Below are 72,089 nucleotides of genomic sequence, written 5' to 3' on the forward strand. Positions count from 1 at the left end.
TCCAGCGGTTCTGTATACCGTAAACACAAAGCAGACTATTATGACGTACTTTCGTCGCAGTCCACTAGTCGACGTGCAAATAGAAAGCTCCTTATTACCAATATGATTACTCACGCGGAAATCCTCATAGAACGTGTCAGTGTGCTTAGGCGTGTTGTCAAAAGTGTGCGTGCGTCTTTACCTTTATATTCTACGGCGAACCCGCTGAGCGTGCCATTGTCCATTTTTCTTTCCTACGGGTCAGTGCTCCTGCCATTCAAGACGCCAGCGTGCCCTTTTGCAGCGAAAACGGAAGCGTTCGCTTTTATCTTTTCTTCTGACATGCTTCGGTTGGCTCTCCGATAATATGTTTTTGCATTAGCGCCCTCTATGTTCACGATATCGGCGTTTTAGGCAAACTATTGAACGCCCGATCTCTAGTCACTGATCTGAATATCATTGTGTCCTTGTATCGGTGTGCCTAGTCCATTGGGGGTACATTTTCCAAAGTTACGCTTTCACAATTTCTTTTGATAGTTTTTCGTTTCAGGTTTCAGTAGTGACAAAGTTCAATTAGATTTAGATTTGATTTTTTTTTAAATAGAACGAGTTTTTTTATTTTGAAGAATATACCGTTAAGACACTGACTTTCTAAAAGTAAATGTTCAGGTGCGGGTAAATTTTTTTTCATCACACTGAGCCCACACAGTCAGCATTGTCGGGTGAAAAGGAAAAATATGGAATTGTCCTTAACTTCTTTGTAAACGAAATGCAAACCCTTTGCAAAAGATGCAATATAAATCATACCTGGGTCCCAAAATGATGGAATTTAAATATCTACATTGAAACGCTATACTGTGACAAAAAAATAATAAACTCATAAAATGCAAGCGTTTTTGTGGGAAAATGGACAAGGGCATCGTTGAGATTCATATTTGAGCTAAACATAGGCCTACATCTAATTTAGCCAAAGTGCACAACAATTTTACTCTTATTATACATTATGTTTAAACATTAACATGCTAGAAACTTATATATTCACACATAATACAGATGTCGTGCAAAACAAACGAATAAAATATCATTAATTTTGAACTTTTAAAAATTAATTTGGATGCTCAAGCAGTCATATCGGTCATTGTTGATTAAATGCACAATTCTTGAATTTCATTGCCCGAAATTTAGAACAAAAAGTATTTTCGTTACTTTGTAAGACCATTACAAACATCTTTACCTTCAAACGAAATCAAAAGCACTTAATAATTTAGTATAAAAATTATCAAACTTGACCATGAATTGAGTTGAATGTTTATAAAGGAATTATAGCGTATTTTAATGAATCCCATTCTAAACTTTGAATGACCGATGTCTCCGGGGAAAAAGTATCGCGTGAATTAAAATGCAAATTAACACATTTAAGTGACTCTGACATGAAATTGGACATGAAAACCTATATTATCTTTTTACCTGGGATCCGTCTTTATTCTCTTATCAATTTCCCCTGTGATCTAGAGTACTAAGTGACCAAGTGTTCTTGATTACCATCCAGCAGACACAAAACCGAAGGGGGTCTGGGCTGAAGCCTCCACACTCTTTTTCCTCCAAATAGCGTACAAAACGTAAAAAGTACCATGATTTTATGCATGGTGATCCCCTTCAAAACCGTTCGGCGGTTGGGGAAGGCTTAATTATCTTTTTCAATTTTTCAGTTCTACTCACAATATTTAATTTTGTCAACTTAATTTTAATGGCTTTTATTTTCATCCAACTTCATTTCTTCCTTTGAATTTTTCTAAACCTTTTCTATACTTATTTTTTTAACCTTCACGTTTGACTTATACAGTAGTGCATATTGCCGTTGATTTCTTCTTCCTATCAAATATCTGAATTTATCTGCAATATGTGTGTGTCAAATAATTGCAAATTAGATTCCCAGTGTCTAAGGTAAACATAATTTACCGACGTAAAGTTTGTAATACGAAAGCCTCTTTGGCCTAGTTTCCCTTCCAACTTTGTACTTCACCTCTTAATCGTATAGCTGTATTCTGTATAGCTTGCAAATTTAAATACTTTTACACACACAAAACAAATCAATAAACGTTCAGGAAATGGTAATGCCTCGGTCACATTTGCTCTCCGGCGGCCGTACGGCGAGTCGAAAACAGCCGTTTTATTCATTTTTATTCAAACCACCTATATTTAGCTGGTACAAAAACTGTTGAAACGACTGTTTTCGACTCGCCGTACGGCCGCCGTAGAACAAATGTGACCGAGGTATTAGGCATACTAGATCAAGAAGGATGGAGTGTATGCTGGCGCAGATCCTGCCGAATTAACACAATACAATCTAATAGGCGCCGTATTTATTTTGAACAATAGTTGTTGGCCTCTCAAAAGTATTGTGGTCTATTCTGTGACCTCTACTATTGTAAGCGCTTTGGGCCTAATGGGAAAAGCGCAGTACAAATAATAAGTAATAATAATAATACTAAAAGAAGTCAGTGGGTCTATATTCTGCACCTGGAGGGTACAGTAGTGATACCGGGGGGGGGGGGGGGGGTGGCATCCGGCCCTTGCGCCCTCCCTCTTTGAGAGCCATTATCAATTGCTAATGTAAATATGCCATTTTTACACAAGTGTGCCCCCCTTTGAAACTCACAGCATGTATTTTAATGAGGATATGTCGTTCATGCACAAGTGAGGACCTTCACTTTCGCCTGGTAAACACCCCTTTTCCAAATATATTTGATTATTAAAATACACGGAGAGATGATAGGCAAAGAATATAACTCGAATGTTAATATTAAGAGTAGACCTATAAGGAGGGAAGTTACATGGTTAATTAAAAATGTGTTGATAAAATATCAGTGGAACGTTATGTTATAATTTGCTGCGCCAAACAGGTTTTATGTAATATTGCTCTTTATAAAGACAAGTATTAAACTACATTAAATGTCGAAATGCTGAGATGTATAATGGAAACCATATTAAAATGCACATTACGAAAAGAACCAAAATCAAGGCTCTAGTATGGGGACAAAACGAGAACAAGAAAACTACCCATTTGATGCTCATTTTAATTCCCAGAAAGCCGGACGTTGAAAATGACCTGGGCCAGTGCATTGCTAGCTGTATTTAGCTGTAGTGGAGCGTTGTGGCCCAGTGGATTAGTCTTCGGACTTTGAAACAGAGGGTCGTGGGTTCGAATCCCAGCCATGGCGTAATTTCCTTCAGCAAGAAATTGATCCACAGTGTGCTGCACTCAACCCAGGTGAGGTAAATGGGTACCGGTAGGAAGTAATTCCTTAAAAAGCTGTGTGCGCTATGAACGCCTAGCTTAGCCGGGTAATATAGGAGCGCCTTGAGCACCTAACAAGGTGGATATGTGCGCAATATAAATACCCTATATTATTATTATTATTATTTAATGGGAGAGCTCGGCTTACCCCATTGTCAAGGTAGATTTAAATTACCCCATTCTTGATTGGGGAGATTACCCTATTGTTGAACATAGAGGAGGTGGTCTGACTGGTGGCGGATTTCAATAGAAGGATGACCCCTTGATTGGTGGGGGTATTTCAATGGGAGATTACCACTTTGTCAGCGCGGGTGACTGTCTTAATACTTTGATGTGTCCCCGATGTGTCTTTTAATCGAACACCGTGTTTGCAACTAATCCCAATTAATGAGACTATTTGGCATCAAAATGAAAGTCTAACTTCCATCCTTTTCATAGATTTCGTTTGAAAATACTTACAGTGTACGTTTATAAGGTAAACTTGAAATATGAGAAGGCGCTTTATAATATGTAAACCAAATATGATTTGTTCATAAGTATCTTTATAACAAATGTTTTCAAAATCGAGTTTCATAGAACAGATGTATAATACTCGATTTAATAACAACCATAATATTTCAAAGTCATCGAGAGGGTAAGTATCAGACTAAATAATGCAAGCGTGATTTGTTCAGGCGCTGGTAAGATTTTTCTTTTCAATCCCACTGAGCCTGATCTCTTTTTTTTTTCATACAAAAGCCGGGATAGACATGTGGTTAAATAAGCATTAATTGGATTCGTGCTTTCGGGAAAACAGTATTTATTTACGAGCAAGAACATTGAAGTGTTCAGTGTTGGCACCGGTTGGCACCACTGCGATGAAGTTAATTCGAATTGTGTTTTTGAACAGGATCAAAATAGTAGAAGTAAAAACGTTAAGCTTATTATATATATATGTATTAATCATTCGGATTTATGCATTATTCTGAACTACAATTGTCTATAATTGAATGATTTATATGTATTCAATCAGTGGCAGATTTTCAGGTGGGGGCACATTTTCCCTTGAAAACTTTTTAGACAAAAAAGTTGTCACTAAAATAGGGCATTTTGACCCGTTTAAAACGTGACGTTAAAAAATTAAGGTCTTTACTTGTGTTTGAACAACATATTCATATTACAGATATTTGCTGTGACTCTCAAAAAGTGAGTACACTTGCAGGGGCGGAACCATCCTTCGCCAAAGGGGGGGGGGGGTCTTTTTAACCACATACCCCCGATCAGCCGCTCAAATATGATTTTTGTTTGTTTAAATGAATGTAAAATAATCTCATAAGCCTTATTTAAATAGTGCGAGCGCGAAGCGCGAGCTATTGTTTAAATTATTATTCCATGTATTTTGTCCTAAAATGGCATTCTGGCAATGCTTGGGATCCTAGACGAGATGAGTAAATTTAATATACGCTTTGATCATTCTGATAAAAAAAGATATGTTAACGGCTGATTGCGGTTAGCCATGAAGACGTTACATATTTCAACAGTCAAATAACGCGAGCGCGAAGCGCGAGCTGAAAATTTTGATCTTTCTACCTGAAGAATTGAAATTCTAAGCAATTTTTGTAATCATGAAAAAGTTGAATATATAACAAAGCAATTGATGCGAGCGCGAAGCGCAAGCGGAAAATTCGAGATTTGTAGGAAAATTGTGAGTGGATATGGATCACAGTTAAAAAGGAGCTGATATGTTTCATTATTATTACTTTGAGTTTGACATACATGTAGGACCGGGACATTCTAAGAACATTATTCCATCGTATGAAAATTATGACTGTCTTCCTATTTCTCTTCCTATCAATGCGCTAGATGAAACTTGTCGATATTCCATTCTGAAAAAGGAACAATTTAAAGCGCTTTTGTAATAATGAATAAGATGCATGAGTTAATATATTTTTAACAATCAATGTGCGCGCATATCGCCAGCCGAAAATTGTTTATAAACTGTCATAAAATGGAGATTTTAAGTAGTTTGTTATAGAATTAATATTTAAATTTTTATAACTCACCAATCAAAATGCAAGCATGCAGCGCTAGCTGATACGTTTTTACAATCTGACATGAATAGGTATATTTTTATAAGTATATGGAATACAGGAAAATAATAGGTACCTGGAAATCAAATTTTGTGAGCGCGCAGCGCAAGCAGAAAATGTTTATATTCAGACAATAAAAAATAAATTTTTACAGAACACTTTTTTAAAATGAAAGTTCAATTTCCGAGCTGAAATATGTTATGTATATTGACTTCAAAATTTGATATTTAAAGTTCCATATATGTAAATCACCTAAAAGGTAATGCGAGCGCAAAGCACGAGCGAAAATTTTATATAATGACATGAAAGATTTTTTTTTATTGTTTTCGAAGTCTTCCCCTCGTCTTATTTATTCACTCGTTTTCCTCCTCTCATGTTTACCATTTTTTCTCCCGTCTTTTCCCTTTTTGGTCTTTCTTTCCCCCTTTTTTTGCTCCGCCAATAGGGGGAGGAGGGAGGGCGGACCCCTTGCCCCACCCCTGGATCCAACTCTGGAACAATCTACCAAAAAGTATTAAACAAGCAGATTCAAGAGAGAAATTCAAATCCGTGTTAAAACCTTTTTTGTTAAATATAGCTTTCCCTCCGCATGTGAAGCCCCTCAATTGTTTACAGCCTACTGTGAACTGTACAACTACTTTATTTTTTGGTGAAATTCCTTCTCTCTCTATATTTTTTCCTTAGCGTTTAGATAAATGTTTTGTTCTAAGTGGTATACAAATAATGTAAATTAGGGGCGTGCGTTTCCCGATCTCCGTATCGAAATCAATATTAATGAGAGAGCGCAATTTCATTGTTTTCGCTCTAATGGGGGAGGGGAGGGGGAGAGGGTCAGTGTTCAATCAAGCAAAAGACGTAGGCCTATATGTGCATAAGTCCATGTCATTGGTGTAATGATAAAGATGATGAATCTGATGAATTATGTTTGTCGACGTTATAATAAAGTTAATACAATCAATATGATTCAGGCGTACACCGCTTTAACTGCATGGTATCATGCATCCAGAAATCGAAATAGCCGATGTATTCAAAACGTACGTAGCCGGGATGGCATGCAGTTCGGATGTTACAGTACTCTAACATTAGAATAATCTCGTATTACAAATGTCAATTTTGCGAAAATGCACACAAATTCATAACTTGATAGACTCTGGGGGATGATGTCGATATAAAAATCGCATCGACCTCGATATGCAAGCATGTTTGATACTGCGTCGGACTTGACAACCCGCAAAATCTTTTCCAAAATTAGATGAAGGCCATCCATTCTCATTCTTTTTAATCTATATATAATCTATGTATTTCAGGATCATGATATGAAAACCTTTTATAACAAACATGATAAAGGAAAAACGCGTCTCAAGTTATACATGGTTCATTGCCGCAAAATATATCAATCATCTTCATTTGTTATCATTTAATCATCAACATTATCACTGATATTATTATTCGTATTATCATGTCCGTTAATATCACTTCAAAGTTATAATTATCATTATATCATCATCACTGTTATCATCATCACCATCATCATTCATTCAGTATCTATTTCCAATCGTTCTCCAATATCAATTTTATATTTTATATAATTAAGAATATATGAAAGGTAATAGTAATGATAATGGTGATGCTGGTAATCATGAACATTAGATCCGTTTTGTGAGATAATTTATGCAATTTTACACGCTAATCGCTACTCGATGATGGTGAAAGAAAGAAGTCGGGACGGTAGTTACTGTATACACGTACTTTATTACACTATAGTACAAAAGATTCCCCATCGGACGGGCCAACGGTCTTTTGAAATAGGTTCCTCTATTGAAATTATGACAATAATCACGACAGCGGATATGGGGAACTATTCTCTGAGCGCCTCTCCCATTCATTGTTGTCTGTGGCGAACCCGCTGAGCATGCCATTGTCAATGATTCTCTACACGGGTGAGTGATCTTGCTTTTTCATGATCATAGGCCTGGGCAATGACTAAGAACAGTTCGATGAGTATCAATGCCAAGTAATCCTGAAAGGTCAATAATGTTAAATTCTCTTGCTGGAGAAGACTATATCATGGCACTATTTGCTTTTGCTGTAGGCCAGTTGTGTACAACCTGATATAGATGATAAATAATAATTATCTTTCATCTATTTTAGAGTAATGATCTAATGTTAATATCATTCTACATAATCACCCTGAAGCTTACGGCCCCATATCTTCACCCGTGAAGTATTGAAATTTGAAGTTTAAATTATTGAACATCATGGCATCCTAGTATTGTACTGATTTTTAACCATCACTGCAATATAGATAAAAACATAGAGTTAATTCTACTCACATTGATTTTACTTTAGAGCAAATTCAACCCCCCCCCCTTCCCTTCCCGCTACAAACTTTCTTTCATTCCCTTTCATTATTTCCTTACAAAAAATGATCCTAATTTCAATCACTATGATAATGACATAGATGATTTGCTGTTGACGATAATGATGCTGCTGATGATAGTGATGATAATCAAAACTGATGATGATGATGGTGGTGGTGGTGGCGGTGATGGTGAATGTGGTAGTGGTAGCCTTGGTGATTATGACAAATAAAAATACTGAAAGTTACGAAAGTCACACATTCAATGAATAATACCTAGAAACATACTTTTAGATGAAATAAAAATCACACACAATTTGTGCAACTTGTAAGCCTCCCATTTAGTTTATTCTTATTTTTTTAACTGAATTGTGTCCGCTTATATTCCTTCTTGATGATGATTTAAAGCTTTTAAGTTTATAATTATATTGGTAAATCCCGGTCAGAAAAGTTCATGTCACCATTCCATTCCTGAGTACTATATAATATCAAGGAGATGATATCTCCTTGATTATATGAGCATGGCCCTAAAGTGATTGTGATGTGATAGGTATGAAATCAAATGTGTTTTATTGGAAAATTTAGCCCTTTTCACACATTCTTTTTTTCCAGCGATTTGGCGACCGATCAAAATGTCTGTGTATTTTGAATTGGAAACCATCTATCGGGACAGACTTCAAGATGTAGGTCTGAATAACATTGCAACATACTTCGTTTGGTGCTCAAAAGGTTATTTCTAAAATAGAACATCATCGAGAAATGGTGCTTGATTCATGACGTCTGAAGAAAAAAATCCGATGACCACTGCACTTTTGTAAACATTTTAAAATGCTTGTTAATACTCGACAAAATTAAAAAGACAAAATTACGTATTATTTACCAAAGTTAATCGAAGAGTTTCAACATGACAATTAGAACAATAAATTAAACACTACACATGCAGAGAACGATCGAGATGAGAATAAAAACTTGATCAGATGATGTAATATACTGATAAGCTTTTTCTTTATCTTCCTTTTTCCTCTTCGTATTCTTCCTCATCTCTCATTATTATTCTTATCCCTTTTTACTGCTCCCCCATTCTACATGTACGTCTGCTTCTCCTTGGTAATTCTTCTTCTCCTCCTCCTTCTCCCACCTCATCGATATGTGAAGATAAAATTATAATGAAATAATAGAAATGTTTATGAAGATAATACTTATAATAGAGAAATGAAGATGATTGCGATTGTAACAGCGGTGATGACGATATCGATAATTATGAGAGGTCATAAACCATGTACAGCACAAAGTATCAGACGCAATTTCAAATATGATTACATGACGATTTCGATACGAAATATTAATCATAAATCTAGATCTGGTACATTAATATACACTTATTTTTGTAGAATAATGAAATCGCCGCTCAATATCGATAATTCTGATGATGACTAAAACAGAAAAGCATACGTGGGACAGTGTATTATGATATTGCCTCGAAAAATACCTGACACTTGATGGAATTCCGTGCTTATACCGCTCATTTCTCAGCACGAATTTCTTTCACAGGGCTATTTGGCAAATATTTTTCATTTATACAAACAAACACTCCGTTGGTAAATTTCATTGGATTCTGATCGAACTAATTTTCAGATCGTTACCACATTTGGTATTCATCTTCAATTCCGAACATTACGTTTAATACATTAAACCAATTAAATTAAGTTACATACTTTAGTCTGTTATAAGTTGTTTATATGTACTCTCATACCCCGAGAGGGGATCGATGGGGTGAATAAAATGTAAATCTAAATCAGGGGCGGATCCAGCCTCCGCCACTGCATGTCTTCCCCTCTGTTCCCCTTTCACTCTTTCCCTTTTTCCCCTTTATTTCTCCCCCCATCGTCCACCAGATCTCTCTTCTTCTTTCCCCTTATTTTCTGTCTCTATCCATTTCCATATTCCAATTTGTCCCCCCTCTCCCGTTGATTCGATCCTAAATTTCTTCCCCTCTCAAATTTCCAATTTTTTTTTCTCTTTCAACTGTTTTTCCTCCATATTTTTTCACCCTTCCTCTTCCTCCATCCCAATGTTTTTTTTCTTATTTTTTCTCTGTTTCCCCTTCCTTTTCTCTCCCTATCCTTAGTTTTCTTCTTCCTCGTTTCATCTTCTCTTTTGGTCCCGCTTCTTTAAAACAAGGAGATAAAGAAAATTAAGAGACTATAATTATGTTATCCTGGGGAAATGGTTGCCCGTCCAAAAATTGAACAAACTATTTTTAACAGTTTCTAATAAATCTTTGATCTATCTATGCCTTATAGTGCCAAGCTGTTCCGGTCATATTCATTTCATCTTGCCATTTCCTTCTCTTTATTTTATTATTACTTTTTTTTTGGGGGGGGGGGGGGACTCCCGACACTTATTTCAGATGCGAGTAATAATAAATATTCCAAGTTGACGTGAATTGTACGAATGGCTTGGGAATCTTATTTTCCCACCTAAAACATCATAAATTGACCCTCTTCCAATGCGAAAAAGGAGGTTTTCATGGTTATTGCAGCAAATTCGAAAGATCAGTAACGATTTATGACACGTGCGTGATTTTTGATTAAGCTACTGTGGCTTTATGAATGCACCCGAACTTCCATTATAGATGCCAACCATAGTTCAGAACAGTGACCCGAACTCTCCGATCCGACAATAAATATGAAGGCACGCCTTTGTTTTGGTCGTAGAGGGAGCTATTTAGAATAGATTCTCCGGTTTTTCGACAGAAATTAAGACTTGCAGGAAAGACGAACAAAAGAACGGTGGCATCAATGGGCCTTTGATGGCGGCCGTTCCTTTGAAGAGAAGGGAACGTTGGGCAGGAAAGCCGAAGCGAAAACCCGGATGCAGTAAAGACGGTATAGAACGGTGCATGGACTTTTGACAAGCTCCCTTATTGCTGTCAACAAAGGTGGCGAACTTTGAGACAGGTATGACGCGACGATCCTTTAATGATTCCTCTTCTGCAATTCGTGTAGGTTTGTGACCCTCATCCAAACGAGTAGTTGGTAGGTCTGGTGGAAGGGGTTGGAATGGAAAAGACAACGTGTTGAAGATCGACCCAAACGCGTTATTACGAAGTCGGCAGTAACTACCGCATTGAAATGAATTGCTTAAAATGGGCGTTCACACACACTACATATTATATGTTGGTTTACGGTGGTATTCTCCTGAAGCTTAATGCATTCAGAGTACTTTATTCCAGAGCCTGGTAAATTAATTATGGTGTTTACTGCTACGTGAGGCAAGCATAATTCCTAATAATTACATCCTCTGATTGCATCCCAACCTCGGGGACCAAACCGCCGTCTAAACGGGCAATATGTGATCGTGTTTAACTCCTTTGTCGCAAGAATGTACAGAGGACATGAAAACCGTATTAAAAAGCTTTAGGTGAAAAAATACAAATGTATAACTTCTGGTCAGGATATTTCATTTCAACATCATGTTAAATGTGTAACTACAGGGAATATAGGTCTGTCTCAATTGTCTTTGCATTATTGAGCCGAGGACCGATAGATACACCGTTAAAACGGCAAAAGAATCTATGTCTCGATATATCGATTTTCAAAATAACTTTCCACAAATTTTGCTAAACAAAATAACCCACTCTGGCGTTTAACATACCAGTGGAAATGCCTTCGATGAATCCTTCGTTTTTGTAAGTCACAGGTTTGGAAACTTCTTCAGGTCGATTTCTAAATCAAAGTTAAAAATGTTACACGTAGACTACGAAAAATGACAAAAAATAATAAATGTATTACAAGCAGTCACGGTAAACAAAGATGATGATGATGATGATGAAGTGCAACTCAACCCTAAGCCGATGTGAATAAAAGGAGACCGTTAATACGGGCACACGTTTCCAGGAAAAAAAATATTATACATGTAGTGCAAATTTCACAAGACGAACATCCTGGCTACATGCAAATAAAAGATATTCCAACTATTTCCTCATTAGAAATTTGAAAAAGTATGGTTTAACCTAAGAAAAATTACCTTACTGTAAAATACGGTTTTGATGAAATTCCAAATGTTATGTTTCTTTAGCTATCCAGTTTTATTCAAACCAACTCTTGTCGGAGTGGATTTCCCTCTTCAAAAACGTAATCTGCCGAACAACAATTCCCTCTACTTCTCACGCCACTACTTATACTATCACTGACACTATTATCTACCACACTGTTTAAGGTCTGAATAGGTCATCATAATCATCTAAAGATGAGCCCAATATTCTGTACACAAGAACTCCATCTTATTTCGAGAAGGGGGGGGGGGGGCACTGGATATCTTCTTTTCAAGAACCATGATGATGATAGGTGTGTGATGAGGAAGAGAAACCGTCGAGACATATCCAGTTACCTTCTTCTTTTGGTTATTATGATCACCAGGCCAGCAATCAACAGAAGGATGATTATTCCACCTATAGAGCCACCAACGGCTGGACCAGTAGAAGAGCCAGAAGGCGGTTCTATTGAAGATAAGGGTGTAAAAATTAAAAGATATACATCGTTTCAATGCTCGATTGTTTGTGTTTGATCTTGTTATGGATGCGCCGTGGCTCCATTTCCCCTCGAACTTTAAGATTTTCATTCCCGCTAGCAAAAACCATGCATGGCCCGAATTCACAAAGGTGGTTTTGAAAACCCACGGTTGAGTCCATAGATTATGCAGATTTCCTGTATAAATTACGCTTAATTTAGTGCGTATCGGGCGCTTGTATAAAAAAATGTCCAATGCCGATGCGCGTTTTCGTCACAGTGCGCCAAATTGACGCCTGTTACCCTGGTTAAATACGCTATTTTATTCATGAGTCCACGTTTGAAGAGTGAGCTCTTTTTTTCAAAACAGTAGACTCATGAATAATATAGCGTGGATCACCACGGCAACAGGCGTCAATTTGGCGCACTCTCACAAAAGCGCGCATAAGCATTGGGCATTTTTTAATATACGCGGTAAAATAAGCGCAATTTATACAGGAAATCTGCATAAACCATGGACTCAACCGTGGGTTTTCAAAACCACCTTTGTGAATTCGGGCCATTGAGTTACAAAAAACAAATCCTGTAAAGTGACCAGTCGTACCCTGCAGTGAAAGTGGATAAAGAAATCGATTAATATTCTCTAGATTCGAATCTTTAAAGTGATTGTTTAACATTGATTTGACTTTAAGAAAATCTGAGCTAGAAGGTCACACTTGTCAACTCTGTCTGTGATATGTTACAAAAATGAAGCCCAGAAAAAATTACGTTCGAAGATAATTATTAAGTGCTTCAAAAATTGAAATATAAAGTGACCGGAAACACCACCTTAATTTCATCCCATACATGTATGTGTACTATTTAGGCGTCTATTAGACGCCTATTTACGAAATCGGGGTTTGCCTTGTAGATTTAGCTTTTCATTCTCAATAATGGTTGTTTTCAGGGTTTATTAGTTCTAATACATGTATTTATACAAATGTTTAATCTTGGTTTAAGAATTTTTTAAATCGGCTGCTCACAAAGTTAAACAATACCTTTAAGTCAAGTGTGTATAGTGGTCGATTGGCCACTTTGTATTTTAACTGCTACATACTAGAATGCATGCCATTATACCATGGGAGTACAATAATACCGTTGTCCGATATAGGACTGTTGGCCTTAGAACTTGTCTACATAATAAAATAAGACAATTTATAAAGTTCAAACAAGTGATTTATTAAAGCAAAAATAAATGAAAACTTTTTGATAATAAAAATAAACAATATAAGACAAACTATCGCTGCCAAAATTTGAACAAACCTGACAAACAAGGAGAAAGTAAATATTATTAAATGTTGTAAAAACTGGCAATATAACATTTTTTTTATCAATGGGTGATGTCATAGTGATGTATCTCCGTGTAGTTAGTGGAATAAAACTCCACTTTGTATAGCACACTTTTCTCATCATGTTTTTTTTAATTAAGGATTACATTCAAAAAATTAATATAAACTCAAGGTAAATTACAACAAAATTTACAAATCCCCATTTTATATTCACAAGAGTCTACAATATTCACCAAAATCTGAGGTAGAATAAAATGCCTAAAATAATATATACTAAGAAAACTAAACTGAGCCCGGCACTCGAAGTAAACCTAATTCATGAATGATTTGCAGGAAACAAAAGTCAAAATATTATCATCGCAATCGTAATTTCATTTTACATCAAGCTCCCACGTACAAAAAACATACATTAGCATATACACCTCCACTCACACATACACATATATAAACAATCATAATTATTTACAAATGTGCTCAAAGACTTAAGCATTTTATTTCCTGCAACATAAGGAACAGGGGAAAAAATGAAAATTACATTATTATAAGAGGAGGGGAAATCGACAAGAACTCATACAAAAATGCACCCTGCAACACCAAGATTCACTCTCGCACTATGCTAGTCACCGCATACCTGTTCATGTTCAAATCTCTATTCACATTCAGTACATCCCATTTCTGTATACTTAACTTGTCTGACTTCGTTGATAGGCGTCTGTGTTCCTTGTTTCATACAACCCGCAATGTATTGCGTTATTTTAGTTGCCTTGCTTCAATTTACGGCTGGTACTAAGCCTAAATTGCTTACCTTGACAGCCAATCACAGCTCGCCGTTTAGCGTCCATTGTCTTTTTTGCGGTTCTATTTTATATTGTTTCGCTATGAAGCTATAGTCATTCATGTGATTTTACTCAGATGACTGCATACCGAAAAGCTTCAGTATGTCCGTTTCTAAGGCTATTTCATAATACATTTCTGTATTTTGATAAATGAGGTACCCGGCCTTCAGCTCTGAAATTGAATATTGCACGTATTTTATTAATAAAATAACAAAATTAACACATTTATTTCTATTTGAATTTCCATTTAATTCAAAGGATATACCCCTCCAAGCCGCAGTTCTTAATTCAAATGAACAAAACTAATCAATACAAAATTGCCACAGAGGTTTAACTTTCAGACAATCCATGAGTAAATTAAAGTACATGTATGATTCGCACAACGTCAAAGACTAAAATGTCATTATCTTTATCATTGACTCACCTTCAATTATCTCGAGAGTGGTAAAATTCAAAGCAGGACCCTTTCCTCCTTCACCGTTAAGTCCCTCACGAACTGCTGAAATCCGAATCTCATACGACTGACCATCGTCCAGACCAGAGATGTTGTACATCAGAATATCTAAATCTCCCTGTCTCTTTTTCCTAGAAGAATCATTTGGTAAGCGATTCACCTGAAGCTGTTTCATCTGCAATCCGTCTCGTTCTTTCTTTACCGTTGTAAACACTTCATAGGAAGATTTCATTGATCCTCCATACCCTCGTCTTTTCCTTGAAGGCGCAGATCCTGGCGGTGATGATGGAACACCCGAAGCTGTTAAGAAGGTGCTTGTTTCGTTGCCATCTGGGGTAGCAACGTATACCTTGTACCCGATGATAGGACCATCACCAACATCAACATCAGGGTTCCACGAATCCCAGGCAATGACGACATTTTTAAAACCTAGCTCTGCTATTCGAGGCTGATTTCTGATCATTGGGAGAACTAGTGGAAAGGTGTGTAAGTTGTATTTGATATAAATCATTTCATAAAGTGAGGAAAGGAAGGATTAACACATATTTTACACACACCCTCCTAGGCCTCCCTCACCCTCAACCACTCGGACACACTTCCTGACGAATACCCTCTCACGTTCCTCCTCGCAGGAACACACTCACATTACACATGAAAGGATTGAGGAATGGGAACACGAAAATATCTTTTTAACATTATTCATCTCATTTTCTTCGTTTTTGCCCATTCCATATATTCTATTTATTCTGTTAGGTAGCACAAACAAATATAAAAATGCATATGTATATTGTATATTTTTACACACACACACACGCACACACACACACACACATATATATATATATATATATATATATATATATATATATATTGTAAAGAAATGGATGAAGAGAACAAAGGTAGGCGTAGCTTAAATCAAGGTTCCCCAGAGCTATCTACCCTTTGGAAAAATTGGTGATGCCGAAAAAAATGTCTCTGCCGGGAATCGAACCCGGGCTCCCAGCTTTGAACGCCGGTGCCTTAACCACTAGACCACAGAGACGGGTTAGTGGCTAGGGTGACCCCGATCCGATTGACCGTCAGATAGACAGATTTTCGACATCATACCAATTATAATTTCCTTTGTCGGGTGAAGGTGGGTTTTGAACAATGACAAGCCGCCATGCCTCAGCTGGATCAAAGCTATTGCTTCGATACAGTACACGTATGGGAGAAGACATACAAATGTGTAAAGTGATACATGTACAACAGCTTTTGGCAACTCTTTTTTATTTAAATATTGTAAAGAAATGGATGAAGAGAACAAAGGTAGGCGTAGCTTAAATCAAGGTTCCCCAGAGCTATCTACCCTTTGGAAAAATTGGTGATGCCGAAAAATGTCTCTGCCGGGAATCGAACCCGGGCTTCCAGCTTTGAACGCCGGAAATTATAATTGGTATGGTGTCGAAAATCTGTCTATCTGACGGTCAATCGGATCGGGGTCGCCCTAGCCACTAACCCGTCTCTGTGGTCTAGTGGTTAAGGCACCGGCGTTCAAAGCTGGGAGCCCGGGTTCGATTCGCGGCAGAGACATTTTTTCGGCATCACCAATTTTTCCAAAGGGTTGATAGCTCTGGGGAACCTTGATTTAAGCTACGCCTACCTTTGTTCTCTTCATTCATTTCTTTACAATATATATATATATATATATATATATATATATTGTAAAGAAATGGATGAAGAGAACAAAGGTAGGCGTTGCCAAAGTTGCCAAAAGCTGTTGTACATGTAAAACTTTACACACACACACACACACACACACACACACACACATATATACACTGTTGGTCATAAAGGTGGAATATTTTTTTTCACCAAATTTTCACAGCGTAATTATTACAACATGATTTGAATATGGCATCTATGGTGCATGATAACCACTTTACTTTATTATTCTGCCTTTTACACACGTTTGACAGTGATATTTTACAAGTTTATGTCCTAAGCGATGGATGTCATGAGCATAAAACAACAATGACGACAATATACAGTACATTAAAGGATCATGATGTATTTATTTTTAATCTCTCTCAGTTTTCCAGATGACTTCTTTTTTTGTGATTTAATGGACAAATTTGCATCAAACTTGAGACATTGTTCTTACTCAGTCACTAGTATCGGGTATGTCCACCCCTGGCACGAACCAGCGCATGCAGACGTCGTGGCATGCTGTCCACTAGCTTGTTGATGACGTCAACAGGCATAGCGTCCCATTCTTCCCTCAGAGCATCTGCCAACTCCTGCAGATTTTGAGGAATGACCTCTCTGTCGTTGATGGCTCGGCCTAGGGCATCCCATGCATGCTCTATGGGGTTCATATCCGGCGAACAAGCTGGCCATGGCAACTGTACGACGCCCTCTGCCTCCAGGAATTCCCTTACTGCAGCGGCCCTGTGCGGTCTAGCGTTGTCATCCTGCAGTCGGAAATTGTGCCCATACACTCGTCTTGCATATGGACGACAGTGGAACTCCAAGATCTCGCTGTATGCAGCGGCGTTGGCGTTTCCGTCCGGAACCACCAGTGGCGTTTTCCCTCCATAATGGATGCCGGCCCATATCATCACTGAGCCGCCTCCGCCTTGAGTCGTCTCGTGGATACATTCATCGCTGAGGTTTTCCCCGGCTAATCGATGAACACGTTGTCTCCCATCCTTCCGGTCAAGGATGAATTGGCTCTCGTCCGTGAAGACTACATGTTGCCAATGTCCTGGATGAAGCCTTCTGTGCTCCCTAGCCCAAAGAAGACGAGCTACTCTGTGGCGAACAGACAGGCGTGGACATTTGGTCAACCCTCGTGCTCGGTAACCATGTTTGAGCAATCTGCGATTAACGGTTGACCGGGAAACGTTGATTCCATGATATCTCTTCCACAAACGACGAAGACGGCTCTTGGGCAATTTCCGGTTTCTGCGGCTGAAATTCAACAATTGGCGATCATCTCTTCTTGTGGTCAATCTGGGACGTCCTGGAGATTTCCGTGGCCGCACATTCCCCGCCTCACGTTGACGTTTCAGGATCTTAGAGACTGCACTCTGTGATATCCCTAGGACTTCTGCGATAACAGTCTGCTTGTAGCCCTCCTGTCGCAGTGCTACCACTCTCTCGCGTGTTGCTGTTGCCGTTGGACTAGGCATAGTCCAGGGAACGTCTCTACCGATTTTTATTCCAAACGGTACAAGGAACTCGAAAAAATGCAACCTTCTTATACACAGTGCTAAATCAGGGAAAGGGACATATTATCATATGCATAGGCTTTTATAGTCTACAACAAAAGAATTTATTACGTAATCCAAATTTCTCATGATATAATGTCACCTGTGTAATGGGGAAACATTATGTAATCACTCAATTACCATTTTGTCTACGTGTAGCCTTTCAAATACCAACAAAACTGTCGATTTTTATTCAAAAATATTTTATTCCACCTTTATGACCAACAGTGTATATATATATATATATATATATATATATATATATATATGTGTGTGTGTGTGTGTGTGTGTGTGGGTGAAAAAAAGTATTCAATGAAAGACATACCAAATGTCCCAGACGGTGAGACTCTGGCGTAAGCGAAACCACCGTAACTCGTTGCATACCCCACAAAACAATAAATGGGTTGGGTGTCAATGCCTTCATAGAACAAGGTAAAGTTTGATTGTATTGAAGGCTGTTCGCCGTCGGCAGTAGTTTGAGCCTCCTGCCCGTTCACCAAACTATTTCTTGAGATGTCTCCAATACTTGCCCAGATGACGAGGGTGCTGTCCAGTGAATCAGAAGTAAAGGAACAAGAAAAGATCGCGACCCCTGGGTTCGTCTTTTCTCTTGTGACAGTAAAACGATCTAAGACAAAGTGTTAAGCATTTTGCACATCAATGTTCAATAGAAAATGACAGGGCAAATGCAAACAAAGGGTTTCACAAAAGTGAGAGGGAAGTTAAAGAATATTTTCACCAAGATATTTATATAAACTTTACAAACCCCACATATGCACCAATCCTCGTACCTTCTATTATAGTAATGATAATAAAAACCGCTCAGGTACGTTATCAGTCATTTTGATTGAATTTCATACATAGCTATCACACAATACATTTATGCATTACAAGGAACGATTTATACTTCTCATACTAACCTTTTTGACAATTGTCTCCAATCCAACGTGGATGGCATGATGAAACGTTGCACATCCCGGTCTCTTGGTCGCAATCTGTGTAACCACCAGCACAGTGACATGTTTTCGAGCAAGACTCAAAACATCCAGAAACTAAAAGTTTTAAATTGGCAGAGAAAATCTTAAGGAGTGCATATGTGGAAGGCGCGCCAATTAAAGGGGGGGGGGGACTCGCCCTAGTTTTTTCATTTTTTTGCTTTAAAAAAGTTGGACACCCCCAATGTATTAAATCGTTCATTCATCCCAGCTTCAAGGAATAATTTGTTCAATTGAAACAAATTTTGAAATAGTTTTCCGTCATATATAACACACACATCGTCTGGAGGATCTCAGAAAATCTATGGTATATATGTATAACCAAAGAGCCTTTAATACCTTATATTGTTCATCGTTCTGCTCAAGTGCAGACATTTTACACCGATTTTCTCAGCTAGCCCTCTTGAATCGCTTATATATTTTACGTTGTAAAGAACACAGACTGTAGATGACATTTTAAACTCAACATCACGCAAATTTGTCATATCGTTGTCACATGCAAATAAGCACTGACTAAAAAGCTGAAAGATCATGTCTTACAAGTGGAACATCGGTCTGGTGTGTCTGGAGATTGAGCAACATATCCAATCTCACATTGTCCTTGTGTTGACGTACAGAACCCCGACTCCTTCTCACATTCTGAGTGATCCGGGCAGGTACAGAACTCTGTGCAATTAAATCCGGTATATCCAGTAGGGCAGACACTTGGGACTGAAAAAAAAAAACACGGAATTCATGATTTTCGACTAAATGCTATTACCATGTCAATGTCGATTGTGACTCAAAATGATTTAGAAACAGATTGCCCCTGAAAGATGCAGAAAAAAAATTAGGAGTTTATTATTATAACTATACTATTACTACTACCTTGTCAATCTTCTCCAGACCAACCATCTTCACAGCTTAATTCACACCCACATCACATGTGGGTGCGTCGTGGTCTAGTGGTTATGACTCTCCTTTGAAACAGAGGGTCGTGGGTTCGAATCGTAGCCATGGCGTGTTTTCCTTCAGGAAGAAATTCATCCACACTGTGCTGCACTCGACCCAGGTGAGGTGGATGGTTACCCGGCAGGAGTAATTCCTTGCATGCACTAAGCGCCGGTGATGGTAGTTCGAGCTAAAGCCGGGGTAATAATAGCAGCGCTTTGTATCTTCTGGCAAAAAGCGCTTTATAAATCCAGCTATTATTATCATTATTATCCTCCAGTGAAAGCATCACATGATTTCCCTCCAGCACAGTGACAATATTGAAGACAATCAACCCCAAACTGTGTGTGAGGGTTGTGTGCGTGTGTAGGAGGTGAGTGGGGGTGGGTGTTTGTGTGCGCAAGGTGGGGGTAGAGCTAAGAGGAACTATGCATACCTTGGCAACCGTCTCCTGACCAACCATCTTCACAGCTACCTTGACATCCTCCAGTGAATGCATCACATGGTATCCCTCCAGCACAGTGACAATCTTGAAGGCAGTCAACACCAAACTTTCCTGGAGTACATTCTGATGAAGGGAAATTGATGAAACAAAATAAGATTAGTTTTATACTACATATCTGCTTCATCAGCATATCTCACTGTATGCAACTTGAAAGCATCCAAGCAATGTTAGGTACTTCCTTACCACACACACGCGCATCCTCACATAACCACACACACGCGCGCGCACCATCACTCAAACACATATATGTATTAATTATTTTTTTCTTAATCATTATAAGAGTTATTATTAGAATTATTCTACCGGACATTTTGAAGGTGTCATGCGATAATGCTATTAGATGAACAATATGTTTTAATGGGTAGGCTAACGGAAATCAATTGATTTTCTTTTCATACGTTCATCGCAGTATATTCCTGTGTAACCAGAGAGGCAGTTGCATCCATAGGGATCGGGTAGACATATTTGACTCCCACTGCAAGCATCCAGAACATCGCCAGCACCACATTCGAGTTCACAATCCCATCCAAAACGATGTTTGCCACATGCTAGTGAATAACAATTGTTCATTAAAAAATAGTCAAACTTTGTTACTACATTCTTAAGTCGCATTATTTAAACCAATCATATGCCCTATACACTGGATATCTTTATAATTCAAGCTATATTACTTCTGTATGTGTATATACTGCTACCGTCTTACAAAGAGATACGATTGATCCAATAAATCGTAACTCTATGGAAATCCATCAGTGTCATAATTTTTTCTACAGGAAATTTGCAAAATGGCCTTTGTAAAAAAGGAGAACACATCAAATTGTCAAGAAATCAATGAACTTATGGATATACATTCATATCTAGACATTTTTTTCTTAGCAAACATGCACTTTATATGTTGACTTTGCTGGCTTTCCATAGTTGCGATCGATCGGATCAATCGCAACTCTTTGTAAGACGGGACCCTGATCTTGCCTGCGTTTGCATAAACCTCCATTGCAGCTGGAAATCGAATCTGAACAAATATCTGCGATTCATACATCTATGTTTTCGTGGTCACATCGAGTCAAGATGTTGGCCTTTCGCTCTTTTGTTTCCTCCACTCTCACTGCGCTCCATCCAGTGCACCCTTTCATCCACACTGCACAAAGCCCGGGGGTCCCACGATCAGTGGGTAAGTGCAGTGCGGAGGAAAAGCGTGCAGTGGATGGAGTGCAGTGAGAGTGGAGGGGAAAATATAGAAGGACCAGCATCCGGATTCCGGACTAGGTAACATCCAGCCTTTACCTGACTGTGTCTTCAGTTCGGCCGGAGGGGGGGGGGGCAGTCAAATATATTGTGGTACACATGCGTGACCAAAATAACGCTTTTAAAGGGGTGTTTTTTCAGATTTGGACGCGGACCGCCCGTGCATTCGGTCAGGGTATCAACAACACCAATCCCCCCCAAAAAAAATGGTTGTTTCGAAAGACTCGTCAATGATCAATCGCGGGGTCAAACGTTTTTAGGGTACGTTTTCCCCCCAAAGTTTTTTTCAAGAATATCCAAACGTGTTTAGGGTATGTTTAGGTCATAAATCAATTATATAAGGATATGACATATAGCACAAGAAAGGATCACCAGTCGTGCGTAAAGTCATTCGCATCTTACCAACAGTTTTATGAAACACCCACCTGGGCTACCAAGAGGGCTGCTCAGATGGTTTGACATATTATGTACGTGCAGGAAACACGATGACCGTTCGTATATCATCTTGATTTTATAACAAGTAGCCACACGCACCTGGCACGTTTCGGACATGTACAGAAGCTGTCCTTTCGTATTTAACTTGCTCCTGCGTACTCAATGAACAAGTACAGACCTGTGCATATGTCACAAGGATTATCTAATCTTATTCACTGCAGATAACACGTTGGAGGAACACAGTGAATTATTATCAAGCCATAGCCTATCCACGAAATTTAGTTCATTTATTCCTCGACCAAAATGGTATATGCAGAAATTAAGGTCAAGGTTAAAGAAAATCGAACAGAAATACACACCGGTGAGACAATTCTTGCCGCTGAATCCTGGAGGACAGATACACGTTCCTGATTGTGGATGACAGATTCCTCCATTGTAACAGTTATCACACAAACGATCACACAACGGTACGTTCCATCGGCTTCGGGGACAATCTTTTAAAAAATTTGATGAGGAAATGCAGAAAATGGTTTAAATGAAGTCAATGTAACATTCAACAAACTCGAACTGTATACATTTATAAAAAGGTAAATACATTTATAATGTTAGGACATACCAACATTTTTACAACGTCTTTATAGACCAATTCAGTTTAGTTGCCGGTTGACGGCTGTAACAGGGTCTCAATAGCGTAAACAACGCATATGTGCGGGCGGCACAGCTCCAAGTTTTGTAAGTACAAGAGAGGAAGGAGAGCATGAGCTAGATCTTACCACTAACTATGACGCGAATCAAGCTGTAAAGACGGTTATCGACTGTATTACTTCTGAATGTTCCATAGATATCTGCATTTCTTTTAGCCGCTGAACGAATAGTATAGGTCAGAGTTCCATCTCCCTCTGGAGACAAAGATCCTTCAGCAAGGTTTGAGAAGGTGCTCCAACGGATTTCATCCGACGACCCCGATGAATACCTATCAGTGGTAGACACACTTAGCGTAAAGTCATCTCCGGGATAAACTGTTTTGGTGAGGCGACCGTCACTTGGTTGAAAATGTCCTGGAAATGAATGGGTTAATAATGATGTGATAGCAATTAAATTGATGAGGACAACGAACTTTAATTTGATATGCATGATTGGCGCCCAATTTATGTCAAGGAGCCACAGATGTCTGCAAATAGTTTACTGAAAAAAGGTCCATGTGGTCTGGGTTCTTGAAGTTTCGTACTCCTTGGACACTATTATCATAGAACAGTAATCATGCAAATCGTATACATACGTACTGTCTTGTGAGAGAATCGTTACATCTACAGACGTCGAAGTACCGGTAATGGTAGATGTACTGGAACACTTATAAACGCCAACGGATTTTGCATCATCAGGGAGGGTCTGTGTAAAACCACCGGTCTGAGATGTGTCCGTGCCCGGTACGTTTAGTGTGTATCCCTCGGGAGTGAGGCTTGGTCTAATCGCTCTTTCTGCATAAGTTATTGTACTCTGCGGAGTGTGAGATGAGAGTATGCAAGAGAAACTTGGACTTGTCCTGGTACTCCCGAAAGGGGATGGAGTCATGGCAAGTAGATGAAGAGGTGTGACTTTAAAGAATAAGAATGAGAAAAAAATGGACAGTAAATATTTGGTTCAATTTCATTTCAGTTTATTTCTGGTTCCCGTCATACAAGGAGTTGCGATTGATGCGATCAACCTCAATTGTATGGAAATCCATCAATGTCGTATTTTCAAGGTTTTTAAGAAAGAAATTACATATCTAGAAATTATTTTGAATGAACATGCATTTTTTATACATGACGGTGCTGGATTTCCATATTTGCAGTTGATCAGATCGATCGGAATTCTTTATAAAAACAGGTCCCCGCTGAGCGTTTCAACATCATCCAGTAGCAATTGGCATGTTTGGTATCTGATAATGATGCATGGTTTCTAGAGGCGAAGGGTGTAGTAGTTACTATGGTAACGACGCGCGAACAATCGACGAGATGAGCGTAGGCGTCATAAATGGACAATTCTATATGTAGTCGCTTTTGTACTTGAGGTTGAATTTCTGAAAAACTCCCAGTTCCCGAGTAAAATGAAGTGTCCGATTAATCAAGTACCTGAGACCAAATATGGCTATGAGCTACATGTAGCCATATTCAGATGCTTAAAAGGATACTACCCTCGCCTTATTTTGGCTAGAGTGTCTGCCAGTTGGAAATCCCCTGTATTGTCCACTGTCTTGACAACTTCATGAATTGTAACTCTCGTCATCGTAACTCTCCTCGGATGACGACTATAGGATACATCTTTGCAAGTGCTAGTGCCTACGCCGGCAAACTTCTTGTCACTTTTTGTAGGTGTCTTTGAGATGGGGGTGACTTCTTCCAATGGGACAGCATGTCTTTTAGGATATGCCCAGGTTTCATGCGTTTTGAGAAGGTCGGCGCGCGATTTGTCCTGAGTCAGCACTCTAACTTAAATCATGGACCTATGAAGAGATGGACATTCGACGCTAAGATAACGAATTCACTAACAGGTGACTGTTCTTGTCATCTGCATAACTTTCTATTCATACTTGTCTACTTTGGCCATACGATCGTTACCGCGAGAAGGGTCTGAAACAGTTCGTGATTGGAACTTTCTATTTAACAGATTGGTTGCGCAGTTGATAGCAATACACTTAAATTATGGAAAATCAATGTGCGGTTCAATTTGGGTAAATTTAGTTGCATGTGTTTTATTTGGGAAAAAATTGTGCATATTTTAATAAAGAGGCAAATTTTCCATTGATAGTCAACAATTTAAAATTCCATTTTCCCAAATTTCTCCATAATATTCCAGATATACTTGGCGCATAACGTGTATAGATCGTTTATCTTTCAATGTTATTCAGGTCATTACGTGCGTCCGGAAGTGTTCGGATCGAATAATATCATATTTTACATCACAGAAATCGTCTGCTTCTCAAGTTTGCTGTTCCAAGTATGAAGCATGTTGACTCAAAGGTACATGCTGAAACAGAGTATCAGCCAACAAAAACTAAGACCGGGGAAACTGTCTTTAAGTGATCAGATACGTCTTGGTAGTCATACATGGCAATTGCTTTTGTCACAACACATGTATGTTCTTTTTAAGATGCACATAACCAGGTGACGGTGACTATCATTGGATCAAAGAAACACTCGCGGTCCATCTTGTATCTTTTCATAGGTCCATGCTTTAATTTATCCACCTCTATGGTCATAAAATGAGCTTGGCTTAATCCGGGTGAAATTATCCTTTATTTTATGACAGCATTCAATCATATTTACTGAAAAAAACAACAACATAATCAATGACATACTCAACACTGTTCGAAATTGGTTGACTGATCGATATTTAATTGCCTTTCAATTCACTAACAAGAAAGTTCCTATAATTGTTTTAAATTCAAACTAACTGAACCTAACACAATAGATACACTATAAGCAGATTGTAAACTAGATTTTAAAATTCCAGTTGCCTTGCAACAACCAATATACGGGAGCCGCGGAACGGTTTTCAAAATGGGGGGGGGGGGGCTGACTATGCAAAAAAACACAATCATTCTGGTCATTTTTATGTTTTTACGTTGTACACGGTTTTGAAAAAAAGTGTAAAAAAGCCCCCCCCCCCCCGCTTCCGCGGCCCCTGAAATAGGGTCAACCGGCGTGGTCATTTAAGTGTTTGGACAGACTCAGTCGTAAAGAGTACCGAAGCGATTACGTCAGTTGCCATGATGTAATGGCGGCCTCATTCTAAACAAATTAATGAACCAGTTCTCATAGGAGAATGATGGTATTTTTTACATATACAAATGTGTAAAGACGATCGTCAGCTGCGACTCTGTCTAGATCCAGCCGGTTCGTTTTTCATGTCAGTGACGTCACACTTCTCGGCACTCTATTGTGAATGAAAGGGTAAAATATTCAACCATTGTGTAGAATTTAGAGTAATGCGAGGGAGCGAAGTGGGTACAGAAGCAAATTGAAACCTACATGAAATAAAAAGACGGGGCGTACCTTCTGACTTTTCGCAGACAAATTCACGTCGATAGGAGCAGGGATTGTCATTCCATCCGGCGCCACTGCTTCGTTCCCAAACCTCACCACAGTGTGCCCATCCGTTATAATTATTTGGCTGGTTTGAAGTCCATGATGAGTATCTGCAAAAACGAAGTAAGAATGATGATGATGTTCCTTCATTCCGATATCATTACAATTCAATCTTGTAATTCGTCCCAACAAAATGTTGATTTGAATAAAAAGAGAAAATCCAACAAGCACTGAAAATTGATCAAAATCGGATGTGAAAAAAGAAAGTGATGACATTTTGAAGTTTTACTTACTATCATAAAACAGTTAAATGCACAACCTGGTCGGTATGCAATTGAGGAGACTAATGATATCTTCCACTCACTATTTCTTTGTATTTAATTATATGGAATATGAAATATTCTAATTTTCTTCCTCATTGTCAAGTAAAACAATGATTGATCCCTCCCTGAACATGTGGAATTAACATTGTTTAATACTATACAGCGCGTCCCCCCCCCAAAAAAAAAATGTCCTTCTAATATGCGGCTAAATTACTTCAAAAAATAAAATCATTTTCAATGAAATGTATGGATATAGGAAGTTCATCTCATGTTCTAACTTCTTAAAAATAGGCTGCTGATACTTAAACCGGACAAAGCTCATTTCATTTTTGCCTGGGAGATAAGATTTTGATGTCTAAACCACTGGTTTCAACGGTCAAAATAATACATTTCCACAAATATAAAGAATAGTCAGTGGTCTGGTATGACCAAAAATCCAATATGGCTTCCGAAAATTGATTCTAAAATGGCTGCTGATACTTAAAAGGGGCATAGCTCATTTTAATATTCACCTGTGAGATGTGATTTTGGTGTCTAAACTGTGGTTTCAAAGGTCAAATTACACATTAGGACAAGTTACAATGACAGTCAGTGGTCTTGTATGTTCAAAGTTACAAGATGGCTTCCAAATATAGAGTAAAAAATGTATGACGTTACTTAGTTTGTTTAATATCTGTCTGGGGAAAATGAGTTTGGTGTCCAATCCATGGTTTAAAGAGTCAAGTAATACAGTAGGGTAAGTTACAAGACCAGTCAGTTGTCTCTATGTAAAAAAAAATCAATATGACTTTTAAAAATGGGGTGTAAATTGGCTGTTGTTACTTAAAATTATACATAGCTTATTAGAAATACACCTTGGAGGTATGATGTTGCTGTTTACACTACAGTTTAAAAGGTCAATTAATACATTGGGTTAAGTTTAAAGGACAGTTAGGTGTCAGGTATGTCAAAAAAAAATCGAAAATGCTTTTTACTTTTATGCATGACTCAATCAACCAACTGTTTCTCATTTATTTATGTGAACAATGTTTAAGTGTATATACACTCTTCAAATGTAAATAATATTTAATGTAAGTTTTGCAGAATTAGTCTCCGGACTACTGCATTGTATTCTGTTTTATATCTGATAAACCGAATTGAAAAAAGGGGTTCTTAAAGTGAATTGAATTGAATGCATTTATTGTCCTGTGTAGGAAATTCCTTTCACATCGCGTTTACAAAATTACAAATACATATGCACATAAACAGAATGAATTTCACTTTCAATATCGTGTGATTACATACACATACAAAATGCCGTATATTTTATTTAAAGTATGAAATAATAAGTACAGTTGCAAATATATAAAGGAATCAATTATTGAAATATAAATTGATTTGTGATTCCATCTCCAGCCCGTATACTTAGGCTGGCGGGGAGGGGTGGAAGTAGTAATGCGAGGAAGGTAAATTAAAAGTGAAAGGGGGATCAATACCTTTTCAAAGTAAGTGTATACCCCATACTATTTGATAACTGTACTTATATTAAAGGAAAATGAAACCTTTGGAACAAGATAGCTTGTGTGAAAACAGAAAAATCAAAGAAACAGATCAACGAAAGTTTGAGAAAATTCGGACAAATTATCAGGAAGTTATGAGCATTTGAATATTGCGATCACTAATGCTATGGAGATCCTCAAATTGGCAATGCGAGAAAGATATGTTATGTCACTTGTGAACAACTCTCCCCATTACTTTAGGATATGTTTCACTTAAATTATCTCTTTTATTACATCTATCAGTAGATCATGTGTTCTTTCTATAGGAGGGCATGTAATACAGATTTTTAAAGAATACATCATGGATAAAGAGTTTGTATCACCATAAGAAAAGGCAAAAAGAGACATTTTGGGGGTATTTCATAGTCCATCAAAGGGAAAGTTGTTCACATGTCACATCACACTTCCTTGATGTCGCATTGCCGATGGGAGGATCTCCATAGCATTAGTGATTGCAATATTCAAATGCTCATTACTTTCTCATTGTTTGTTTTTTTGGAAGCCATCTTGGATTTTTTGATATACTGGACAACTGACTGTCCGTTCAACTTGTCATAGTGTATTATTTTGACCATTGAAACCATGGTCTAGAAACCAAAATCATATATCCCAGACGGATATGAAATGAGCTATGTCCATTTATATATCAACAGCCATTTCAAACTCCAATTTTGGAAGCCGTCTAAGGGTTTTGGACACATCAGACCACATTGTAACTAGTCCCAATGTACTACTTCACCCTTAAACCCATTGCATAGAAACCAAATTGAGCCACTGAAATTAGATGTTATTTGGTTGTCATGGCAATGGCTTAAGTTATTTTTATATCAACAGCAAACATATCTATGCTTTGCATTCTAAACTTAGGGAAATTTATGACAAAATGCAGATTCTAAACTGTTTTTCGATCAAATTTGGTGCTTTTCTTGGGAAAAAAGGAGTCGTTGCCATGACAACGGCCCATATGCAACATTAATATTCATCATTAAATTCAAGCATTACCAAGGCAACCTCAAATTTCATCATTCTAATGAACTAATGCGAAACACTGTAATCTTTGTTCAAAACTAAATGACTGGGTCAAACCTTGAGTTAATTGTTATAAATTGCATTTTCCACCTGCCATTATCATGTCAACCATGTTATTTTTTTTCAAATTAGATGTTATTTGGTTGCCATGACAATGGGTTAAGATGTTATTTGCATGATAACAACAAACATATCCATTCTTACCCTACAATTAAGGGAAATGAAAGACAAATTATACAGTCCTTTTTTAAATCAAAATTGGTAATTTCTTCGGTAAATGATCCGTTGCTATGACAACAGCCCATTTGGAACATTGATATTTATCGTTGAATTCAAGTATTACCAAGGCAACATCAATGTTTATCATTCTTATTAGTTCATGCAGAACACTCACTGTATTATTTTCCCCTAAATTAAGGTCAAACCTTACGCATGTACATTAAGTTAATTTTCTTTGTATTTTTCACCTTTCCATAACCTTATCATCTATGTTATTTTTTCTTTGAATTAGATGTTATCTGGTTGCCATGGCAATGGCTTAAGATGTTATATTTATAAATTTAATCACAAACATATCTCATTTTGTACCTTTAAATTAGGGAAAATGGAATGATGACCATACATGTATTCTACATTTTTATCAATATTTTTACCTTTCTAGAGGGAAATAAGCTGTTGCCATGGCAACGGGCCCTTTGCAAAGTTTTTTTTTTATAATTTAATTCAAGCATTACCAAGGCAACATAATTTTTTATCTTTATGAAGAACTCCTGCAAAACACTTTCTGTATTTTTTGTTCAAATGAGGGGTCTTGACAACCATGTTATTTTTGTAAATTAGATGTTATTTGGTTGCCATGGCAATGGCTTGAGATATAATTTACACATTCAGCAACCAAAATATCTTTGTTAAGCACTGTAAAATGAGGGTAGATTAAAGATAAATCATATTCTACAACGTTTTTTTAATCAGATTTTTTATTTTTCTGGGGAAAAACAATCCGTTGCCATGGCAACGGACCAAATGGAACTATCTTGACAATCTAGAATGTTTCTAAATTTCTTATGTATTCAATTGGGATCCTGAAAATTATCATTTTGGTCATCCATATCATGTTTGTTTACCATTTACATGGGAAAGTATGTTATTTTGGAGAAATTAATCCGTTGCCATGGCAACGGCCGAAAAAGGCATTTATAAATTAAACTCCCATCTTTAGAATAAATCTTACGGCATATTCTAATACTTGTGAAAGTTTCATGCTTTAGTCAAAATTTGCACAATTGTTGTGATTTTTGGAGCTTATCCGCTCTACTATATATAATTATTTAAAACGCGTGTACAAAATATGTCATCCACCTGATAGGTATGTGATGGATATTCCTAACACATGTACATTTTTACCTAGGTTTAAATATTCAAAACACATGAGCTATCATTATAAACTCAGAACATGAGTCTAATCAAAGGAATTACATTCAATACATTTCTTCCTTGACAGCAAGAAAAGGGAATATATAGAAGAGATATCACCCAGAGCACGGAATCCGTCGAATTTGAAACCAAGGAAAGTTAACATAAATGTTATACTCCCGAGTTTGGCCGGGAAATCTCGATACATGTATCATTCATGCCTCAGTAACATTTCCTTTACGGCCGCCGTACGGCGATTCGAAAACAGCCGTTTTATCTGATTCTACTCACTGTACGGCGGCAGTAGATGAAAAATGACTGAGGTACCACTGTGCACATATTCGCGTCTTATCTCAAGGTGTGTCTCTATGGGGGTGTGTCCAAACTTCGCGGATATTTCCAACATATTTATCAGGCTACAATTCATTCACAAGATTTTCACTTTTTATACATAACTGTTTCAAATAATACTTTCAAATTGACGGTAATATCGTAAACTAAAAATGATTGACGGCAGTGTGAATAAGGTCAAGGGGTTTCGTCGTTATCGTGATTCAAAATTCCATTTCCGAGTGAGTAAATCGAAATTGACATCTAAGATATCCCTAATTTAAGGAAAAATATGTCATAAATGCATCATTATCATGACATGTCTGGAAGGACTATCTTCTCCCAAATAATTTGATGCCATATTTATGTTGTAAGCAGTGGCGTACCTAGGATTTTCCACAGGGGTGGGGGGGTAAAGCCGTCCGCCCAAAAATTTGACAAGCCCCCCCCCCCAAAAAAAAAAGGTCTTCAATCACAAAAGGCCATATACAGTGCGTATCAAAAAAAAGTTTACACTTAGAAAAAATCCTGTAAAATTATGTATTTGTAATATCCTGACGATTTTTCCACATTTTAGCATTGGTACAGATCCATTTAAGCAAATTACGATATAACTGTCGAAAAATATTTCCGCTTGAGTGAGCACCACTTACTTTTGAAAAGTTGGTGAAATTTGATTTGCGCAGAACTTTGAAATAGTTATGCAAATAAAAGTAGACTTTAATCATGAAGAACACGTGGAATGTAGGTAGTAAAATTGATTTGAAGATATCTTTTATCTTTTTAAACTTTTTTCCTTGCCAAAAACACTTCGAAGAGTGCATTGCGCCCCACCCCACTCCCCCACACACTGAGGCCATCGTGACGATATTTGCTTTACACTGAGCTGTGATTTACATGAAATGGCTTAGGCTTGATTTTCATTTTGTTAATCATTGCCAAGCTTGGGAAAAGTGTGGAGAAACAAGTATTAAATGAAAAATGATATGTAAACCCACTTTAAATGATAAAAACTTAGTGAAAAATGGTGAAGATGTCTGATATAAACTTTTGCTCAGATTCAGTTATGTCCTCAGATCCAGCCGGCACAAAAAGGGTAAAGGTTTTGCTTACTAAGTGTTGAAATTTCAAATTTGGGCGGCAAAATTGTTACAAAATGCTTGAATGTATCCGTTTCATTTCAATTGGCTAAAAGTGCTAGGGAAATTTATGAGAAATGCTTTGCAGGGTAAGTTTGATTTCGCCCTTTCCCCTTGACACAGCGTGAAAACAAGCATTTCTGCGCAAACAGATTTCGGCGAGCTTTACAAAAATTGACAGTGCTCACTCAAGTGTAACATTCTGTCAAAACTTTTATTTTCATTGGATAGATGAGACCCAAACCCATAATTATATGTGAAAAAATTACCCACATGTTGTATATTTTTTAATTCCCAGGGCTTTTTCAAAGTGTAAACTTTTTTTTGATACGCACTGTATAATAATTATGTATCAATGGCACATTTATTTTCCTTAAAGTAGGAATTCATGAGTTGTCATTTTTTTACTCACACGGTATAAACTTGCGATCTAACTGACGGATGTTGATGTGGAAATTTAATGTGAAAAAGCACCTCCGGTATTCTCGAAAAGGTGCGTTAATTTGACCCCCTTCCTCAAACCATACTTTTGAGAAAAACTATAGTTTTTCTCGAAAGTTTCCGGCAACCCCCGCTCCATGAGCGCAGACGGTCCGCCATAGGCCATGTAGAAAGGGCAAAACAAGCTACTATAAGCTATTCACAAGGCTCGCTCCTATTGTGCTGTCCCTCTCATACTTTATCTTGCATGGCTAGTGTATACTTTATTGGGTGAATAGTGAATTGACTCTTTAGACATGATGTAATGAATAAAGATTAAATTCAAAAGTAACTTATCAGAGGGTGTTTCCATGAAAATTCTTATTAAAATAAATTAGAAAAGCCACACAATCTTGTCATGAAGCTACAATATATTCTTTTATACCAGGATCTCGTCATTTTGTCATTTGTAATAGCAATTATAGTAGGTGCCCAGCTAACCAGGTATATTTTCTAATTCTAGTGGATTGCTTTTTGAGTGCATGGGCATTTCACACCTATTTAATATTCAACTTTCTTGAAACAGTTATGTATGTATCATTGGCCGTATGCAAACAGGGAAATTAATTACTTCGCTCACTCTTTTCTGTTTCCTTTTATTGTAAAATATATATCGTATAAGTAAAAAAAAATGACATCTCACAATTCCGATATATTTGCATAACTTAATGTGTAAGCAGATTAACCTTGCCTCACCCCCCCCGGCTCACCCCTTCATACACAAAGACATACACAACCTCCCCGGGATACCATGTTTTGTTCCTTTTAAAGAGTGTACTGCGGACTAAGGTTTTGGTGCAACATTCAACTTACCCCGTTGTTCGTAACAATGTTCCGTCACTCCATCTGAAATCACCTTCACTGGTCAGATCATCAAGTCCAAACCAAAACCTGACCACTCCAATCTTTGCAAATTCATCTACCACTCGTGACTGTTTCATAATGAAGAATATAAACAGTTATTTTACCTCGAAATTTTGCTCAAACGACACCGTACTATAACAGACACAAGCACCCCAACACGTTCGCACGCAGTGCACTCGTCTGTGATGCATTTTGTGAAACCTATGTTACACGTGTGCGAGAGTCAATCCTTACATCCTTTCATTTATCAAAATTATGATTCCCATTATTCTTCATATGAATGTATTATTATTGTAATTATCATTTTTATCATTATCATAATCATTACTATCATCATCATCGTCGTCATCATTATCATCGTCACCATCACCATCGCAATCGTTATCATCATAATCCCAATCACCATCGTCTTAATCATAATCACCATCGTCTTCGTCTATTACGACGACATTGTCTAGTTGATATAAAGCAATCTTACGTGTAAAGTTTGTGTTTTCAACTGGGCAAGCTGTCCACCTATTTGTTGACAATATTCACGTGCGATGAAATAGTTGGTTGAAAATGAAGAAAAGTAATACTGAACATTTTTCACTTGAGGGATATGTATCCATTTGCCAGTGATTGGTACTGTAAGAAAATAGATAAAAAATGTATTCTGAGTGCTGGAGTGATGAAATCATGAAAATGCTGTTGTGGATGCGAGCTTTGCTTTGACAGGTTCTTTCATATTCTATTCACTCATAACTGCTGTTTATCTGAGTCTAAGAAATATTACGGAGAAAGTCACATCAGGTTCTGTTATTTTTGTTTTGTTTATAAACATATAGCTTAACGTGCTGGTTTATCATCGGAGCAATTGTCTCCTCAGAGTAATATGTATAATATTTTATAATTTTATGTAATATCATCATTTATGTTACTAGCAAAGGTTTCATGATATTTGCTCCGTCGACAATTACTCTGAAGGAAAATCTGCGCGTTAAGCCAAACATGAAATCTAACATCCAAACGGAGAAGTGTCGCGTCAACCTTCAGGGTGTCAAAAAACAACACTGTGGCGTTATGATTGATTTTAAACTTAATTAAGACTTTCTGGGGAAAAAAATATTTGTTTTAAATTTTCACCATGTTATTGAAACCTGGTTTTGAAAGGTAAAAATGACACACATTCATAAAATGTTTAAATCAAGCCAATGTCCCATCTATAAGAATGGAGAGTGTACTACGGTTGGTTGAATGAATAAACCTTTGACAAGGAATGTTAATTTGGTACATCTCAATTATCTACGATTCATTTTAATCGTAAACATAACACCACGGAGATGAAACCGAACAATTTTGGATAAACGACTGTTGCATAATGTATTTTTGTTTTTAAGAAATACAATCAAAAATAATTTTTTAATGTGTAACCATTTTTAATTACCTAGGTTTAATAATAACGCTATATTCATTTTCTTTCTCTTGTTGCTATTAACGCCGGTCCCAATATTACCTTGTGATCTTTCGCAGATGTAAGGCAGTGTATCTTCACAAGTCCTACTGTCCCATCGGCCGTGATTGTCATCATTGTTGCCATCAGACATCAGACACCCACACGACCGTCCTGTAAACCTTGATGGCTCTCCAGGAGCCCACATGGGGTTACTGAAGCGTTCGGTGATTAAGAATAAAGTATAAAAATGGACGTATAAGCATCTTTGTTAAGTCCTTGATAAATGTTATAGTACCAAACTATAAAGGTGAAATAAATTATTTGCATTCACCTTAACGTCCCTGGTCACCAGTGAACTTCAACACACACGAATGTCCTCACAATTTATACAAAGTGTGTTTGTGTTATTTTACCATAACGTTACTTGTCTGGAAGTATGTATAAGGGTGTGTGTGCGCACGCGCGCGTGTGTGCGTGAGGGGCCTTAGGGTGCGTGTTTTTTAATACAAGTGCATGAATATTTTTACCTCGGCATTAGCGATGTGCATTGGCCGAGTGGAAGTCTGGGGTTCGATTCCCGGTGCGTCTCTTGAGAGATGTATTTAACCTGGTTAATTGCTCATTTATTTTATTATTTATTATTTATATAAATGAAAAATAATATATACTAGTTCCAACGTGTGCGTGTTTAAAAAAAAATTAAATAAAATGGCAATGTGTTAAAGAGTTATTTCAGGAGATGTGTAGGAAATAGCTCAAGTGAATGAAGATTTTGCAGAGTCAATTATTCCAGTATAGGTGTCGCAGTTTTTCATTTGATCAACGTTTGGGGAGATTGGTTATAAAGCTAGAAGCAGACACTTAATGTTTGTATGCATTAACATCTACTATGCCTTTGAGCATTTCATTGGTTCTGATAACACTTTTATACTCATTTTGAAATATTGATTTTTTTTTTCACAGAAGTTGTAGAATCATTTACTACAGAGTGCACAAAATGTAATTTTCGTTCTGATGTTTAACTTCATACACACCTAGGCACAAAGTAAAAGAAATATATGGTCACCTTATTGGAGTACCATCATTCCAGATAAATTGGTCGCTGCCGGAGCTTTGGTTTAGCCCAAACCAGTAACAATGAGGAGATGAAAGGGCGGGTGATACAATTGATGTGAGGAATGTCTGTGATAATATACATGAACACAAGATTATTAAAAAAAAATACACGACATGGTTTTACTAAACTTCTCAGGCGTGGTTGTTTTTAACAGAGATATGAATTGGCACACAGAAAAGTAGCAAGGTAGTTGACATATATATGTTATGTGATTTTTTTTCTTATATCATACAAATTCGGCCATTATAATCATAAAATACAAAGGAGGATGATTTCACTTACATTCAATTCTGTTGATCTGATAATTGCCAATCTTCCACCGCTACTCCTACAATCAGTCTCGGCTGCGTCAAAAGTTTGACCATCCCCCATGAAGCGGTATAACGATTGTCCGTACTGGTGCCAGAAACATCGGGGATCTATGAAAAAAATACAACTTTATATTTCCAAACTGATAAACCAATCTGCAAAAGAATAGATTACAAAATAAATCATATGACCCCTATTAAAGTCAAAACTGTAAATCAATTAGATATTTTTTTTACAAGTGCACACCAAGTTACCAATAATGCATATAGCACCGCTATATATTTGAAAGCAGGGTAAACGGAGCATTGTACGTTAAATGCCTTGCTCACGGGCATAGGTGCCGCGGCCGGGGATCGAACCCCGGACTTTCTATGTATTACCAGGCGCCTTAGCCCACTCGGCAACGGCACCATGATAATGATGATACTTATAAATAGTAACGATAATAGTAATGATGAAAATGAAAGTGAATAATAACAAAATAATAACAAAAATGAAATAACAGAAAATAAGAAGTAAATCTAAACATCTATGGAAATTCAGATCTAAGTAACCGATGAATGCGCTGCCCTAGCCTGTCAAGACTGTAACATATGACATTTTTCGAAAAAAAAATGCTGTCGACCATTAATCTGATATTTTCTATCGATTTGGAGATCATTGCAAAGTAAAGTAACATCCCCATCTACACACACCCTAACACCCACACTCTTGTTATATTTTACATGTAGACCAACGATCGCTCATTTTCTTCCTTTGATATACCAACACTCCTTCATACTATGTGTACACCCACATCTAAACACCTCTATTTTTGTTAAATGCACATAGCCTTTGTAATATTCTAGAACTTCTTTAATACACAAACACACAAGCACACACTTCAACGTTATATTGCACTGCTACCCTCATGCACACACACACGCACGCTGCACGCACAATCCGTTGTATACTCATATTCCTTCCTATAACATTGTTCAACAACATATCCCGCGCTCTTTCTGTCTCTTCATTTAAATCACTAACACTCCTCATGGGCGTAGGCTGGTTTGAGCATTGGGAGATGCACATTTTGGGAAGGTGGAACTAAAGTTTGGAAAATCAGCTGTTGAAACTAGAATAAGGGGTAGAAATTTCATTTTGCTTACCAGTGTCAGTACTCCTCTGCCTCAGCGGGAGGGTGCATGTGCACCCAGTGCAAGCCCAGCCTACGCCCTTGCTCCTTCATAACATGTTAGACACACACTCTTTTCAGCATTATTGATTGGCAGAAGGTGAAACTAAAGGCGATATCGAGATATTTTAATACCTATAGGGCGTTGACAAATGTGTAGACGCATGTTGGTACATTCGGACTCCTCCCACTGTCCAGCAAATTTTGACCTTAGCCGAATACAATTCCCGATGTTTGGTGTATATGGTGTAAGAAGGAAGTTTGAATACCTTAAACATAATAGTTGATAAATGATTTATGTTCGAATGAAATATTAACTAAAGCTCCAATGAAACATCCATAATGTAATCACATTGACAAGGGACGCGGATTTTTTTTTTTTTTTTGGGGGGGCAAAGCAAAAAAGGGACTTTAATGAGGGTTAATTACGTTCTGCTTGAAGAAGCTATTTGTTTTGTGGAAATGTAATTCGTACTTAACTTTTTAGAAGGGCATTTCTGGAGATATATTATAATGTGAAGTACATGAGCGAGCGTAGCACGCGAGTGGATTGGAAAATTCATGCAAAACTCGCTTTGCATTTGGTGCTAATATATATATATATATATATATACAGTGCGTCCCAGAAAAGCTTAGAATCTCCTCTTTCATCTGAAATTACTGAGATTATTTCTCATTCACGCATGAATGCGCAAAAACAATTTGAAGAAGGGATATCAAAAAGTCACTTGGCGGGCTGTATCTGGGTTTAAAAAAGAAAACCACATTCTTAAAAAGTTCAATATATGCTCTTTAATTTGATACCTCATTTTTAGAAAATGGTCAAGAAATAACAAAGTTTTGGTTATTTGAAATAAGGCTTGAATTTTAATAATTTCATAAAATGAAGAGGTTTTACAGGATAGCGTTCAGACTCACTCGACACTCCGTTTTAGACGATCAAGTCATGCATTAAGTCTTTTGTTAACCGTGCGATAGCTACTGTGGGAAACTGGTGAAAACACGATTATTTAATGAAATTAATGAATTACAAGCATTGTTTCGAGGGAACATAACTTTTTTACTTCTCGACCGTTTTCTGTGATTAAGGTATCAAATAAAAGAGCAGATATTGAACTTTTTAGGCATGTGATTTTCTTTTTGAAATTCAGATTCCCCCTGCCAAATGATTTTTTGGTATCCTTTCTTCATATTGTTTTTGCTCACTCATGCGTGAGTGAGGAATAATCTAAATAAGTTTAGATGAAAGAGGAGATTCTAAGCTTTTTATTGGTATAGGTCATTTGTCTATTGTGTTCATGATTAAATTATGATAAATCATCGCTAAATCTCGGTTTCGTTTTTTTGTGGGACGCACTGTATATATATATATATATATATATGTATATATATATATATATATATATAGTCATGCTCAAAATAAATAAATTACATTGGCATATATAGACTAGCCGTCCTCATGGCGCAAAACGGTCTACGTACGGTGAGTCGAAAACAGCCGTTTCAACATTTACAGTAAGGATGGTTTGAATAAAATTAGATGAAACGGTTGTTTTCGCCTCGCCGTTCTGCGGACGTAGGGAAAATGTAACCGAGATTACTTACCCTGAAATGCTATTGTTTATCCATGTGTATATGCCGTCCCCGTCAAGGTCATTCAGGCCAATCCAGTAGTTATATTCATTGCCCATCTCTTCTATCGTAAACGTGTTCAGAAACGCCTTTTTAAACGACCAATCGAGATTAGTGATATGAAAATACAAATGAAAAATACTAATGGATATTCATGTTAGGTTATCGGACTTGATAGAAACGACGATTGCTACTATAGACTGATGTGCTATACCTCGTTCCCACTTTACGAACACTATGATTGGCCCTTCGGAACCTATTGCCAACAAAATTGAACTATGTGATTTTTTTTCTATGATCATTACGATTTCCACAACTGATCTGATACGATCTAATACGAGCTGATACGTTCACCGCGATAACTCCAATAGTAAGACCATCGTTTCAATCGTGGCACGAATCGCGAAAGAGGGAACTATAATATTATAAATCTCAGGTTACTTTTGTTACCGCCCCTGGATCTCCAGGTAGAAGTAACCTCCGTGACGTGTACAGAGAATTCCACAGTAACGTTCTAATAGCACCCCAATGCGTAACTGATAGGATTATGTTGACTGCAGTTGTATAAATTGATGCCAGTAACCTTTGATTAATTATATGAGTGACAGAAGCTGTAGCAAAATGTTAAAATTGTAACAATCTGTATTTGTAATAGAACATCAATGAACAAATATTTCGGCAATTGACTCCCCCCCCCCCCCCGTCAGTGTTGCTCATATGTGTCAAAATCAAAATGTTTGAACGAGCGAAATTTGCTTATCTTTGGAGAAAGAGGTTGATATTAACCTTTAATGGCCGTAAATATTAGATAGTAATCACTTAAACCTATATTTTGTACTCCTGATTTAATGACAATTTCACTAAGTGAGTCAGAAATACAAATTAAATCAATAAGTGATTGTCTGTTAGGCGTAACTCTCGTGGGTTCAGATATAACCTGTGTCATCTGCTTGGTCATACATATATATATATATATATATATATATATATATATTATACTTATTTTGACAGATTAGTATCAGTTAACATGTTAAAGTTAAAATCCCCAAGGATGATAACATTGCATGACTTTCCAAATACTTTCTCGAGATTTTGTTCTAAACTCTCAGAGAATTCTAAGTGACTGTCAGGTTTCCTATACAGTATACTAACGAATTAGAGTGAGCTGCTATTAGCACGCAGTAATTCGAGCCACAATATTTCAAATGTTACAGGTTCAAGATCTGTTCTTCTTACGTAGAAAGTATTTTCAGATATATAACACCCTACTCCTCCTCCAAGGGTGCCCCTATACCTTCTCTCAAACTTACATTCTTTAACGGAAAACAAACTATCAGAATATTCTTCTGTCAACCATGTTTCAGACAAACTGAATATATCAAATTTATACACCAGCAACCTTATTTACCAGACTCCTTACATTGAGATGAGCAAGTTTGATGCCTTTGTGTTTCATTTGAAAGTGTTATTCGACTCATCTTTAATACAAGATAGTACTTGTACTCCCTGACATCTCACTGCATTTTATTTTGATTTCATCATTTTCTTTTACTTCACCTACATTATTCCAAAAGGGTAGCTGTTGCATCAAGCACATATGACAGAGCCAGTTTTCAAAGAGTACATCTGAATCATAGGGTTTTTTTTCAGGACCTATCCACAATGTATATGTAACCTTGGAAAACATCCAGTACATAATAATGCCTTTTGGGTTTTTTAACGACCTACTGCAAATAGAACATGTGTATTTAACCATTATCAAAAACTGTGATAAGACTTGCGTGGAATATTGATGTCTCTATTCGTATAAGTCTCAATGTGGTGCAATATAAAATGTATGTGCAAGAGAGTGCACCACAATAAATGAACGTTATTTCAAATTGGTAATAATTGAAACATTATAAATAATAACTATATAATCCTTGAGCAATGATCAAACAAGATGCCAAACAATTTAAAGTTGGAACAATTACAATATCTCACAGTAATTAATAATAATAATAGGGTATAGCAACCCTGTGAATTTAAATTACCTACTAGATCTAAATCACGATCTAAAACAGTAACTAGAATATTTATAGAATGTATAGATCTAGACTATGTAAATACATATCCGTATAAAATAGATTTCATTAATGGTAGAGACTTGGTCTAAATATACTCTACTCTCTACATCTATTAAAACATAAGTAATCGACATTTGTTTCATTCGATGCTATGAATACTGAATTAGTGATGGTCTTGCTTATTATTGGCATAACCCATACTTTTATCCCATGTTTTACGTAGTTAATTTTGGTAAGGAAGCAGTTTGTAATATTCAAGTGAGAAAACTTGAAAAAATATATTTCCTAATCAAAGTACGCATGCAGTCTAGTTACATTCTGATTTACACAGTGTGCCCACTGTGTAAATGATGATCTGATGATAATCCTGAACAGAGCTTTAACTGAACGAGCCTGGTGCTGAATGATTCCCCTTATACAGTGAGTATCAAAAAAAAGTTTACACTTTGAAAAAGCCCTGGGAATTAAAAAATATACAAGATGTGGGTAATTTTGTTCACATATAATCTTGGGTTTGGGTCTTATCTATCCAATGAAAGTAAAAGTTTTGTCAGAATGTTACACTTGAGTGAGCACTGTCCATTTTTGTAAAGCTCGCAGAAATCTGTTTGCGCAGAAATGCTCGTTTTCACGCTGTGTCAAGGGGAAAGGGCGAAATCAAACTTACCCTGCGAAACAATGCTCGTATATTTCTCTTGCACTTTTAGTCAATTGAAATAAAACGGATACATTCAAGCATTTTGTAACAATTTTGCCACCCAAATTTAAATTTCAGTAATTTTAGTCAGCACAACCTCTACCATTTTTGTGCCAGCTGGATCTGAGGACATAACTAAATCTGAACAAAAGTTTATATCAGACATCTTCAGCATTTTTTCACTAAGTTTTTATCATTGAAAGTGGGTTTACATTTCATTTTTCATTTAATACTTGTTTCTCCACACTTTTCCCAAGCTTGGCAATGATTAACAAAATGAAAATCAGGCTTAAGCCATTCCATGTAAATCACAGCTCAGTGTAAAAGCAAATGGTGTGTGGGGGAGTGGGGTGGGGTAAAATTCAATTTTCGAAGTGTTTTGGGCAAGGAAACAAGTCAAAAAAGGTAAAAGATATCTTCAAATCAATTTTACTAGCTAAATTCCACGTGTTCTTCATGATTAAGGTCTACTTTTATTCGCATAACTATCTCAAAGTTCTGCGCAAATCATTTTTCACTAACTTTTCAAAAGTAAGTGGCGCTCACTCAAGCGGAAATATTTTTCGACAGTTATATCGTCATTTGCTTAAATGGATCTGTACCAATGTTAAAATGTGAAAAAATCTTCAGGATATTACAAATGTATAACTTTACAGGATTTTTTCAAAGTGTAAACTTTTTTTGATACGCACTGTATACGTTATGATTGAAAGAAAAAGCTTTGAAATTCTTTTAATTGTTTTCATGCGCCTTAACATTTCAAAAATAAAAGCGAAGTCCCATACATCATATACATATCGTGGATGGGTTGTTGCTTTCGGGAGGTAACCAGCGGGGGCGGCCGACTTCTATGCATGATATTCAGTTATGAAATATCTGCTGACATATATTATTATTATATTATATTATATTATTATTGTTATTAAATTTTGTTTTTTTAAACCAGTTTTGGTCTTATCCCTTTCCAAAGTGGTAAAGTAGTATTAATAGCATTCCACTTGACTCGACTATATCATAAGACTTTCAAAGAGTAATATAATAAACTTTACCACCTACGTTTTGCTCATTGGAAGTAATAACTGGTAAATCTCCACCCAGTGATCGACAATATTCCATAGCATCATTGTATGTCCTAGGAGTAGTAAACACGAGATGATATTGATGATTCTCAAACTCTAACCATCCTGGCGTATTGCATATCTGTCCACGTCCTGTATTGGAGAGATTTGGTAAAATTTAAATTATAAACCAATCATCATCTATTTTGTCATCTATAATAAAACAAATATGAAAAATTATAGAAACACTGGAAAAGTGTTTTAATTTTTCGATACAAGTAAGCCTCACTCGCCCACCCCTAAAATAATAAATAAAAAATAAAAAGATAAACAAATTAATGAATAAATAAATAAATGAATGCATTGATAAATAAATCATTTTGTTAGTTGCACACTTTTGTTTCTGCATTCAAAACGTAAAAAAACTTCAAAAATCCCCATATGATAAGTGCAAAACACCATGTTAAGAGTGCTCGACTATAATATAGGAGCGATGAACACACAATATACAAATATATATATATATAGAGAGAGAGAGATAGATAGAGTGTGTGTTCCGGCCTGTATATACGATAAACAAAATATAACAATTTAGTTATTATATGAAATACGGCATTTAAAAATCGTTAGCAATTAATGAAAGAGACCGCAATCCTGAGAAGTTAAACGGTGGCTTCATATAAAGGTTTCCGACATTTTCGTTTAAAAAATAAAAGGTCGATGTATTGTAATGTAAAGTAATGTGATCCCATACAAATCCAAATTGCGCTATTTCACAACTTAGAAATTGTTATCGAGTTCTTATTATTATTATTATCATTACGGGGTTGATTAGAAAGGCAGACCTCGATAGCTCAATGGCCTCGTGTCTGTCCCTCACATCCGCAGCAAGATGGTTTTTGCTTTGCCTCTTTGTTTTTGTTTTTGTTTGTTCTTTGCTTGTTTTGTAAAATAAATATTTGTCCTTTGTGATTTAAAGAGTTGTGGAATAAATTGAATTGTCGGTAACCAGAAAAAATGTGAGCGGAGCTTTAGTCAAGGTGCCCTGATCTATCCTCCTTTTTAAATTCTAATGAGGCCAAAATTATATAGTATCTGCCAAAGGTCGAGCCCCGGGGCCCTAAGCTCAATCCACCTCAGTGGTGAAATCTAAAAGGCATATGCGTTCTTAAAAATGATGGTCCGGGCTGAAAATATTTATATCTAAATAAATAGAGTAAAATTCACTGAGCAAAAATGCTGAAAATTTCATCAAAATAGGATAACAAATAACGAAGTTATTGAATTTTAAAGTTTATCAATATTTTGTAAAAACATTTACATGCACATCGTCATGAATATCTATTGGGTGGGCTGATGATGTCACATCCCCACTTTTCTTTTTCTTATGTTATTACATGGACTGTGGACTGTGTCTCCATTATGATGAGTTGCGGCAATAAATAACTAATGCACTTAATCAGCTATCAATCCAATTGAAATACGAAAGAACAAGTGGGGATATGACATCATCAGCCCACCTAGTGAATATTCATAAAGACATGCCTAGAACTGTTTCACCGGAATAATGCAAATCTTTAAAATTAAATAACTTTGTTATTTGTTATCAGATTTTGATCAAATTTTCAGCGTTTTGCTTTGTGAATTTTACTCTATTTATTGAGATATGAATATTTCCAGCCTTGACCATCCCTTTAATGCTGAAGTCCGGCTTCGTTGATTTGGGACGTTGAAATTAAACTGCTTTAAGTTTAATAGTTGCAATGACGATACATTCATTTTTATGCGATAACTCATTTTAACTCTTACCTCGGCTTGTAAAAATACACAATAATGATAGGAGAACCCGAACTGATGTGTTCATTGCAATGTCAGGTGATTCCAGAAAGTCTGGAACTTTTTAAGAAATTTCCCAGTTCCACTCGTTACACTGCTTTCTAGATAGCTGTTCTATCTCACTTTGAAAAGAAATAAAAACAGCCGTATAACGTATGTGTCCAGATTGTCAACTTGTTCATGTAACGATGTCGTCTCTGTGTGTGTTTAGGGGTAAGAAAGCAATTCATTCACTACTCAAGTCATACAAATAATACGAATCGCACTCGTGTAGAATAATCATGTTCAGGGGTAAAACATCGAACTGTTCACTCATGCTTGTGTCCTTTAGAATATCGCCAAATATTATGTTTTATGAATGCTTTATGTCTTTGCAGCGCAATTGACGTCAAAGAACTCAATACAAACGTATTACAACATAGTAAGGCAGAACCTGGAGCCTCAAAGGAATGGGCCGATCTAACATGTCTAAGAGGGTTGGGGGTGAAGGGGTGGGATCATTTCAGGGAATCAGACATGAATTTCATTTATGTCCACGTAACGCATTCATCTCGTCATGACCCTGGGAAGCGGGCCGGGTTTTTATTCTCCGTAATATAGGCAGCACCCCATGGAATTATGCAAGGTTTGAAAAATGGAGAAATATGACACAAATGACCTTCATTTTGTACTAAAAACTTATCAAATTTCTCGGGTCCAAAAAGACCCCCATTCTTTTTAGTGAAACCTTCCTTTTTTGCGTTTCAAATTCACTGCGGCTGCACCCTACAAGCTACGCTTTTTAGCGGCCTCCTCCATTTCCAACCTGATAAATATGATAATCGTAACTATGATTCTTGTACGTAAAAATGCTATGTTTCATTGCTATTATATTATCTGTATAATTGTACAAACGACTTTGTAGCATGTTGGAAATGGAAATAAATGAAATGAAGTGGTTTCGTCTATAGAAAAAGAGGTTCCCAAACACACAAACAAAAAGATGCAACTGCAATAAAAAAAAAAACATTATAAGCTAAATCAAAATGTCAAAAAATGAAAATAGAAAACAAGTTGAACACTCCAAAGTGAGGAATTCACTCATATAAAAGAAAGAAGCCGTCCATCTACATATTTAAGGAGTGTGTGATAAAAAAAAAATACCCTCGCATCCACCCCTTGACCGCGCCTGGCTTAAACACCTTAGTGCAACATTCCAAAATTGTATATAGTTATTATGTTCAGTGTGCAGAATAATGCAATAATAACACAAAATATTTGGTGACAAAAGCTGACACCCATAAATGAACTGCTCTACATTTTCTATGTCATGTATGTAGTCTACATTTACCTGAATTCTGTATGATAAACACTGAACGTTTGAGGAAGTTGAACATTAATATTTAATATCAGTCAAAACCCAATAGATACTGGAACGCCACAAAACATTTGTATTTAACAATCTGGATAAGACACACAGCGTTAGAAACAGTCTTGCAGTTTCTAACGCTGTGCAAGACAGTATACTGTCTTGCATTTTCTAACGCTGTGTGTCAAGCAGAGGAAGTTTTAGCATTCATGAGATTTGAACATGATGATTAATACCATACGGTCACATTTGCTCTACGGCGGCCATACGGCGATTCGAAAACAGCCGTTTCAACATTTTTGTACCAACTAAATATAGGTGGCTTGCATTAAAATTAATAAAACGGCTGTTTTCGACTCGCCGTACGGCCGCCGTAGAGCAAACCAAGGTATTAAGGGTTCCTGCAGAGCTACCGATTTAAAAAAAAATCAATTCCCAATGCCATGTCTACACAGTATGAAAAAATGTCCAATTTTTTTGAAATTCTCTTGAATGGGTTCTGAACTTTTAATCATTGAGTAATTGATACGTCCCGATATTTATTCTTCCCGCACATTTTGGTACTATTTTCATAATTGATCATCGCATGCTTGACTGGTATACGAGACAAGTAAGTGCCGGCCGCACGGAAACGTTGTTAGTCTAACAGAGCACTAACAGCAAGCCCAGTCACATAATGTATCACAATTCAGTCACATTTGCTCTATGGCGTCCGTACAGCGAGTCGAAAAAAGTCGTTTTATAAATTTTTATGCAAACCATCTATATATTGCTATTGCAAAAAAAATGTTAAAACTGTTTTCGACTCGCCTTACGCCCGCCGTAGAGCAAATGTTACTAAAACATAACTGCCCTTTAGTCATACACACTTAAATTGGGCAACATACTGTCCACTGTGTTGGGTAATATATGTTGCCAAAAAATATTATATTCTGGACATTTATCTAATTGAGCAAATTTATTAACCAGTTATTAGTTTTTATTACCCAATTTGAGCAGATTTAACCAAAAGTTGTGTGGACAGTGTGTTGACCAGGGTTGGTTATCCCCCAACTATTTTAAGAGTGTAGTCACTGGTGTTATTGAGAAAGGAGGGGAGGGGGGGGGGGAGTACCCCCGAATCCATCATCATTTTTTCTTTTTTATTTAAGCATTTGATCCCCCTTCTGTAAAAAAAAAAATCCTCCTGACATGGTTTTCAGCATGAGTATCATGATACATTATGTCCTACAAGGACCATATAGTGACACTCCTATCTTAAGTTGCAAGATCACTAAGCCCAAATTTATATTAAAAAAAATGGTAATTGCCTGACCTTTTGTTTGAATCTGTTCATCCTAAGGAAACAGGGATTGGATGTGCTGCTGGTGACTTCAGCTACTGGGCTCCTTTTCATAAAGATTGTTACAATAACAAATACACAATTTATATAACAAATTCACTATCAGCCAATCAGACTGGAGGATTTCAATGGCTTTTAACTGCTTGCACAGATTTGTTATAATAATGTGGTTCATGAAGATAGACCCACAGCATAGCCTGGATTTGACCCCTTCAGATTTGCCCAGGTGAAGATTTACGTGAAATAGGAGAAATTATGAATGAATTTATTAATTTATGGAGATCAAACTGAAACCTTGTACGAAGCACGCGGATAATGATTTGACGTCCCATCTGCTGATCTTTCACACGGGATGTAGACATGACGAGATCCGAGATCTTTTCCCTAAGAGATGTTCACATGATGAGATGATTATATGAACATCTGGGTGGCACTTTTAGCTTCCATATACAAAGTAATGATGTAGATCTTCTATGTTCAATAACTGATTTGAATAAAATGGTGGATTATGGTATGATCTAGAAAGTTAGAGGAAGAAATTGTCCTCACGGGTCTTTTTTTAATTTTAAATTTGGATTCGAGTCGTATCTGGGAGGCATTTCCCTAAGCTAAGATTCAATTATACATTATATGGCGTAGAAAATTTAACCAAGGTGTGTTTCTTTCGTTAATGATCGTTAAATTATATCACCAAATATTCAGGGTCAATCATATTTTGGTGATATTTTGTCTCCTACCGAAATCTGTTGACAAGGAAAATAAAGCTCACGCGGGAAATTTTCCCCTGCAATATTTTGACAAGAAAAAAAAAAGTCTACCGCTAAACCGACTGCTAGAGCCTATAGTCTATTGACTATAGGTTCTACCAGTCGGTAAATTGCTGTACAATTACTGCCCAGTCGGCAAAAATTCAGATCTGAAAAGAACAGAGTACAAGACTTCAAGACTAGTTCAGCAATGTAATCTGCATATTCATGGTGACAGAATACAAGTTTGCAGTTGGCAAAAACATGTCCCAAGTTAATGGTAGGCCTACATTTTTTTTTTTGCCGTAGATTTTTGTTAATTTTATGGAGTCAGAATGTGCCTGGGTTGGGGGTGTGTGGATGTTAATAGTGTTTGATTGTATTCCTAAAAATTGAAACAGTTTTGCAGGGCGGTGAAACCGGGGTAAGCAAGGGGGGCACTAGCCCCCAAATTTCCTCGTAGGAAATATTCCATTTTCAAAATGGAAAGTGCCTTTTTTCAAAATGAAATGTGACCTTTCTCAAAATGAAATACCCTTTTCGAAGGAAAACATATTAATCACAACACCTTTGGCTCGCGCTTCGCGCTCGCATCAATTATTGTTTAGTAAGGTACTCATTTTGTTCTTGGTTACAAAAAGTGCTTAGAATGTCCAGTTTTCAGCTTGGAATATCACAAACTTTCAGCTCACGCTTCGCGCTGGTATTATCCTATTGGTGAGATATGTATCATTTTAATCATAATCAGTCACTAAATGCAGTAATTGTACCTCTTCTGGTCAGTATATCAAAAATTACAGCTCGCGCTTCGCACCAGTTCTTTAGTGAGAATAAGATTCACAACTGTGCAAGTGCCTTTTTATTGGACTTTCCCCCCCCAAAAAAAAAAAAAAAAAAAAAAATACTTCCGCCGCCCCTGTCAGTTTGACCATTGTCAAAAAGAATCAACCTGAGCAACCTCAGGAGTGGAACCCGATCAAACTTCAATGTAAAGTTTGTGAAGCCATATTGTCTAATGACTACCTGCAAGTTAGCAACTAAGTCACAGTAGCCTTTCTATTTTGATCCAAATGTGTATTTGTTACATTGCACACCAAATCCTTGTAGAATCCACCTCAAAGTATTCACCAAATGCCACGAATCCAATTCTGAAAATTCAAAATATTTTAGGGGGCACTTCCTACATCGGACTCCCCCTTGTGCGCGCAAGCTCACACGTTGGCGCTGTCGCGCCAAATTTAGTCGGGATATTTAGCTCCCCCCCCCCACACACACACAATGCTTCTGACTACGGCCCTGGGTTGAATTACACTCGATTAATTTTCTGTCAACCTTCCAAGTTCATCATTAGGTGGTCTGTCAACGACAGATCACCTATTAATTTCGCCAGAATTTTCTTTCTTTATTTATTCTTCTTTATTTCTTTATTAGGTGGTCTGTCAACGACAGATCACCTATTGATTTCGCCAGAATTTTCTTTCTTTATTTATTTTTATTCTTTATTTATTTTTATTTCTTCCGTACACTTTTTTGTACACACGTTCATTCGAAATTGACATGATCAATTTCCTTCAAATTTCTGTCAGTCATCAAGCCCTATGATTTCTAGTAAAATCAACTTTTTCAAGGTCATTAGGTCATCGTGACGTCATCCAGGCGCCATTTTGTAAAAATCAGGTCATTATCATATCTCGATAACGAGTCATCAAAAATCAACTATAATTGGTATACATCAACTTCAGGTCAACGGTCAACTAAAAATTTCATCAAATTCCGCGCGCGCACCTCGACGCGCACGTACGCGCGCATTAAAATTTTAAAATGCTCAAATTCGTTCCAAATTAATTTTCCATACGTTTCAGGCCATTTTAAGCATTTTGCAAAAAAACGCGCGCACGCACATGCGCGCGCGTTTTCGCGCGTAATTGCATCTTCCAACATAGAATCGCCAAATTTTTTTTATATCAATGCACCGATAATATAATTCTGAACAATTTGATACCTTGATCAACCTTTTACGACAAGTAATAACGAAATTATCACCCGTTAAACTTTGCAGCACGTGTGCGCGCGAGCTCTCACTACAGGCCATATATGGGCAAAAACATGTCTATTGAAAATTCACTGTAGCTCTTTAAATAGTCCGCTGACCCCAATTTTTTTTTCATATATCGATAGAGTATGAGTTGTAAATTTGATTTCATGTCACCATTGTCCCTCAATTTGATCATGACGTCATCAAAATTGCGCCTAAACTGAAAATTTTATTTTTTCAAAAATGACGTCATCAAATTTATGCAAATTTGATCATTACTCCGTGAATATTGATCATTATTCGCCCAGATTTCGATGTGTTGTAGTTTAGAATGTACTCTTTCTCGTCAGTTTCCATGAATTTTCATTTTGAAAACTGCATCACGGTGTAAAATTGCGATGAAAAGAGGCATGTCATTTTTCCTCATTTTACGTGTAATCTCTATGGGACATGACTTTTTCTCAAAACTAGATTCTACATTCCTCTATTTCGTGAGCTATATCTCCATTTTTTCTTGTCAGTTGTCCCTGAGCTTTTGGTATGATGTAGCTGAGATTCTAAGCTTTCGGGAGTGTGCCCTCCATTTTTCGATCAGATGCCAGGATCATGCTCGTTTTTCGCTTGCAAAATTGGATTTGTAATTCTCAAATTTGCTTACGTGTAATCTCTATGGGGAATATCGTGGCTCAATGGATAACGCACTTGACTTGAGTTCTCGGGGGCGCAGGTTCGAGTCCTGGGGGTGAACAAGGTGATTTTTTTTTTTCTTTTCTTTTTACCACCTCGTACATGATCCTTTATGATAATTAAAAGGTATGAAAGTTAAAATTTAGCAAGATTAAACAGATTATAATTACTTTTTTCATATCACATGTATTTTCATATATCAAAGAGACCCTTTTCACAGTGCTTTATCATCTCCCGTCTTTCACAAGTATTCCATCCATAATGAACATTCCGTTGTCATCATGAAGATCATATTGATCTGCTTGAACATGGTAATAGTGATCATGATGGCGAGAATAAGGACAGACCACCTAATTCGTCCGCATGACGAATTAAAATCTAGTTTATTCTTTATTTCTTTATTAGGTGGTCTGTCAACGACAGATCACCTCTTGATTTCGCTAGAATTTTCTTTCTTTATTTATTATTCTTTATTTATTCTTTATTTATTTTTATTTCTTCCGTACACTTTTTTGTACACACGTTCACTCGAAATCGACATGGTCAATTTCCTTGAAATTTCTGTCAGTCATCAAGCCCTATGATTTCAAGTAAAATCAACTTTTTCAAGGTCATCAGGACATGATGACGTCATCCAGGCGCCATTTTGTAAAATCACATTGTCGATCATATCTCCATTATCAATTATCAAAAATCAATCAAATTAACATCACATCAACTTCAGGTAAAGAATCAACAGGTCATGTCATCAAAGGTCACCTGGAGGTCACGACGCGCGCGTACGCGCTCGTCAAATTTTTAAAATGCTCAAAATCACTTTTTGACCAAAGTAAAGTACGTTTCAGGTCATTTTAAGCATTTCAAAAATTTGCGCACGCACAGGTATGCGCGCGCGTTTCCGCGCGTAACGCCTTCAACGCAACACAGAAATGCCGTTTTTTTTATATCATTGCATTGATAATATAATTCTGAGCAATTTGATACCTTGATCAACCTTCTACGACCATTAATAACGAAATTAACACCCGTTAAAGTTTGCAGCACGTGTGCGCGCGAGCTCTTACTATAGGCCATATATGGGCAAAAACATGCCTATTAAAAATTCACTGTAGTTTCTTAAATAGTCCGTTGACCCTCAATTTTTTTTCATATATCGATAGAGTATGAGTTGTAGATTTGATTTCATGTCACCATTGTCCCACAATTCGATCATGACGTCATCAAAATTGCGCCTAAACTGAAAATTTCATTTTTTCAAAAACGACGTCATCAAATTTATGCAAATTTGATCATAACTCCGTGAATATTGATCATTTTTCGCCCAGATTTCGATATGTTGTAGTTTAGAATGTACTCTTTCTCGTCAGTTAGCATGAATTTTCATTTTGAAAAACGCATCATGGTGTAAAATTGCGATGAAAAGAGGCATGTCATTTTTCCTCATTTTACGTGTAATCTCTATGGGACATGACTTTTTCTCAAAACTAGATTCTACATTCCTCTATATCGTGAGCTATATCTCAATGTTTTCTTGCTAGTTATCCCTGAGCTTTTGGTATGATGTAGCTGATATTCTAAGCTTTCGGAAGTGTGCCCTCCATTTTTCGATCAGATGCCAGGATCATGCCCGTTTTTCGCTTGCAAAATTGGATTTGTAATTCTCAAATTTGCTCACGTGTAATCTCTATGGGAACGTGTAAATCTCTATGGGGAATATCGTGGCTCAATGGATAACGCACTTGACTTGAGTTCTCGGGGGCGCAGGTTCGAGTCCTTGGGGTGAACAAGATGATTTTTTTTTCATTTTTTTTTCTTTTTACCACCTCGTACATGATCCTTTATGATAATTAAAAGGTATGAAAGTTAGAATTTAGCAAGATTAAACAGATTATAATTACTTTTTTCATATCACATGTATTTTCATATATCAAAGAGACCCTTTTCACAGTGCTTTATCATCTCCCGTCTTTCACAAGTATTCCATCCATAATGAACATTCCGTTGTCATCATGAAGATCATATTGATCTGCTTGAACATGGTAATAGTGATCATGATGGCGAGAATAAGGACAGACCACCTAATTCGTCCGCATGACGAATTAAAATCTAGTTTATTTTTATTTCTTCCGTACACTTTTTTGTACACACGTTCACTCGAAATCGACAAAGTCAATTTCCTTCAAATTTCTGTCAGTCATCAAGCCTTATAATTTCTAGTAAAATCAACTTTTTCAAGGTCATCAGGTCATGATGACGTCATCCAGGCGCCATTTTGTAAAATCACATTGTCGATCATATCTCCATTATCAATTATCAAAAATCAATCAAATTAACATCACATCAACTTCAGGTCAAGGGTCAACAAGTCATGTCATCAAAGGTCACCTGGAGGTCACGACGCGCACGTACGCGCTCGTCAAATTTTTAAAATGCTCAAAATCACTTTTTGACCGAAGTAAAGTACGTTTCAGGTCATTTAAAGCATTTCAAAAATTTGCGCGCGCACACGTATGCGCGCGCGTTTCCGCGCGTAACGCCTTCAACGCAACGCAAAAACGCCGTTTTTTTTATATCATTGCATTGATAATATAATTCTGAGCAATTTGATACCTTGATCAACCTTCTAAGACCATTAATAACGAAATTAACACCCGTTAAAGTTTGCAGCACGTGTGCGCGCGAGCTCTTACTATAGGCCATATATGGGCAAAAACATGCCTATTAAAAATTCACTGTAGCTCTTTAAATAGTCCGTTGACCCCCAATTTTTTTTCATATATCGATAGAGTATGAGTTGTAGATTAGATTTCATGTCACCATTGTCCCTCAATTTGATCATGACGTCATCAAAATTGCGCCTAAATTGAAAATTTCATTTTTCAAAAATGACGTCATCAAATTTATGCAAATTTGATCATAACTCCGTGAATATTGATCATCTTTTGCCCAGATTTCGATATATAGTGGTTTAGAATGTACTCTTTCTCGTCAGTTAACATGAATTTTCATTTTGAAAAACGCATCATGGTGTAAAATTGCGATGAAAAGAGGCATGTCATTTTTCCTCATTTTACGTGTAATCTCTATGGGACATGACTTTTTCTCAAAACTAGATTCTACATTCCTCTATTTCGTGAGCTATATCTCCATTTTTTCTTGTTAGTTATCCCTGAGCTTTTGGTATGTTGTAGCTGAGATTCTAAGCTTTCGGAAGTGTGCCCTCCATTTTTCGATCAGTTGCCAGGATCATGCCCGTTTATCGCTTGCAAAATTGGATTTGTAATTCTCAAATTTGCTTACGTGTAATCTCTATGGTAACGTGTAAGCTCTATGGGGAATATCGTGGCTCAATGGATAACGCACTTGACTTGAGTTCTCGGGGGCGCAGGTTCGAGTCCTGATGGTGAACAAGGTGATTTTTTTTTCATTTTTTTTTTCTTTTTACCACCTCGTACATGATCCTTTATGGTATTTAAAAGGTATGAAAGTTAAAATTAAGCAAGATTAAACAGATTGTAATTACTATTTTCATATCACATTTATTTTCATATATCAAAGAGACCCTTTTCACAGTTTTTTATCATCTCCCGACTTTCACAAGTATTCCATCCATAATGAACATTCCGTTGTCATCATGAAGATCATATTGATCTGCTTGAACATGGTAATAGTGATCATGTTGGCGAGAATAATGACAGACCACCTAATTCGTCCGCATGACGAATTAAAATCTAGTTTATTAGGTGGTCTGTCAACGACAGATCACCTCTTGATTTCGCTAGAATTTTCTTTCTTTATTTATTATTCTTTATTTATTCTTTATTTATTTTTATTTCTTCCGTACACTTTTTTGTACACACGTTCACTCGAAACCGATATGGTCAATTTCCTTGAAATTTCTGTCAGTCATCAAGCCCTATGATTTCAAGTAAAATCAACTTTTTCAAGGTCATCAGGACATGATGACGTCATCCAGGCGCCATTTTGTAAAATCACATTGTCGATCATATCTCCATTATCAATTATCAAAAATCTATCAAATTAACATCACATCAACTTCAGGTAAAGGGTCAACAGGTCATGTCATCAAAGGTCACCTGGAGGTCACGACGCGCGCGTACGCGCTCGTCAAATTTTTAAAATGCTCAAAATCACTTTTTGACCGGAGTAAAGTACGTTTCAGGTCATTTTAAGCATTTCAAAAATTTGCGCACGCACAGGTATGCGCGCGCGTTTCCGCGCGTAACGCCTTCAACGCAACACAGAAACGCCGTTTTTTTTATATCATTGCATTGATAATATAATTCTGAGCAATTTGATACCTTGATCAACCTTCTACGACCATTAATAACGAAATTAACACCCGTTAAAGTTTGCAGCATGTGTGCGCGCGAGCTCTTACTATAGGCCATATATGGGCAAAAACATGCCTATTAAAAATTCACTGTAGTTTTTTAAATAGTCCGTTGACCCTCAATTTTTTTTCATATATCGATAGAGTATGAGTAGTAGATTTGATTTCATGTCACCATTGTCCCACAATTCGATCATGACGTCATCAAAATTGCGCCTAAACTGAAAATTTCATTTTTTCAAAAACGACGTCATCAAATTTATGCAAATTTGATCATAACTCCGTGAATATTGATCATTTTTCGCCCAGATTTCGATATGTTGTAGTTTAGAATGTCCTCTTTCTCGTCAGTAACCATGAATTTTCATTTTGAAAAACGCATCATGGTGTAAAATTGCGATGAAAAGAGGCATGTCATTTTTCCTCATTTTACGTGTAATCTCTATGGGACATGACTTTTTCTCAAAACTAGATTCTACATTCCTCTATATCGTGAGCTATATCTCAATGTTTTCTTGCTAGTTATCCCTGAGCTTTTGGTATGATGTAGCTGAGATTCTAAGCTTTCGGAAGTGTGCCCTCCATTTTTCGATCAGATGCCAGGATCATGCCCGTTTTTCGCTTGCAAAATTGGATTTGTAATTCTCAAATTTGCTCACGTGTAATCTCTATGGGAACGTGTAAATCTCTATGGGGAATATCGTGGCTCAATGGATAACGCACTTGACTTGAGTTCTCGGGGGCGCAGGTTCGAGTCCTGGGGGTGAACAAGATGATTTTTTTTTTCATTTTTTTTTCTTTTTACCACCTCGTACATGATCCTTTATGATAATTAAAAGGTATGAAAGTTAGAATTTAGCAAGATTAAACAGATTATAATTACTTTTTTCATATCACATGTATTTTCATATATCAAAGAGACCCTTTTCACAGTGCTTTATCATCTCCCGTCTTTCACAAGTATTCCATCCATAATGAACATTCCGTTGTCATCATGAAGATCATATAGATCTGCTTGAACATGGTAATAGTGATCATGATGGCGAGAATAAGGACAGACCACCTAATTCGTCCGCATGACGAATTAAAATCTAGTTTATTTTTATTTCTTCCGTACACTTTTTTGTACACACGTTCATTCGAAATTGACATGATCAATTTCCTTCAAATTTCTGTCAGTCATCAAGCCATATGATTTCTAGTAAAATTAACTTTTTCAAGGTTATTAGGTCATCGTGACGTCATCCAGGCGCCATTTTGTAAAAATCAGGTCATTATCATATCTCGATAACGAGTCATCAAAAATCAACTATATTTGGTATACATCAACTTCAGGTCAACGATCAACTAAAAATGTCATCAAATTCCGCGCGCGCACCTCGACGCGCACGTACGCGCGCATTAAAATTTTTAAATGCTCAAATTCGTTTCAAATTAATTTTCCATACGTTTCAGGCCATTTCAAGCATTTTGCAAAAAAACGCGCGCAAGCACATGCGCGCGCGTTTTCGCGCGTAATTGCATCTTTCAACATAGAATCGCCAATTTTTTTTATATCAATGCACCGATAATATAATTCTGAACAATTTGATACCTTGATCAACCTTCTACGACAAGTAATAACGAAATTATCACCCGTTATACTTTGCAGCATGTGTGCGCGCGAGCTCTCACTACAGGCCACATATGGGCAAAAACATGTCTATTGAAAATTCACTGAAGCTCTTTAAATAGTCCGTTGACCCCCAATTTTTTTTCATATATCAATAGAGTATGAGTTGTAGATTTAATTTCATGTCACCATTGTCCCTCAATTTGATCATGACGTCATCAAAATTGCGCCTAAACTGAAAATTTCATTTTTTCAAAAATGACGTCATCAAATTTATGCAAATTTGATCATAACTCCGTGAATATTTATCATTTTCCGCCCAGAATTCGATATGTTGTAGTTTAGAATGTATTCTTTCTCGTCAGTTATCATAAATTTTCATTTTGAAAAACGCATCATTGTGTAAAATTGCGATGAAAAGAGGCATGTCATTTTTCCTCATTTTACGTGTAATCTCTATGGGACATGACTTTTTCTCAAAACTAGATTCTACATTCCTCTATTTCGTGAGCTATATCTCCATTTTTTCTTGTAAGTTATCCCTGAGCTTTTGGTATGATGTAGCTGAGATTCTAAGCTTTCGGAAATGTGCCCTCCATTTTTCGATCAGATGACAGGATCATGCCCATTTTTCGCTTGCAAAATTGGATTTGTAATTCTAAAATTTGCTTACGTGTAATCTCTATGGGAACGTGTAATCTCTATGGGGAATATCGTGGCTCAATGGATAACGCACTTGACTTGAGTTCTCGGGGGCGCAGGTTCGAGTCCTGGGGGTGAACAAGGTGATTTTTTTTTCATTTTTGTTTTCTTTTTACCACCTCGTACATGATCCTGGTCTGTCTATGACAGATCACCTATTGATTTCGCTAGAATTTTCTTTCTTTATTCTTTATTCTTTATTTATTAGGTGGTCTGTCTTTGACAGATCACCTCTTGATTTTGCCAGAATTTTCTTTCTTTATTTATTTATTTCTTTATTCTTTATTAGGTGGTCTGTCTATGACAGATCACCTATTGATTTCGCTAGAATTTTCTTTCTTTATTCTTTATTTATTAGGTGGTCTGTCAACGACAGATCACCTATTGATTTCGCCAGAATTTTCTTTCTTTATTCTTTATTCTTTATTAGGTGGTCTGTCAACGACAGATCACCTATTGATTTCGCTAGAATTTTCTTTCTTTATTTATTCTTTATTCTTTATTAGGTGGTCTGTCAACGACAGATCACCTATTGATTTCGCCAGAATTTTCTTTCTTTATTTATTTATTTATTTATTTATTTTTATTTCTTCCGTACACTTTTTTGTACACACGTTCACTCGAAATCGACATGGTCAATTTCCTTCATATTTCTGTCAGTCATCAAGCCGTATGATTTCAAGTAAAATCAACTTTTTCAAGGTCATCAGGTCATGATGACGTCATCCAGGCGCCATTTTGTAAAATCACATTGTCGATCATATCTCCATTATCAATTATCAAAAATCGATCAAATTAACATCACATCAACTTCAGGTCAAGGGTCAACAGGTCATGTCATCAAAGATCACGTGGAGGTCACGACGCGCGCGTACGCGCTCGTCAAATTTTTAAAATGCTCAAAATCACTTTTTGACCAAAGTAAAGTACGTTTCAGGTCATTTTAAGCATTTCAAAAATTTGCGCACGCACAGGTATGCGCGCGCGTTTCCGCGCGTAACGCCTTCAAAGCAACGCAGAAACGCCGTTTTTTTTATATCGTTGCATTGATAATATAATTCTGAGCAATTTGATACCTTGATCAACCTTCTACGACCATTAATAACGAAATTAACACCCGTTAAACTTTGCAGCACGTGTGCGCGCGAGCTCTTACTATAGGCCATATACGGGCAAAAACATGCCTATTAAAAATTCACTGTAGCTCTTTAAATAGTCCGTTGACCCCCAATTTTTTTTCATATATCGATAGAGTATGAGTTGTAAATTTGATTTCATGTCACCATTGTCCCTCAATTTGATCATGACGTCATCAAAATTGCGCCTAAACTGAAAATTTCATTTTTTCAAAAATGACGTCATCAAATTTATGCAAATTTGATCATAACTCCGTGAATATTGATCATTTGTCGCCCAGATTTCGATATGTTGTAGTTTAGAATGTACTCTTTCTCATCAGTTAACATGAATTTTCATTTTGAAAAACGCATCATGGTGTAAAATTGCGATGAAAAGAGGCATGTCATTTTTCCTCATTTTACGTGTAATCTCTATGGGACATGACTTTTTCTCAAAACTAGATTCTACATTCCTCTATTTCGTGAGCTATATCTCCATTTTTTCTTGTTAATTATCCCTGAGCTTTTGGTATGATGTAGCTGAGATTCTAAGCTTTCGGAAGTGTGCCCTCCATTTTTCGATCAGATGTCAGGATCATGCCCGTTTTTCGCTTGCAAAATTGGATTTGTAATTCTCAAATTTGCTTACGTGTAATCTCTATGGGAACGTGTAATCTCTATGGGGAATATCGTGGCTCAATGGATAACGCACTTGACTTGAGTTCTCGGGGGCGCAGGTTCGAGTCCTGGGGGTGAACAAGACGATTTTTTTTTTCTTTTTTTTTTCATTTTACCACCTCGTACATGATCCTTTATGATAATTAAAAGGTATGAAAGTTAAAATTTAGCAAGATTAAACAGATTATAATAACTTTTTTCATATCACATGTATTTTCATATATCAAAGAGACCCTTTTCACAGTGCTTTATCATCTCCCGTCTTTCACAAGTATTCCATCCATAATGAACATTCCGTTGTCATCATGAAGATCATATTGATCTGCTTGAACATGGTAATAGTGATCATGATGGCGAGAATAAGGACAGACCACCTAATTCGTCCGCATGACGAATTAAAATCTAGTTTATTTTTATTTCTTCCGTACACTTTTTTGTACACACGTTCACTCGAAATCGACACGGTCAATTTCCTTCAAATTTCTGTCAGTCATCAAGCCGTATGATTTCAAGTAAAATCAACTTTTTCAAGGTCATCAGGTCATGATGACGTCATCCAGGCGCCATTTTGTAAAATCACATTGTCGATCATATCTCCATTATCAATTATCAAAAATCGATCAAATTAACATCACATCAACTTCAGGTCAAGGGTCAACAGGTCATGTCATCAAAGGTCACCTGGAGGTCACGACGCGCGCGTACGCGCTCGTCAAATTTTTAAAATGCTCAAAATCACTTTTTGACCAAAGTAAAGTACGTTTTAGGTCATTTTAAGCATTTCAAAATTTGCGCACGCACAGGTATGCGCGCGCGTTTCCGCGCGTAACGCCTCCAAAGCAACGCAGAAACGCCGTTTTTTTTATATCGTTGCATTGATAATATAATTCTGAGCAATTTGATACCTTGATCAACCTTCTACGACCATTAATAACGAAATTAACACCCGTTAAACTTTGCAGCACGTGTGCGCGCGAGCTCTTACTATAGGCCATATACGGGCAAAAACATGCCTATTAAAAATTCACTGTAGCTCTTTAAATAGTCCGTTGACCCCCAATTTTTTTTGATATATCGATAGAGTATGAGTTTTAAATTTGATTTCATGTCACCATTGTCCCTCAATTTGATCATGACGTCATCAAAATTGCGCCTAAACTGAAAATTTCATTTTTTCAAAAATGACGTCATCAAATTTATGCAAATTTGATCATAACTCCGTGAATATTGATCATTTGTCGCCCAGATTTCGATATGTTGTAGTTTAGAATGTACTCTTTCTCGTTAATAAACATGAATTTTCATTTTGAAAAACGCATCATGGTGTAAAATTGCGATGAAAAGAGGCATGTCATTTTTCCTCATTTTACGTGTAATCTCTATGGGACATGACTTTTTCTCAAAACTAGATTCTACATTCCTCTATTTCGTGAGCTATATCTCCATTTTTTCTTGTTAGTTATCCCTGAGCTTTTGGTATGATGTAGCTGAGATTCTAAGCTTTCGGAAGTGTGCCCTCCATTTTTCGATCAGATGTCAGGATCATGCCCGTTTTTCGCTTGCAAAATTGGATTTGTAATTCTCAAATTTGCTTACGTGTAATCTCTATGGGAACGTGTAATCTCTATGGGGAATATCGTGGCTCAATGGATAACGCACTTGACTTGAGTTCTCGGGGGCGCAGGTTCGAGTCCTGGGGGTGAATAATGATATTTTTTTTTTTTTTTTTTTTTAATACCTCGTACATGATCCTTTATGATAATTAAAAGGTATGAAAGTTAAAATTTAGCCAGATTAAACAGATTATAATTACTTTTTTCATATCACATGTATTTTCATATATCAAAGAGACCCTTTTCACAGTGCTTTATCATCTCCCGTCTTTCATAAGTATTCCATCCATAATGAACATTCCGTTGTCATCATGAAGATCATATTGATCTGCTTGAACATGGTAATAGTGATCATGATGGCGAGAATAAGGACAGACCACCTAATTCGTCCGCATGACGAATTAAAATCTAGTTTTTATTTCTTCCGTACACTTTTTTGTACACACGTTCATTCGAAATTGACATGATAAATTTCCTTCAAATTTCTGTCACTCATCAAGCCCAATGATTTCTAGTAAAATCAACTTTTTCAAGGTCATTAGGTCATCGTGACGTCATCCAGGCGCCATTTTGTAAAAATCAGGTCATTATCATATCTCAATAACGAGTCATCAAAAATCAACTATATTTGGTATACATCAACTTCAGGTCAACGGTCAACTAAAAATTCCATCGAATTCCGCGCGCGCACCTCGACGCGCACGTACGCGCGCATTAAAATTTTAAAATGCTCAAATTCGTTCCAAATTAATTTTCCATACGTTTCAGGCCATTTTAAGCATTTTGCAAAAAAACGCGCGCACGCACATGCGCGCGCGTTTTCGCGCGTAATTGCATCTTCCAACATAGAATCGCCATTTTTTTTATATCAATGCACCGATAATATAATTCTGAACAATTTGATACCTTGATCAACCTTCTACGACAAGTAATAACGAAATTATCAACCGTTAAACTTTGCAGCACGTGTGCGCGCGAGCTCTCACTACATGCCATATATGGGCAAAAACATGTCTATTAAAAATTCACTGTAGCTCTTTAAATAGTCCGTTGACCCCCAATTTTTTTTCAAATATCGATAGAGTATGAGTTGTAGATTTGATTTCATGTCACCATTGTCCCTCAATTTGATCATGACGTCATCAAAATTGCGCCTAAACTGAAAATTTCATTTTTTCAAAAATGACGTCATCAAATTTATGCAAATTTGATCATAACTCCGTGAATATTGATCATTTTTCGCCCAGATTTCGATATGTTGTAGTTTAGAATGTACTCTTTCTCGTCAGTTAACATAAATTTTCATTTTGAAAAATGCATCATGGTGTAAAATTGCGATGAAAAGAGGCATGTCATTTTTCCTCATTTTACGTGTAATCTCTATGGGACATGACTTTTTCTCAAAACTAGATTCTACATTCCTCTACTTCGTGAGCTATATCTCCAATTTTTCTTGTTTGTTATCCTTGAGCTTTTAATAAGATGTAGCTGAGATTCTAAGCTTTCGGAAGTGTGCCCTCCTTTTTTCAAAGTCATTAGGTCATCGTGACTTCATCCAGGCGCCATTTTGTAAAAATCAGGTCATTATCATATCTCGATAACGAGTCATCAAAAATCAACTATATTTGGTATACATCAACTTCAGGTCAACGGTCAACTAAAAAATTCATCAAATTCCGCGCGCGCACCTCGACGCGCACGTACGCGCGCATTAAAATTTTAAAATGCTCAAATTCGTTCCAAATTAATTTTCTATACGTTTTAGGCCATTTTAAGCATTTTGCAAAAAAAACGCGCACGCACATGCGCGCGCGTTTTCGCGCGTAATTGCATCTTCCAACATAGAATCGCCAATTTTTTTTATATCAATGCACCGATAATATAATTCTGAACAATTTGATACCTTGATCAACCTTCTACGACAAGTAATAACGAAATTATCACCCGTTATACTTTGCAGCACGTGTGCGCGCGAGCTCTCACTACAGGCCATATATGGGCAAAAACATGTCTATTGAAAATTCACTGTAGCTCTTTAAATAGTCCGTTGACCCCAATTTTTTTTTCATATATCGATAGAGTATGAGTTGTAGATTTAATTTCATGTCACCATTGTCCCTCAATTTGATCATGACGTCATCAAAATTGCGCCTAAACTGAAAATTTCATTTTTTCAAAAATGACGTCATCAAATTTATGCAAATTTGACCATAACTCCGTGAATATTGATCATTTGTCGCCCAGATTTCAATATGTTGTAGTTTAGAATGTACTCTTTCTCGTCAGTTAGCATGAACTTTCATTTTGAAAAACGCATCATGGTGTAAAATTGCGATGAAAAGAGGCATGTCATTTTTCCTCATTTTACGTGTAATCTCTATGGGACATGACTTTTTCTCAAAACTAGATTCTACATTCCTCTATTTCGTGAGCTATATCTCCATTTTTTCTTGTTAGTTATCCCTGAGCTTTTGGTATGATGTAGCTGAGATTCTAAGCTTTCGGAAGTGTGCCCTCCATTTTTCGATCAGATGTCAGGATCATGCCCGTTTTTCGCTTCCAAAATTGGATTTGTAATTCTCAAATTTGCTTACGTGTAATCTCTATGGGAACGTGTAATCTCTATGGGGAATATCGTGGCTCAATGGATAACGCACTTGACTTGAGTTCTCGGGGGCGCAGGTTCGAGTCCTGGGGGTGAACAAGATGATTTTTTTTTTCATTTTTTTTTCTTTTTACCACCTCGTACATGATCCTTTATGATAATTAAAAGGTATGAAAGTTAAAATTTAGCAAGATTAAACAGATTATAATTACTTTTTTCATATCACATGTATTTTCATATATCAAAGAGACCCTTTTCACAGTGCTTTATCATCTCCCGTCTTTCACAAGTATTCCATCCATAATGAACATTCCGTTGTCATCATGAAGATCATATTGATCTGCTTGAACATGGTAATAGTGATCATGATGGCGAGAATAAGGACAGACCACCTAATTCGTCCGCATGACGAATTAAAATCTAGTTGTAATTGTGTTCGTCGAAGTGATTACACAAGGCCCTTTTGGTTCGATGAGGTAAGACACATTTTATAAATGTATTTTAAACATGTAGAACATGATGTACATTTTGCTAGTGCATTTTGAAGCTGAATAATAAATCAAAGTGTGATTATGATAAGATATTTTCAGAAGACGTGTTGCCGTTGAACGCTTTTGCATTTTCATAATTAAAATTGGAGGATATCGCGCTCAATTTGGTAGATTCTGTTAACATTCTCAGAAAAAAAAATGCATACGGCCATATCTGTTTTCAATTGAATTTCCTTTCCTTAGCTCTGACACAAAGAAGGACTATACATTTCTTCTTTGGATTAAAGTTCTCTTTCATTTGTGTCACCGGTTTATTTATTTATTTATTCATCATATTTCTGATCACACTTTTAAGGAAAATGTCCACTTGGTCCAAATAAAAGTATTGACTAATCTACCCTCCATTATACACATGGGCGGAAATCCCAGGAGGACGTGTCCCCCTTACCAAACATAGTATGGGGGACACAATATCAAATATCCCCCTTACTATTTTGGGTCTTTTATGATGGAGAAAAATACATCATTCACAATCAATATAATACACGTATTTTGACCTTTCTTTATTTGCTTGTCAAATTTTCCAGCCCCTGGTCCCCCTACCTTTGGGGACAAATTTCCGCCCATGATTATACATAATTTTTCTATAATGTACATTGGATTTGGTGAATAACAAACAGAACATCCGAGAAGCGTCATATTTATTTATTTATTTATTTTTCTTTATTTCTGATATTTATACAGGGTGCCACATATCACCAATCTGGTGGTCTTCCATGTAGCCCTGTTAACAAAGTGATCAACAAATAATATCAATAGTGAAAATAATAGGCAATAATATTAATGAACAAGATACAATACAGTTATAAACAATAAGTACAGACACACACAAAATGTATTATTGATATACTCGGGAATCATGTTCATTTGATAATCAACTTTGATAATCTGAATCAAATTTGTGAATTTATATTTTAAAGTTAGTGCATAAAATAACAATAACTTAGATCGAAAAAGAAATGACCAAATATGAAAAGCGAGAGAATGATTACCAGTCAACACTGATAGCAATGATTTCTATATGCATATATACATTTTCACTACATTTTGATTGCTCACAAGACCGCTGAAAATCGATACATTGAAAAGAAATATATCTAAAAAAATAAGATATGCATAGTATATAATTTCTCCAAAATATAAATATGCTTATATATGCTTGGAAATAATTTACACATAATTTAACAGATACCATAGATTTCAGATTGTATTTAAAACTTTGAAGTAGGTTTCATTTTAATAGAGGTTTCGAGTTGGTTCCATACTTATGTTACTGTAATCCTTGAAATTATTGTTTCCAAGTCTTTTTGGAGCAGGTCAACATCATTCCATGAATTTATTTCCCCATGTATCAGTGTATTATCGGCAAAGGGTGGCAAGTGCAAAATGTATGTGTACTAAAAATATAGAAGGGGACCAAGAATTTTCCTTATGGCACTCCTGATATCGCTTTAGCGTCTTCATGTTTCTCTTTATCAATTCTAACTGTTTTGGCTCTGAAAATGAACCACTTCTTAATCCGAGTATTTTTTGCCACGTATATCACATAAGACTTTTGAAAAATCTAAGATGAAACAATCAATCTGCTCCCACCAGTGGAAACTGACTTGTATTGGTGGCTGGTAGGAGAGTATTTTCGCCTTCTTTTGCCTGTGAATGAATAATGTAGTTCACATAAGAGATTATATACCTACGTATCCAAACTGTAAGTAGTCTCAAAGTCCGTTTACATTTGGTTCTCAATCTACATCAAACTTCTTCATATTATCATCAGAGCTAAAAAGAAAAAAAGAAACATGTTTCATCTAAATATGCTTCATCCGAACTTCGACGACGATTTTCAGTGTCAAGGTGTGTCCATTATAGGGTTTATAACTGCGTGTTAATTAGAATTGAGGAATTACCACTTTTTTTTTATTACTTATTTCGTTTCCAGGAGGATAAAACAAAATCGCGATCATGGAAATGCCACCTCTTCTTCATACTCCTCTTAAAGCCAAGCTGAACAGACCTCACGACGTTGTACTTCATAACGACCGATACGTCGTGGCGGATACATATAACAACCGTGTAGTTGTTGTGAATCCAAGTAGCAAGAATCCAAGAAATTCATTTTGGTCAATTTTGTGTTCCAAAGAAGATTTTCGACCTCAAGGCCTTCTTGCTTTATCCGAAACAGATGACCATTTTCTTATAACCGATATGGGTAAGGAGAGCAAAGGCTGTGTGTATGAGCTGAAAACTGGAGATCTCAATCGTTGGGCCGCAGATTATGAAGATTTCATGCATCCAATCGGTATTGCCGCTAAAGATGAAGAAGAGGTGTATGTAGCAGACGCCAGAGGGGATTGCATTCATGTTTTCGACATCAATGGGAACTTTGTCAAAAAGCTGGGACAACACGTCCTAGTCAATCCATGGTTCCTGGCATTTAATTCAAAGAAGACCCTATATGTAACAGATTACAGTGGTATTCATGTCTTTAGTCCTGATGGTCAACACATGGAGCGGCTAAAAATCCCTACTTCAAAACTGTCTTGGCATTACCGAGGAATTGCCACTGACGAATATGACAACATCTTCGTCACTGCTCGCTCCCATAACTTGTTTCTGTGTTTCACGCAAGAGACAGTGACGGTGTTGGATAAAGACCACAAACCACTTGAAGATGTCACTCGAGGATGGTGGACATTCAACTACTTGAGAGGACTTTGTGTTGATAGGAAGAACAACGCAGTTGTAGTGGTTGATGACAAGTGGCACAGAATCCAATTGATCTCATACAACAAGCTTATGGGTAAATTTCTATTTAACCAGCAGAGTAATCTCCCACAAAGAGACACAGAACTCCGAGACCGAAACGAGACACAAGACAGTGATCTCCGAGAATCAAAACTTCCGAGACCAACACAGGACACAGAACCCGGGTGACCAGACGTCCTGTATTTTCCGGGATCAAACTTAAAGGGATGGTCTGGGCTGAAAATATTTATATCTTAATACATAGAGTAGACTTCACTTAGCAAAATGCCGAAAATTTCATCAAAATCGGATAACAAATAACAAAGTTATTGAATTTTAGAGATCAGCAATATTTTGTGAAAACAGTTGCCATGAATATTCATTAGGTGGGCTGATGATGTCACATCCCCACTTGTTCTTTTGTATTTTATATTATGAAATTAGGTTCATTCAAATTTGTTCCTCCAAGAACTAGAAAAATTGGATTGACAACTGATTTAGTGCATTAGATATAATTGCTGCAACTTACATGTATTTTATTATAAGGGAGACATATTATTCACACAAGTATGAAATAATGAAACAAAATAAGATTTTATGTAATAACGTAAGAAAACGGAAACTGGGGATGTGGGGATGTGACATCTTCAGCCCACCTAATGAATATTCATGACGACTGTTTTCACAAAATATTGCTAAACTTTAAACTTCAATAACTTCATTATTTGTTATCCGATTTTGATGAAATTTTCGGCATTTTGCTCAGTGAATTCTACTGTATGTATTAAGATATAAATATTTTTAGCCTGGACCATCCCTTTAAGTTTGACACTGTTTCAATTTGAAATTTATACATTTCTAAAACATTTTAGTTTTTTTTAATTAAAAAAATATATGTAAAACCCCAAATATCATTAAGATTTTTGTTAGATGATTGTTTTTTTTTGCTTGAAAGTGTGAACTCTTTTCCTCTTTCTTTTTTTTTCTTTCACTTTCTCTCTTTTCTATCCTTCTTTCTTCATCCTTCTATCCTTCCTGCTTGCTTTTTTTCCCATCTCTCTGTATTTCCTTTTTTCCAGATCCTTTCTCTTTATGTTCATTAGTCTTTCTTTCCTTCTTTCTCTTACTTTCCTTCTTTTTTTAAATTTCATTTTTCCCTTCATTCTTTCTTTCTTTCCTTCATTCTTTCTTTCTTCCTCCTTTTTCTTACTTTCTTTTTTCCTTTCTCTCCTTTATTTTTTCTTTCAGACATTTGTTCACCTTCTCTTCCTTTTTTCTTTCTTTCTTTATTGACGGAAACCTTCTTTTTCTCTCTTTTATTCTTTCTTTCATCCTTCTTTTATTCTAACTTTTTTTCCCTTTTCCATCATTTTCCCCTTCATTTTTTTCTTTCTTCTCAATTCATCTCTTTTCTTTCCTCTTTTCTTTCTCTCCTTCATGCTTTAGTTCATCCTCCCTTCCAATTCTTTATAATATTTTTTACAAGTCTAACACTGTGTAGCCTTCTTTGTTGATCTTTTTTATTAAGACCTGGCTCGGTCGATCCGCTTGTGCAGCATGCTTTGTTGATTGTCCCGTTTTTCACTTTGTGAAATCTGGTCACCCTGCACAGAACTCCAAACCCATGAATACCAATATGTGAACATACCGTGATCACACTGTGGTCAGACTATATATATGACACTGTGTTCTTATCAGCAGGGATAAAGCTAAAATGTCTGGTTCTGCTGCAAACCTGAACTCTTTTATGTAAACGTGTAAATGAAAAACCCGAGATATTTATAATGTGTACGCTCAGTAGAAAATTCTTCAACAGGGATAATCGCACGAAGAATTTTTGTGTGAAATATTTGATGTTGGACAATATTTGAGAATTCAGTGTGATTGAAGAAAAAACAAAACTACATTTTTTTCCCTTCAGGTTACCATCTCATTCTTATATAATTTCTTTCAGTTATAAAAAGATATACAAGTATAATATTTTTTTTATTTATGTAACATGATAATATTACACACATTTTCCATTATAATGATAAACATAAGTAACATTATAATTTGAGTTCAGATATAAATCATATTTGGAAAGATTATTATTCCAAAAGGTGTTCACAATACTGCATATTTCAGCTTCAAATGTCGCAGAAAAAACGGTATGCATACAAAGATTTGTTAAATTTATATTGATAGGTTTGTCAGCAAGTTCAAATATATCAATGCCAGTTACATCTTTTCTCTCTACCACACACTTCCAATTCGAGGAGCAGTAATAAGAACTTTGATCAAATACATGATTTCTTAGACTTGCCTAAATTTAAATTTGATGTTATTGGCTTATCTGAAACTTGGCTTAACGTGCTGATAAATTGCCTGATATGCCTTGCTTTAACTCTGTATGTTCCAATAGACATGAGTTGGCCTTTATGTCAAGGACACCTCTTCATATTTGAGAGACATGATCTTGTAAGTGATTGAACTTTTTATGAGTCTACCTTTATTGAAATTAGTCAACCAGCAGGGTATAAGCCTCGTAGTGTAAATCTGCATAACTTTAATGCAGCATTTGACTATGATTTTACCCCTGTTGAAAGATAACAAAATGATATACATTATGGGTGATCTCAATATTGATATATTGAAATATAACATTGATGATAATGTTACTGAATTTGTTAATACTCTATTCAGTAATTAATATGTGTCTCTTATAACTATAGGCCTACATGTATTACAAGTGTGACATCTACTCCGTTGGACAATATTGTTACCAACCAGTGTACTGGTAAACAAGTTCAAAGTGAACTATTGTATTGTGATATAACTAATCATCTACCTGTATTCCAGCGAACTGAATTACATCACCAAAAACAGATTTAACTCTGATATTTTTGTGAGAAGTATAAATAATGAGAGTATCAATGCCCTGAAGAACGATATTGGTTTATTCTGCTGGGACAATGTCTATAATATGACTGATGTGAATGAAGCTTACAAATATTTTGAATATGTTATGTCAGGTTTTTTAATAAACATTTTCCTTTTAAAAAGTAGAAAGTACAAGGTGAGTGAAATCTTAATGCTTGGATGATTGACGGTAGCTTAAGTTCGATTAATAACAAAAAGTAATACACAAGAAATTTTGCATAAACCAAGCACTTCTAATGAATCTAAATATAACAAATTTAGAAATATTTTAGAATACTAAAATAAGGCATGTAAAGAAACAATATTTTAAGAAGAAATTTACTGCATTTAAAAGTAACATTAAAGCAACATTATAAACTTGCTCCTCAATAAAGGGGGCAAAGGAGTTTCTGATACTAAAATGAAGTGTAATGATTAAACACTGACTCTTCTGTATTTCCAATGTTTTTAATTCATATTTTACGCAGGTTTGACCAAATCTTGATAAGTTGATTCCACAAAATAACACAAACTCTATGGACTACTTAGCGAATTCTTGTATGAATACTATTTTTAATGCGACATTTAAAGCTGAAGTATGCCGTATTGTAAACACCTTTCGGAATAATACATCTTCTGGACTTGATGATTTTATTCACAAATTTATTTTAATATACACTTCATTAAAGTGTATAATAAAAGAAATTTGTGAACCTCTGTGGACTACTTAGCGAATTCTTGTATGAATACTATTTTTAATGCGACATTTAAAGCTGAATTATGCCGTATTGTAAACACCTTTCGGAATAATACATCTTTTGGACTTGATGATTTTATTCACAAATTTATTTTATTATACACTTCATTAAAATGTATAATAAAAGAAATTTGTGAACCTCTGTGCCATTTACTTAATTTATCTCTTTCGAAATGTATCTTTCCAGATAAAAAAAAAAATACTTGGGTAACATCTGTGGTTAGATTGTCAGGTTCCTTGACAAATGTGATATTTTGGGTAGCTGTCAGTATGGCTTCCGAAACAAATTGACGAGTGTGGCTCTTACTGATATTGTGAACAAGATCGTATACGAATTTGAATGCAATTCTTTTCTTGTTGGTGTTTTTATCGATTTGTCAAAGACATTCGACCCCACAAATCATGATATCATGTTAGCTAAATTAAAACACTATGGGATTCGAGGAATAGCACATAGTTGGTACAGTAACTACCTCTCAAATCGATTTCAATGCACTGTGAAAAAAAAATATTAGGTAATTTTTTTTACCACCACGAGGGTAATTATGTGTCCAACCAATTTAGGGGAGTATTTTACCCAATGCGGGAAGCATATTGTCCAGTAAGATTTAAGAATAAGCAGCGATTAGTTTGGAATGAGCAAAATTTTCATTTACACTGGATGAATAAAAATGCCCAAAATAAATGCCTAATGTTGGTTGGACACATAATTACCCCCATGGAGCTCTTTTACCCAATATTTTTATACGCCCGTCCTAGACGGGCCGTATTCCCGACCTTTCGTTGGAAAACGCGAATGCTTATTTGCGACGGTAGTTGAAATTGGAAGAGACTTTTGGGCCCGTCGTCATGGTCGTAAAACTCTGTCCTGCAATGCAAATTGTGTGACATGTGATTTTTTTTCGTTTCGCATCTGGAACGGAAACATTCAATCTGCGTTTCGTGTGCGATATGCGATATATCCGATTTAGGACGACTTTCCAAAGCCACATTTGGTTCCTCCCTGAGCTCGAGAGGCCGCCCGGGGGGGGGGGGGGGGGGGGGGGGGCTACTTCCATTGGAGAGTGGATACCAGGCACGACCACGCGTAAAAAGGGAAAGAATGGGCAAGTACGTTACGTATAGGCCTATGTAACGTTATAAGGGTGTCAAAAACGATGTTTAAAATACTGAAAAGGAGGATATGTTTTCAATACTTGTAGGGTTTCACAAGCTAAATACTTGTTAAGAGATGCATTTTCATAATCTGGAAAAGCCTTGCTTCCCTTGTTTAGGGTGCTTTTCGAAACCGCATGGTCGTGCCTGGTATCCGCTCATCAATGGAAGTGGTCCCCCCGGGAATTCGAATCTAATCCCCCATTTCTGGGGAAAGTAAAACATAATGCCCATTACATTGTGTGCTAGAGGCATATCGTGTGTGTAGGAGTAAACAAAAGAACGAATACATGCTGTGTACATAATCAACGCATGCGAAATGGTTTCGGCTGGAGAGGTGATTTGACCCATGGAATCAATTGCCAGAGATCCACCAATAATCCACATTAATTGCATTATCGATTCGATGGACTGTAATGATCTATAACTAAGCCTTAA

General features: G+C 36.5%; 1 protein-coding gene across 1 annotated transcript; it reads right to left on the bottom strand.

The window, feature by feature from the left end:
• Positions 1-10,361: 10,361 nt before the first annotated feature.
• On the bottom strand, positions 10,362-44,910 carry LOC129272155 (uncharacterized). Its single transcript, XM_064101103.1, has 22 exons — positions 44,679-44,910; positions 42,868-43,022; positions 39,022-39,137; positions 37,552-37,685; positions 36,216-36,352; positions 35,883-35,998; positions 34,877-35,028; positions 33,860-34,008; positions 33,331-33,449; positions 26,233-26,375; positions 23,479-23,790; positions 22,969-23,253; positions 22,555-22,689; positions 20,914-21,063; positions 20,447-20,578; positions 19,621-19,791; positions 19,006-19,137; positions 18,411-18,713; positions 14,805-15,305; positions 12,098-12,206; positions 11,363-11,433; positions 10,362-10,749 (listed from the first exon to the last, which is right to left on the bottom strand). The coding sequence occupies exons 1-22, from the start codon at positions 44,731-44,733 to the stop codon at positions 10,433-10,435; spliced, it is 3,894 nt and encodes a 1,297-aa protein (XP_063957173.1). The 5' UTR covers positions 44,734-44,910; the 3' UTR covers positions 10,362-10,432.
• Positions 44,911-72,089: the final 27,179 nt, after the last annotated feature.

The sequence above is a fragment of the Lytechinus pictus genome, chromosome 6 (genome assembly GCF_037042905.1).
Source record: "Lytechinus pictus isolate F3 Inbred chromosome 6, Lp3.0, whole genome shotgun sequence".
Classification (NCBI taxonomy): Eukaryota; Metazoa; Echinodermata; class Echinoidea; order Temnopleuroida; family Toxopneustidae; genus Lytechinus; species Lytechinus pictus.

Coding starts and splice junctions, on each gene's coding strand:
- LOC129272155 (XM_064101103.1), bottom strand. CDS start 44,733: ATGAACACATCAGTTCGGGTTCTCCTATCATTATTGTGTATTTTTACA. Junction 33,450..33,859: donor TGAAAACACAAACTTTACAC/GTAAGATTGCTT, acceptor ATTATGAAACAG/TCACGAGTGGTAGATGAATT. Junction 23,254..23,478: donor AACGATTCTCTCACAAGACA/GTACGTATGTAT, acceptor ATTCATTTCCAG/GACATTTTCAACCAAGTGAC.